The sequence below is a fragment of the Polypterus senegalus genome, chromosome 14 (genome assembly GCF_016835505.1).
Source record: "Polypterus senegalus isolate Bchr_013 chromosome 14, ASM1683550v1, whole genome shotgun sequence".
NCBI lineage: Eukaryota > Metazoa > Chordata > Cladistia > Polypteriformes > Polypteridae > Polypterus > Polypterus senegalus.
Genome location: NC_053167.1, coordinates 56,255,367 through 56,327,455, shown reverse-complemented (window position 1 = coordinate 56,327,455; position 72,089 = coordinate 56,255,367). Strand labels below are relative to the sequence as shown.

Below are 72,089 nucleotides of genomic sequence, written 5' to 3'. Positions count from 1 at the left end.
GGAGCACCAGGGCAACACAAAATACAGTGACGTGTGTGTGATACACAAGGGTCGCCAACTCACCGTGATTGTTTTAAGATTGTGTAAATGAAGGCGATGCCGTGATGGTGACGGTGGCTTTAGATGCTGTCTGCTGGTGGCAGGTGGCAGTGGTGGATGCTGTCACTTTCTCTTAATGCCGTATTTTACACAGCACCTGCTGTATTTGTAAAAGATGAGAATTGTCTTTCACATTAAACACCAAGCGCTTGACGTGTGATCATTTTTAATTTCACAAAGTACACTAAAGAGGCTGCACATATTCTGCCATGCCGTACATTTGAGAACAGAGACAAGTGGGTGCTCAATGAATCATGGGAGCTCACTGGCTTTCTAAGTGGGAGGACAGGCAGGCGATGACGCTTTTAGACTCGGCGGCCATGAATCCAACGTCTTAGTGAAATATAAAATCATCACACTTCACTTCCTCCCTGTCCCGATTCTCTTATGTATCGTAAGATAGATATGCCCACCTCTGCAGACGTGTTTGCACAGCCATGAGTTCTGCTGTGTTGTGGTTAAAGCAGCAGCATCTGCTAGCATGAACAAGAACAACATGCCCCCTTACGAAAAGGGAAAACGGATGACTGGCACAAGTAAGAGAGATGGGTCCTAGAGGTTAAGGGGTCTACACTGCGCTTCATCAGATGAGGGGAGATGCTTTGTGGGTTTTAAAAAAAAAAAAAGTACTTGTGAAGGTTTCTGGAAGATGAAGAATAGTAAACAAGCATTTCTAAAGTCTGTCTACGCACACTGAATGGTTTCTTGTGGAAGTACTCAGTGTGAGAGATATCAAATTAAATAAAACAGCGGCGATGTGGCAGCAGAATGTCAAGGATGCTAAGAATCAGAAGATCAGAAGACACTAAGTTCCTGGGCGCCCAAGCACATCCAACTTCTTCTGTTGTGGCAAATTTGAGTCCAAACCTTAGCCATTGTGCCAAAGAGGAGGAATTCTAGCAGACGCCCTCCAGCACTTTCAGAACGGCCTCCATTTCCGGTGCCATAACCAGACACTGAAGATGGCAGAAGCGGCTCCACCCAGACAGACAAGCCTTCATGCTCATCTGAGCTACCACCATCATCATCCAGGCTACTAGAAACAGCCAGAGATAGACCACTGAATGTGGACCAAGGAAGGTAGCTCAGTTTTCTAAACACCAGTGCAGCAACTAAACCTCAGGCCATACATTGTGCCGGGTCTGAACCAGGTGGGCAGGTAGGTCTGGCTGAAGACCAGTTGGAGAAAACCAAAGTGCAGAAGAGACTTGGAGCCTGCGTTTCAAAAAAAAAAAATGGCTGAGGTGTGTGATGAGCTCCCACTGAAGTAGGTTACAGCCTAATGGGCATCAGAGGTACGCATCAGAGAAGAGCCATTAAAACCATCACCGGGGCGGCTGAAAAGGGTGATGGATGGCTGAGGATCGGGTGGAGCAGTCTGGTGAAGTTACTGGATGCCAACTCCTAAAAGTAAAGGAGCCAGAGTGGTTCTACAGAACGATACCATTGAGGAAACATAAGATCCATCCACCTGAAGGTTCCGGGAAGAACTTTTATTTATTTAGATCTGTAACGGGGTCCAGAAATAGCCCTGAATAGCAGAAACAGAGTTGTACAATACCAATGGATCTGTGACTTTAACAACTTAGCTCAGGTTTTTCTGATCTGTTCTGAACTGCTAGGTAGCCTACTAGACGCTGAAGATGTTGGCTTTCTCCACATATTAGGAACCTTTGGAAAGCACAAAGAACTACCTTCATATGCAAAGAACTCTTCACAGAATGGAAATGTTCGTTTTCAGGCTATGGAACTACAAGAACACAACCCAGCAAAGTGTCATAAAAGAACCGTGATCAACCTGGAGGTCCTTTAATGGCATTTCACGGTTCTTTACCAAGTTGTATGGTTCCTTGGTTGAACTCCTCAAAGGGTTCTTTGAAAAACTTTCTTAACATGTAGAAGAAAAAAAATCAGAACACAAACAGATTAAGAAAGCCTGGATTTAACCTGTGTTGTTGTATGCAGCAGAGTCCTTCTAAAACTACGACCCATTGGTATTTCCCAAATCTGTTACCATCAGTCATTTACTGTATGGAGGAAGTCACAAATCTAAATAAAAGAAGGTTCTTCCTGGCAACTTCATGTGGTTGGGATTTTTTGAGAACCAAAACTGGCTTCCCTATGGCATCACCCTGAAGAGCCACTCAGGCACTTTTATTTTAAAGAGTGTGGGCAACTACAGCAACAACCTGATGAGATGATGTGCCAAGTGCATCAAAAGATGTGCTTTACAATTAAATAATTAACACCAATAAGAGTTTTTTTCCTTTTTTCATTAAAGCAATGTTTGACAGTCCAGAAAAAAAAAACATAAACATTTGGAATACACAATGGCACAGCTTCGAGACGGGCGAGATAGAGTGTAACCTAGAAAGTCAAGGATATCTCCGAATCCACCTCAAATAACGCCGTCTGGCTGAACACGGCTTGGACTTGCTGAGTTATCTCTCTCACAATGTTGTGTCTTGCTTAAAAAAAAGATCCAGCCAGCCAGCCAGCCGTGCTAAGATGAAGTGTAGCATCAGAATCTCGACTGGCAAAGAGAAGAATGAGCGGAAATGCTTCAGTAAATCGAGGACAGACACCTTTCTTTGTAATATTAATAAAGACTTTGAGGATTCTAGGATATCTGCTGAGGTCCACCCTGAAATGAATGAAACTGATTAAAAGCAACCAAAGAGTCGCCAGTGACGGACATCACAGAAGACGATTTCCAAGAATATGGAGAGACCAGCGTATACGAACGCCATTAATATCATTCCATGTCAGACCTCTTACACTGCACCTGGCCCCGGTTTGAAGTCGTCCATCACGGGACACGCACACTCCAAATCACCAGAGGGTCCGTATGAGGGAAAAGCCCCCTTCAGCACAGGAGACCACCAAACTCCAGACAATAACAAGTGTAAGAAGTCTAAAGAGTCAGCTTAGGCCTGCAAAGTGGGCCCGTTGTGGAACAGGAAGCTGCCACTTTGTGGTTTTGAATGGACGTCTTTGGTGCCTACACCCCACCATGGGAAGGGCACTGCCAGCCAAACGACAGAGCAAGTCAAATAAAGAACAAACCAGTGAAGTCCCACGGCCAGTGGGGTCAAAAGACACGAAACGAGGCTGGCAGGAGGGGAGAGTGTCGGGTGGCCAATGGAGAGCAGCGTTCACAAGGCCTGCTCCTCCCGTCACATCTGCTCGCAAGAGAAGCAGAAAATAGCCGCGAAACAAGTGCTGTGGGGGTGCAGACATGGAGAGGCACCTTGCAGCATCTGGTCTCAGTTATCTGGGAAAACAAGCAGAGACCACTGGCGCCAGTTAGGGGGCAGGGGGTCAGGAAGGATAAAGATTACCAAAATATGAGTAGGCAATCTGCCATCATGGTGGAAGCTGGAGGCAGGCTGAGAGTTCAGAGATCTCAGCCTCAAATTTGAGATCTGCCATTATTTCCTGGGGGGCAGGGGGTTTATGCGGCTTTAAACAGTACCAAATGTTATAGCCAAGGCACGTTAGGAGGTGTGCAGCTGGCCTTCTTTTCATGTTCATTCAGTCAAACACACACACACACAAAACTAAATAAAATAAAAAAGAAGTCATGGCATAACCTGGAAAAAGGCCAACCTGATAAATATTTAAAAAGTCACTTCATGATTGTCTCAAAACAAAGAGTGCAAAAACACCTAATCTGAACAAATATTAGGAATGAGACTTTTTTAGATGTAGGTGATAGTAGGCTGAATCAGTGCAATGGCTACTATCAGGTAATCAATGCAGGCAGCCAAGTTACTGAAGTGCAGCACAAGCTTTCAAAAGGAGCAAAACAAATGCAAATCCAAAGAAGAGAATGGCGACTGCTTTAAAAAACACTTGAAAACTTTCTTAATCAATTGGGCTCTTAGTTCAGCTCTTTTTTGAGGCTCGTCAATACATGAATATGGCAAAATGAAAACTGATTTGCTGTTCAGTTTCATGAAACAAATGGAAGAGCAAAAGGAAGCGCAAGAGCGAGAGCGAGAGTCTGCAGCCTCGTACCTGACTGCCATCTAGTGGCGGCTTTAGGAATACACACAAAACGGCCATGTCAGCATTCAAATCTACTGCCACCTAGTGGTAATACTGAAAACGCATCTCCACTGTTTACTAAGACATGAAAATCTGCAGGGAGGCAAAATGTTAGCATGGATTTGTAGGGGTATTGGGTCATAACTGTCAAGTATAAATTGAAATTCTTACTTATATTTGCCAATCAACGTCACCATAAGCATAACAACCTTACCTTGAAACTTTGGTCTTGCAAAATCATAACAGCGTATGGGAAATCACCTAGGGCACCTGGGCACTCGCCTGGTCACCCAAATCTAAAACATAAATACAAAACTCCAGACTGACATTCTTAATGGCTGCGTCTGCTCATTGCTCAATAACATTTAAAGAATTGTTCCTGCCTTGCACCCTGTGTTGGCTGGGATTGGCTCCAGCAGACCCCCGTGACCCTGTTCTACATTAATAGATAGCAATAATAAAAATCCTCGGGTACTTTTTAGAGCAGTGGCTAAATTAACAAATGGGAATTCAGATCAACAGTGCAAAATACCAACAGATATTAGCAGTACAGACTTTATGAACTTCTTCAATGAGAAAATTAAAAATATAAGATCCAGATCTCAGCATCACAGTACAAACCAAATACTAGCTTAGCAGACCCTGCCTCACATTGTATTCAGCACTTTAATAATTTTAATCCTGTAACTGAGCAGGAAGTCTTAACTTTAATTTCGAAAATGAAGCCCACTACTTGTTCCCTAGATCCAGTGCCAACAAAACTAGTAAAAAGTGCAATGGATGTTCTTGTAGCACCAATTCTAAACATTATCAATAGTTCATTATTGCATGGCACAGTACCTGATGCACTAAAAGTGTCAGTCATTAAACCTTTACTTAAAAAGTCAGACCTAGACCCACACATACTAAATAACTATAGGCCTATTTCAAATTTACCATTTCTCTCTAAAATACTAGAGAAAGTAGTCGCCAGTCAGCTTCAGTCACACCTTATGCATTACAATTTATTTGAGAAATTCCAGTCTGGCTTTCGCACTGGTCATAGTACAGAAACGGCACTAACACGGGTTGTAAATGACATTCTGATATCCTCTGATGAAGGAAATTCCACTGTAATTATGTTGTTGGACTTAAGTGCAGCGTTTGACACCATTGACCATTCTATTTTACTGCACAGGCTAGAAAACGATGTTGGACTTACAGGCCCTGTGCTCGCTTGGTTCAGTTCTTATTTATCAAATCGATTCCAGTATGTACAGAAATGTGCTGACAGTACTCCATCATTATACACAGAAGTTGAATATGGTGTCCGCAGGGCTCAGTACTGGGACCTTTACTGTTTTCACTTTACATGCTTCCACTGGGATCTCTCATTAGGAAACATAATGTTAATTTTCACTCGTATGCAGATGACACCCAGTTATACCTTTCATTTAAATCAAATGAAGTTTCTCCGATGTTGTCTTTAATTAGTTGTGTTAGTGAATTAAAGGAATGGATGAATGAGAACTACTTGTCTTTAAATACAGATAAAACAGAGATGTTAATTGTTGGAGGGAATGACGCTGATCACAGCAATATTTTGTTGTCATTTAACTCAGTTGGAATCCCAATTAATTTTACTGAATCAGCCCGCAATCTAGGAGTTATCTTTGACTCTAGCATGTCATTTAAAGCGCATATTACAAAGTCGTCCAAAACCTGTTTTTTCCATCTTAAAAATATTAGGAAATTAAGGCGCTTTCTAAATAAACAGGATTGTGAGAAATTAATTCATGCATTTATCTCTAGTAGGATTGACTACTGCAATGCGGTGTTCACTGGCTGTTCAAACTGTTCTCTATACAGCCTCCAGTTAATCCAAAATGCGCTGCAAGAATTATTACAAGAACAAGAAAATATGAACACATAACCCCAGTTCTTAAATCTTTACACTGGCTCCCAGTTAAATTTAGGGCAGATTTCAAAATCCTCCTTTTAACATATAAAGCATTAAATGGCCAAGGTCCGCTTACTTGTCTGAACTTATCATGACTTACAAACCTGAGCGCACATTAAGATCTCAAGATGCCGGTCTGCTTAGGATTCCAAGGATTAATAAAATAACAGTGGGAGGTCGAGCTTTTAGTTACAGGGCCCCTAAACTGTGGAATGGTCTTCCTGCTTCCATAAGAGATGCCCCTTCAGTCTCAGCCTTTAAATCCCGGCTGAAGACTCACTACTTCAGTTTAGCATATCCTGACTAGAGCTGCTGATTAACTGTACATACTGCATCTCTGTTGTTAGTCATTAGCACTATAACATAAGTAACATGATAATTATATTTGAATACTAACCCTCACCTATTCTGTTTCTTTTCATTGGTGCCACGCCCACCTGCCAAGTTGTTTGCCTGCCTATGGTAAAGTCATCCCTGATGGAGGATCACAGGAATCATGGGAAAGAGAGGTCCTTTCATCGGAGCAATGTTTCAGCCGTGGCATGGCCAAATGGAGATGCAGCTAGATGGATGAGGTCTCCAGGACTCTAAAAATATCGAAACCTAATTATGTCATATCATCTACTGTTAAACCGTAATTCTAAAATTTTTATTATGCTGTCTTAAGGAATTGTTCTGTTGTGTATATTGTATTGTATTGACCCCCTACTTTTGACACCCATTGCACGCCCAACCTACCTGGAAAGGGGTCTCTCTTTGAACTGCCTTTCCCGAGGTTTCTTCCATTTTTCCCTACAAGGTTTTTATTGGGAGTTTTTCCTTGTCTTCTCAGAGAGTCAAGGCTGGGGGGCTGTCAAAAGGCAGGGCCTGTTAAAGCCCATTGCGGCACTTCCTGTGTGATTTTGGGCTATACAAAAATAAACTGTATTGTATTGTATTGTATTGTATTGTTAGGATATTGCAGGTTGGGAAATGACTGACTGACGGACATTTAAAGAAATGTCCTTGCAGGAAAAAGGAAAATAAAAAGGTTTTCACAGGGGTGCACTTTCTGTGTAGGAAAGGAAAGAGGCAAGCGGTAATAATTTGAAAGAAAGTAAACTTATGCTGGTGTCTGTGCATTTTCTAATTTTTTCTGTTATATTGGAAATCACAGCAAAGTTCACAAATCATTAACTACTATGTTTGACTGCACAGATTTCAAATGGCAACTTCCTCCTAGAACTCTTCATTTGGAAAGTAAGAAAATGGACGCAGTGCCCAGGTGTCTGCCTTTTGGAAGTGCTGCACGGACTTATGAAGTTGTGTTTGTTGTGCCTCGTATGTTACGTTTGATTTGTCCCCATGTGTGCATATGGGGGCCATAGAGTCAATTCATGGCCGGGTGCTTTCTTAATAAAATAGAGAACCTGACCTCGGGCAGAATTCTAGGCTCAGCAGTGCCCCCTATCAGTCAGACGCTACATAAAATGAATCTCTTATTATGGCAAGCATGAAATAGGGGTGCAGTGGGAGTGCTGGTGCATCGTGGATGCGGTGCCAGGGGCTTTAACTCCACATGCAGTGGCTGACCTCCCTGGGGTGGCCCGTTACATGGAGTGCGTGTTCGATGGGCTGGCTGCCCGCTCCCTCCAACAACTTTGACTTAAATCAAGCGATTTTGAAAATGTCATTTTATTAACAATGATAAAAGTGTCAATTGAACATTTTAAATTGAAATGGCAAGAATTAGGGAGGCAGAACTACAGTAGAGCACTCGGCACACAACCACAAGAGATTTCTTGCCATTTTGGATTTAATGTAATCTCAATCCTGTCTATCTGTGCTTAGCCAGTTATCTCTATAAGGTGGTTTTACGGAGCCGTTATGTTACTCCAGAACAGGTATAAAGCACCGAAGGGGAGTTTGGTGCAGATTTTCTTGATACATTTATAAAGTGCTCTACAAACATACAACATAGCATGAAAATTCAATAACTGCTTATAACATTTGCTTTAAAAGTCTAGTGACTAAGCATGTGGTAATCCTTCATTGGAATGAATTGAACACAAGTTACTAAGCTAACATCAGAGCTCTATTATTCATGCCACTTACGGTTATTAACCACAGCATTTATTAATTATACTTTATCATCGTATAATGAACAATGCCAGGGGCAGGAGGTCTCAAGGCAGGAGAGTGGGCACAGCCTTGAGGCAGAAGGATAAAACAAATGGAAGTGGAGCTCAGCAGCCCCGTGACTTGCACTTCAGAAAGGCTCATCCCTCTGAAGCTAAGCATGTTTGGGCCCGGCTAGTACTTGGATGGGAGACCAACCAGGAAAAGGTGCTGGTGAGGCCAGCAGGAGGCGCTTACCCTGAGGTCCGAGTGTGGATCCCAATGCAGTGATGAGGACACTTGTGCTGTAAAAATGGTGCTCTCCTTCAGAGGAGAAGTAAAAGTCGAGTATCTGTGGATATTAAAGATCCCTGGGCATCTTAAAAAAAGAGCAGAGGTCCTCCATGGCCTAATCATCCCCTGGCACTCTCTCACAATTGTAGTGTGTGATACTGGTGCAGCAATGGAGGCCATTGCATCATTCAGATTAGTGGTGCCCCTCTGATGGTGTAAAGCACTCCGTGTAGTGAGAACATCACTACATACATGGAATTAGTTATTAAAAGTACAGAAGCAAGTGCGGTGCCAGGAGACAGTAGAGCTTTAATAAGATGGACCCCAGGAAGAAGGTCAAGCCAAGGGCTATGGAGAAGTTCTGGAAACTTACCAGTGAACGTAAAGCACGCACAGGGGGGATCTGTTTGCTTTTTAAGGGGTCTAGCAGCAAGACAACAGAATTGAAGTCTTGGCCTTTTGATGTTGATGGCTCAAGGACACCAGAAGTTGTCAGTTGTTCATAGCGCAGTGACCCAAGGACACAGTTCAATGGCTTCCTTGAGTTTAAGAGGTGGGAGGCGAGTGGCCGGCCACATAACAGAGACAGGGACAATCCCGGCCCGAGACCCTACCCACTATGTGAATGTTGTCCTGTGCGGGGCGGCCCCGAGAGGCAGTGGTCTATTTTTTCTGGTACTTTTATATTATGTGTGCTCACGTCCCTTGTGGTTAGCCCCAAAATGGGATTTCTATTTCTATATATTCTGGCTGGCAGACTTCAGAGAGCTCAGTAAGATCAATCTTTTCTATTCTCTGGTCAATGTCCTGCTGTGGCTAATTTGCCCGACTCCTATTGTCATCCATGGAATGACACATCAGAAAGATAAGGAAGCCGATGATTCAAAAGTTAAGGAGACAGCAGGAAACCCCCCTCTACTACAACTACAACTACATGGCTGAAGGTGTCAGCAGGTACAAACTAAATTGTGCAGTGATGTATGAAAAATAGCCTCCTGCATGGTAAGGACGTCCTCTTCGGTTTGGCAACACAGTCCCAGCAGGAAGTCCCCATGTAAATTGTGCTTTTCGGTTATTTGTTTGCTTGCTAAGGGCAAACTAAGGCATATTCATTGGAAGAGTGCATTTTGAGCGTGGAGCCTATGTACATACAGGCTTGTTGCAGGTGACAGGAGAGGGACTCATGGGACAATATCCATTTTGAATGTTCTTTCAAACCATACAGTTCAGCGACTGGTGAAAAAATGGTGTACGACAGGTGCTGTGAGCAATGCTCCACAGCCAAGAAACCTGCTGCTCGTACCCAAGAGCCTGTCGTCAACATTGTGCATTGTAGGAGAAATCATCCTCATAAATCGACCAACAACCGATGGGAGTGTCGGGAAAGTCGTGTTAGCGTGTCCTCTTGTCTTGAATGTCTGGGACGGAAAGGGGAGCCAGTCAGCAAAGGTGTAGCGTCACCGTGTGGGCACCCAGAAGCTCATTTTCTATAGCAATGCTGGCAAGTGGAGGTCTTGGTTTTCCTCTCCTCATTTGTCTGCTTTTATATATCAATCAGTATGACGCTGTTAGATTAAAATTATTTAAATCATTTGATTTACTGTAATTGATACGTGTTGGACTGAGAAACACTGAAGGTCCATTACAGCTACAGGGTGCATTTTCCTTCCCTTGACTTGTTTCCCACCATTCACCTCAGTCACCCACCAGCAAACCGCAACAAAGCCTCTGCTTCAGTAACTGAACTGCTGCAGTCGTCAGTGAAAGTCATTTATTTTAACACAAATGAGATGCTAAACACATAAGAACGCGGACACCGGCATCTTGTAAGGTGTGCCGTTTCTGTATAAAACTTGTTAATCGGAGAATGTGCTAAGAAACCTGACTTTAAATAGTCTGAATTGGTGTTATTAGTATAAAACAATGCTGAAGTAAAAAATAAAAGTCATTTTCTGAAGGGTTAGAATAATAAAGCCAATAGGGTGTTAAAATAAAGAAAAATACGCCTCTAAATGTTTTTCTTGAAATGAACAGATATTCCCCAATGAGCTGCTCAAGTTTATCACAGATTTTGTGAATTATGGCTTTATTTGTGCCACACTTAAGATGTTTTACAAAAATGTTTCGCTTTTGCTGCAACGGGTTCCTCAGCTCCTGTGAAGATCTGCTTTTTGAAGCAACTTCAAACTTTTTGTCTATAAAACCTCCGTAAAAATCAACCTGGAGACCGTACAGTGTCTCAAAGTACCAATCACCCTATTGGGTTAGCAGGGCTTAGGGGTCTGCCTTTGAAGAGCAGACAATAATTACACCCGACAAAACGTCTTTCAGGTCCTCCACATTCTCTACTACACCCTTTACGATGTGTTAAAAGCTCTACAGCAGGGGTCTCCAACCTATTTTCCCCCTGAGAGCTACTTTTACAAAATGAAAATGGCCGAGAGCTACTCACGTTTTCTAACATTTATTCTCATCGCTTATTTCAACCCAAACAAACTGAATAAGCTTGATTTGCCTGAACATTTACAAAATGTCGGTGTCCACAACTCACATTTTGCATTAAAACAGCACAAAAAATATTTAGTTCACCTGCAAGTGCTTTTTGTATGTCTGTATGCATTTTCTAGTGTATCTCACACTATTGAATTAAAACATGAATGCTGTCAAAACAAAACAGTGCAATTACAAATACACAGATATTACTTATTCATTTGTCATTTTATTACATGTCACTGTTTCACTTGACAAGTCCAGTTGCATGTGTGATTTGTTTTTTAGTTAGTCAGATGACTGGCACTGCATGGAGTCAACAAGAGAGGTGTATGGTGGAGTATAGCCACTTAGGTTCACTCTTATGGAGTCATTTAAATGTTCATCTGTCAGACTTGTTCTGGACTTTGATTTCATGAAATTCATGTCAGAAAAGGCAGACTCACAGAGGTATGGAGACCCAAACAAAGCAGACATTTTCACAGCTGCTTGGTGAAGATTCTTATAGCTATCTGGCTCTACTAAGCTCCAGAAATGCTGAAAATGCTGTTCAGACTTTAACTGCACATTATTTTGAAGGTTTACTCATATATAATATATAAAATCCAATGTCTCTCTGTCTGCAGTATGCCTATCCGCTTTTCACGAGAGAACTACTTAACGGATTCAGATCGTTTTTTTTTCTCTACGATTTCCTTGAACATTCCGGTTAAATTTGCGACTTCTCTCATTTCGCTATGTGTCATAGTTCGCAAGTGTTATAGTTAGCACGTATCCAAGAGAGATGCAGCGGGCAGAGGGGAGGGATCTTCCTCACTCACTCACCAGCTTCGGGGCGTGTCCCTTAACTCCGCTTAGCTAGTGAACAAGAGAACAATTGAATTCAATTGAATTTGTTTGGTATTTAAAATAAAGTGTTACTTAGGTATTGATAAGCTTGAGTTTGGATATTCTCTTCAGTGTATGCCACATTGAAAAGGTAGATTGCAAATCAGATTGTGGATCGTGATTTTGTGTTAAAAGGATCATGATATGATTTTTTGGAAAGATCGCCCAACCCCAATTTAACTAATCATCCATCCATCCATTATCCAACCCGATATATCCTAACCACAGGGTCACGGGGGTCTGCTGGAGCCAATCCCAGCCAACACAGGGCGCAAGGCAGGAAACAAACCCCCGGGAGGGCGCCAGCCCACCGCAGTTTGGCTAATCAAGTTTTCAAATTTTTGTAGGATTTATTAACCCTTTGGCGAGCTACCAGTAGCTCAAGAGCGACGTGTTGGAGACCCCTGATCTAGAGGTTAGTGGCATTCTTGACAATCTTATGCACATGATTTTGACCAAAGATGGTATTACCCACAAGTTTAAATAAGCATGATGCAAACAAAATATGTAAACCAGCGGTGCAGTCCAGATGGAACGTAGGGTACCTACTAGAATGAAACTCCAGCATTCTGTATTTGGTGGTACTCGCAAATAAATAAAATGCAACATAGAAAAAGAAAGAAATCCAACAGCCAAAGCAGAATTATCTTTTGTATTAACTTCACATGAAAGAAACAGTGCACTCTTTTAAAACTAGAACAAACAACTGTGAGATTAACGTAACACAAACACTTGAATTTTCATTAAGTTATTATGAATTTTGCAAAGTCAAAGAGGAAAAAAAAAGTAAAAATGAACACAAATGTCAAACAACTAAAAGACAGAACTCGACAGGAGCCACAGCCAGCCTCACATGTCTGAAAGAAACACATTCACAAAACTGCACAATGTTTTCCTCAGTAAAAGATTTTCCAGAAATAAAATTTAAGGAAATAAGTAACATCTCTTATTCACAAAACAGAAATTGTGCTATTATTCTGGGGGCTTTTATTAAAATAACCCACACATCTCCTACAACGTGTCAAGAATTTTAAATGTGCAACATCAGGTAAATGAAAAAAAAAAAAAAATGAAACCAAGACAAATTTAAAGATTTTTCAAAACTGTTACTTTACGATATTTTCAATTTGGTGTGCAAGATATATATTAGTAACTTGTTTAAATAAAAATAATTCTAGAAAATTAAATTAGTTCTAAGAAAATTAGAGTATGCCCAAAATTAAAGGGTCTGATATACTTTTCAACTTTTCACACAACAAATTTCAAACATATTTGCTCATTTTTTAAAATACTTTTTAAACAATGCAGGAAACAAAACAGCAGTACACATTTTCTTAAATATTATTCATATTAGATAAAAATACCTAAAACTAAAAGCGGAAAAGAAAAAGGGAAAAACGGGATAATAAAGTGAGGGGCGCTGATACTCTGCCCTGTGCATTTGTGCCAACACACGCATACATACAAAGTCACTGGGAATCACCACAGCAGAGCAGTAGACGGGCAAAGGTCAACCTGGTGATTTAAAATACACATTTACTTTATCGTACATTTACTACGATAATTATACACTTGCCAATTCACAGTGACTATTACTAAAAAATACTAAATACTACAAATTGTGTATCCTCTATTTAATAAAATGGAAATTTCAAACTTACGTATAGAGTGGCTCTGACACAAATTGAATAATTAAATCTGAAAATGTTAAAGAATAGTTAAAAACAGAAACAAAGTAATGAGCAAGTAGATCTGTTTTGTGATTTACCTCACCAACCCCAATACAAAGTGCAAACAAGTGAATATTAATAAAACTACAAATTGAAAATAAGTTGTAGCTCTTTCAACCCCAAAACACAGTAGCAGAGTTTTGGACAAGTCTAGGACTACATTTTTTTTCAATTCTACATTTCAATTGTCTGATTCTAGCACTACTTATATATGAGCCATTGTCATTTAGTTTCAATGATATGAACAGTTAACATTCCCCCCTTTTTTTCAGTCTTAGTTTTAATAAAATCGTGAGAGCTGAACTAAAGGTGTATATCAATTACTTTCTATGTGATGCACATTGCACAACTAAGCAGTGAAACACTGGTGAGCTCACGCTATAAAGACGGCACCGACTCTCTGATGAATTTAGTGGCCATTTTCTTTACACTGGTGTTTGTGGTTTTAATGGCTCCTTATCTTTAATACAGGTAATCAGGTATAACTTGGTAATTATGCCACTGTATGCGCAAAAACTCTCAGTTTTTAGCAGAAAATCTAAAATCAACTTTGATTCACACAAAATAAAAAAACAAAAACATGCAATTCAGAAAGACTTAGAAGAGAGAAATGCCGTCTATTGTTTTTCATTATTGCTTTGTGTTAAAGTTCAATAAAGACCCAATGGCCTTTTTGACAGAATACATTCTAAAATTCTCCTAGCACAGCAGCTCCTTGTTGTTAAGGACAGAAATGAAAGAATCTGAGTGTTCAGGTTATGGTGCAAGTCTTAGGACACGATTCTGCATGTTTAATTCTAGTTCAGGACTCAATTGTTCATGTATAATTCCAGTTCTATTTTCAACAGTAAAATATTAAATAATGTATTTTTACACAGTGCATTTACATCTAATGAACCACACTGAATGGCCAGTTCATTTCACTTTAAAGGTTTCCTTAAAAATGCACAAAGGATTTATAAACTTTAGTTTGCTACAAAGGGCAGCGGAGAAATTTTGGTGAGGAGGAGGAGGAGGAGGAGGAGGGAACCCCCCAAAAAAAACAAAGCAAAAAATACAAAACTTTGTCTACTATTATGCTATTATGTTTAGCAATAAAGTCTACAGTCACAGATTAAGGAAATTAGACAAATGTATAACATGATGGATCGGGATAATCAGGATTCAGAGATGGCCCACATGAAGAGCAAGGCCTATGGCTGATTAGTCTAAAAAGTCAAATTCAATTGTCATCTACTGTAAAAGGCCAACAAAGAGTGTAGTACATCAACATTACAAAGAAATTAATTCCTTTCTGATCTATGAAGCTGTATACATGTAAAAGGAAGTTGGTCTTATCTTTACTGTCAGGTTTTTGCAATTTGACTGAAATATGAGGTATTTCTTATACAACAGACACTTTCAGACCAAATGACCTGTAACAATTGTTTTGATAAAACTCAAAGAAAATGCATAACAAAAACACATTAACTAAAAATAAAATGTTTCTTAAATTCTAAAACGGAGTATGACATTCTGTGTAAAATAAGCCTAGATAGAAAACTGGGAGCAAACAAACATTCAAAAGAATAAAAGTGCCAATAATTACTATCAAAGAGGAAGACGACACCCGAGGTCAGACGTTGTATATTCATGATTAGATTAAAAAGTGTTTCACTCCGTCTTTAGGAATACATCCTTAATACTGCACTAACTATAAAGCATGTGCGGTAACAACAGACCCCTAAGCAAAATGACACAAAATCATTCAAGGCTAAAGCATCCCTACTTCGGATTTGAAAAATGATATCTGCAGTTTAATTCCTGGCTCAGTGAAACTGTTGTTGTGAAACACTCTACATTCTCAATTGTCTATTCAACATAGTGGTAAAAGCAATTTTTTGAACATACAGTAATTCAAAAGAATATGGCTAGGCGTTAGAGGATGATTTCAAATGCTGAAAATTGGCTGGAAGCCATTTGTGGTTTTTTGCATTGTCTATTACTATAAAGCATAACGATTAGTACTTTGGCTTTTAAAAAAATATCTGACTCAGAACAATCAAATAAATGCAAATCTAAAAATAAATAAAAACAAGGGCATTACACATTACAAATTAAAAAAAAGAACAAAAAACAAAATAGGAAATCAAAAAACACAAGTGCTCCATCCACGTAGAATTGTTGTCTTTGGCTTTAACTCCAAAAGAACACAAAAGAACATTTTTTTGAAATGTGACATTAGAAGCACTAAAGCTAGTCCTCCTTCTCAAAAACTAGCAACCCGAATCAAATTTGTTGTGAAGGCTTTTTCTTGCGCGATGAATTCCAGTACCACCATTTGCACAATGGTAACTACATTCATCATCTTCATCCTGGTTGTTCCAGCTGTCTTTGAGGGGTGTAAGCTCTGGCGCAATGATATCGCCATCCTGAGGAAATAAATCAAAATGAGTCACATGTTAGAGATAGGACACTCATTTTTAAACGATTTCTTAAAAACATTTATCAATTTAAAACAACAGAATACCAAGAAAAGCAGGATGAGAAGAAAGTGTGACAGTACAAGATACGATAAATATTAAGGTAGCATTTGTTTTTAGAGTGCGCTGTATAATTACAGAAGTGAAGCGCGGCCTAATAATTTAGTTCTTTTTTTTCACATTTTTTGTGTAAAATTCAATTTTTGGATAACAAAGCTTTCCTGTCTAATGTAGGAAATCCTTTCCTCTATCACCCCATTAAAAAGCATTCTCTTCCAGTTTCAGATAATATAGCACATCTTAGCAACTAAATATAAAGAGTGCGGTGGATTAAGAGTACTCTGCTAGTTTGAACGTAAAATGACAAGGCAAGCTGACTAGAATAGTCTTTTGAGGGCAGACATTCCACGTGGCCAAGAGAGACTGGCACTTGCTGGCAACTCTTCAAATCTAGTGCTGACATTTCATGGGGCAGTGTGGGATTGCTGATAGGTGTCAACTGTGGAGTAAACAGACAGCTCTGATTAATGCCGTGCTACTGATGACTACATTATTGAAGTTTTGTATGGATTTATTTTAAATTGTAAGTATAAAATAAAAAGCCATGTTTAATGCTCAAAAATTCACATTAATATGAAGTAAACTGTTAAAATGTCTAATTAGTAATATTATATACAGTAAATTGTAATGTAAAAGGGACAACTCAATTAGTGGATACACGCTTAGTGATCCATGTCTTGTCTATGTATCATGCTAACTATCAGGGTGTCTTTTTTTCTAGGTTCCTAAAGTGGACCAGCTACTGAGTTGGCAAAGCAGGATCCCTCATGAGTCAAACACACACACAGAAATCTCACAGTGAAAAAAGTTTAGTGAAAATTAAAGTAAAAAAAAGGAACAAATCACAAAAATTCAGAAAAAAAATGTTATTACACAAGCAGAAAAAAAGGCAAAAAAAGGGAAAAAAACTAAACAGAGTATTGTTATCGTATTATTACCAGAACCTCTTCCACAGAACACAATACTCCTGTCCTTCAACAGCATCACTGGCTCCCTATTAAATATCACAATGATTTTAAGATTCTGCTTATTACTTATAAGACCCTTCACAATCTGGCACCTCCTTATCTTTCTGATCTTCTTCACATCTCCATTCCTTCTCATATTCTTAGATCTTCTTCCTCCATCAATCTCATTGTACCTCCTGCTCACTTGACTACTATGGCGTTTAGAGCTTTCAGTTGAGTAGCCCCTCGCCTCTGGAGCTCTCTCCCACAAGACATTCGTAATATTGACTCTGTTCCTACCTTTAAATCTCATCGTAAAACATTTTTTAAGCTTGCTTTTTCTCTCTGATAATTTTAGCTGATACATTTAAATTCAATTTTATTATTGTATTTATTCTGGTTCTATTGTACTCTAATATTTTAATAATTTTATTGTTGTGACTGTAGTTATTAATATGCTCTGTAAGGTGTTTGTGTGCCTTGAAAGATGCCTATAAATAAAATAAATTATTATTATAATAAAAGGTTTCTTCCTTGTTTCATTATAATCTTAGCTTTCTCTTTCTAAATTTCAGTTACTTTCTATACTTAAAAGTTAAAAAAAACTTTTCTATGGCTAACTTATAGGCTTGACTTTAGTATATCAGTACAGTTTGAAGCTGCTGGCCCTCCATGTCTTACCCAATACAAGGCAGACCATAAACTGAACTAGTCTGTAGTCAGAATGACAAACCAGAAAATTCCATTTGCAATTTAGCTTTTGGGGTTTATAATAGAACCTACCATTGACTATGCACTAATATACATTTTAAAATAACTAAGAAAATACTTTTATCAATTTAACATAACCTAACTAGCTAACAAATGGCTCTTACATAGAATGTTTGGCTAACCACACAACAAATAAATTTCCATCCCTTCTGCTAAGATTTTCAATCAAAGTATTTATGATACAAAAAACAAATTTAATATGCTTCTCTTTTATTATAATGAGTAACAGGATAAAAAAAATGTTTGGGCTTTGGTAATTCACTGTGTGCCTTCATAGTCCAACACTGATTTACAAATACAGAATGAACTTGTACATCATAACCCTAAGTTTCTTGTTTTTCAGAGCAGCCGTGTGTACAATTATATGACATTTGTATTAAACCACAAACTAATTATTGCTTTTAAAATATCACATTTAATTAATCACTTATAATTGCATGTGTTTGTATGCATGATGGACTTGTGCAATGCAAGGTTGGTTCCTTCCTACCTTGCACCCAACATGGCCAGGATTTGATACTCGCTCCCTATTATACTAACCTATACATGCAGGACAGAAAATGTACGGATGGAAAATAAGCAACTCAAAGCAATATTACAGGTAACCTGGGATTCAGGCCTACAAAATGAAGACCAATAGTAAACGTGTTTTAATGTCTATCACTTGTAACACCTCGGTTAATTAGCCCAGAAATGCTATTAAATTAGCTTTTTCACACATTAGGGTCAAGCTCATAAGTTCCTGCAACGTCAAAAGCATTTGAATTTATGTTTGCATACTGCAGAAAAAAATATATTCATCTGTAAGATATTTTAACTGAAAAAAATGTTACATTTTGTTACAGGGATGTGTCCATTCCAGCAAGCATTGGGCACGACTGAGAAACAATCCCTGGACGAGGCCTCAGCTCACTGCAAGGTGAATACAAGCACACACATACACTAGCGTCATTTTAGTGGCACCAAATACCCAAATCTGGATATATTTGGAAGGAAACCTAAGCACAGTGTGGAATACAAGCAGGATATACCAGCAACATAACTCCCTGCGAGACAGCAGTGCTATCACTCCGCCACCGTGACATCCCCATGTGTGTAATTATTCCCCCCAAGTATGTAATTATTAACAGTATTCATTATATAAACGAAATTATATGTAAAATGTAACATACACATTTAATGCATTTCATCATGAAAGTGATATCAAGTATAAATTTAAATATTCTAAATGTGCAGAGAGTTGGAATATCATACATTTAAATTTGTTCTGTGTGGTGATCGATTGCTGCTTGCCGCAGCTGTCAGGTCCAAGAAGCTCGTAGCAATTAAAAACTGGGATGACATTTACTATGGTCTGCTTTAATGATAAAGTAAACTACGAGGTTTTAGAGGACCTGCTCAGAGGACGCGTGAAATGAACGCTGGGAATGCGTGGCAGCCATGATGCGGGCGTGTACATGTTCTGAGCGTGAAGTATAAATCAGCCCTAACACTTTCGTCCTTGGCTTTGGCAGAGCAATTCTATTTTGGAGTTTATGCTTTCATGCAGGTATCTTCGTAAAACAAACTTTGAGAACCATTTCTGAAAACAACTGAGGTAACTACTGACAAGAATGTCTGTTCAGAAACTGTTGCTTACCTACTTCAGACCCAGAAAACTTTTCATATCTTTTTTTAAATTGTGATGGTCTTTTTATACAGTACTAGCCAAATACCCGCACAGTAATGTGTTAAAGAAGTAATGAAAAAGAAAAGGAAACATTTTAATAATAACGTAACTTGATTGACAATGTAATTGTGTTGTCATTGTCATGAGTGTTGCTGGCATATATATATATATATACACTCACCTAAAGGATTATTAGGAACACCATATTAATACGGTGTTTGACCCCCTTTCGCCTTCAAAACTGCCTTAATTCTACGTGGCATTGATTCAACAAGGTGCTGAAAGCATTCTTTAGAAATGTTGGCCCATATTGATAGGATAGCATCTTGCAGTTGATGGAGATTTGTGGGATGGGATGCACATCCAGGGCACGACGCTCCCGTTCCACCACATCCCAAAGATGCTCTATTGGGTTGAGATCTGGTGACTGTGGGGGCCATTTTAGTACAGTGAACTCATTGTCATGTTCAAGAAACCAATTTGAAATGATTCGAGCTTTGTGACATGGTGCATTATCCTGCTGGAAGTAGCCATCAGAGGATGGGTACATGGTGGTCATGAAGGGATGGACATGGTCAGAAACAATGCTCAGGTAGCCCGTGGCATTTAAATGATGCCCAATTGGCACTAAGGGGCCTAAAGTGTGCCAAGAAAACATCCCCACACCATTACACCACCACCACCAGCCTGCACAGTGGTAACAAGGCATGATGGATCCATGTTCTCATTCTGTTTACGCCAAATTCTGACTCTACCATTTGAATGTCTCAACAGAAATCGAGACTCATCAGACCAGGCAACATTTTTCCAGTCTTCAACTGTCCAATTTTAGTGAGCTTGTGCAAATTGTAGCCTCTTTTTCCAATTTGTAGTGGAGATGAGCGGTACCCGGTGGGGTCTTCTGCTGTTGTAGCCCATCCGCCTCAAGGTTGTGCGTGTTGTGGCTTCACAAATGCTTTGCTGCATACCTATTAGCTTGAATCAGTCGGCCCATTCTCCTCTGACCTCTAGCATCAACAAGGCATTTTTGCCCACAGGATTGCCACATACTGGATGTTTTTCCCTTTTCACACCATTCTTTGTGAACCCTAGAAATGGTTGTGCATGAAAATCCCAGTAGCTGAGCAGATTGTGAAATACTCAGACCGGCCCGTCTGGCACCAACAACCATGCCACGCTAAAAATCACCTTTCTTTCCCATTCTGACATTCAGTTTGGAGTTCAGGAGATTGTCTTGACCAGGACCACACCCCTAAATGCATTGAAGAAACTGCCATGTGATTGGTTGATTAGATAATTGCATTAATGAGAAATTGAACAGGTGTTCCTAAAAATCCTTAAGGTGAGTGTATATATACCCACACACACACATATATACATATATACACACATATATATATATACACATATATATACACATATATACACACACATACATATTATATATATATATATATATTATATGTGTGTGTATATATATATATATATATATATATATATATATATATATATATATGTGTGTGTGTGTATATATATATATATATATATATATATATATATATATATATATATATATATATATATACACACACAAACTGCTATATATAAACTGCTCAAAAATTAAAGGAACACTTTGAAAACACATCAGATCTCAATGGGAAAAAGAAATCCTCCTGGATATCTATACTGATATAGACTGGGTAATGTGTTAGGAACGAAAGGATACCACATCGTTTGATGGAAATGAAAATGATCAACCTACAGAGCCCTGAATTCAAAGACGCCCCAAAAATCAGAGTGAAAAAATGATGTGGCAGGCTAGTCCATTTTGCCAAAATTTAATTGCAGCAACTCAAAATTGTACGCAGCACTTTGTATGGCCCCTGTGTTCTTGTATACATGCCTGACAACATCGGTGCATGCTTCTAATGAGATGACAGATGGTGTTGTGGGGGATCTCCTCCCAGATCTGGACCAGGGCATCACTGAGCTCCTGGACAGTCTGAGGTGCAACCTGGTGGCATTGGATGGACCAAAACATAATGTCCCAGAGGTGTTCTATTGGATTTAGGTCAGGAAAGTGTGGTGGCCAGTCAATGGTATCAATTCCTTCATCCTCCAGGAACTGTCTGCATATTCTCACCACGTGAGGCCAGGAATTGTCGTGCACCAGGAGCCACTGTACAAGCATAGGGTCTGACAATGGGCCCAAGGATTTCATCCTGATACCTAATGGCAGCCAAGGTTCTTTGTCAAGCCTGTAGCGGTCTGTGTGACCCTCCATGGATATGCCTCCCCAGACAATCATTAACTCACCACCAACATTCACACCAGTGGCCTGCTGGAGGTCATTTTGTAGGGCTCTGGCAGTGCTCATCCTGTTCCTCCTTGCCCAAAGGAGCAGATACTGGTCCTGCTGATGGGTTATGGACCTTCTATGGCCCTCTCCAGCTCTCCTAGAGTAACTGCTTGTCTCCTAGAATCTCCTTCATATATATATATGAATGACTTCCAAAGAGCGCGGAGACTTTTGAAGAGCGCAGAGACTTTTGATCACGTGAATGTGTCTGCAAAAAGTGGCATCTCCTGCCCTGCGCTGACTGCGCTTCTGCCTTAAGTCAAAGTGAGCACTTTTAATTTTTTTCATCCTCCCCGTGAGCTATAGCCCAGACAAGTGCAAACACGGGACCCTTTTTCTACACCGCGGCAAACTAATATTAAGGTGCTTCGCACTTTCCTTTGCACGTATACGATTATGAGGTCATCAGCTCGGATTATGAAGACACGCACAGGAGTGGAGGACCAACAGTGCCATCACAGCCGATTAATGGCAGGTACGTCTCACCGGTCTACACAAGACCCACCGCGACTGTCCCCAAAAGGCGCTCATATCGTCAGCGAAGACATCTCTACACTATATAAAAGAAAAAGGCAACTTTCCTTTCTTTAAACCTTTTTTCCTTTTATCCCAAACCAAAGCCTTTCTCTCTTAACACTGCTGAGGACACAAAACTAATTTTCTTTAATTGCTGGTAATGCCGGTAAGGCACATTACCAGAGGCAGAAATTTGGACGTTCACATAGAAAATGTAATTTCTATACCACAGCGGTCGTGTAGCACCTTTCAAAAGGGATCAACTACCGAGAGATGATCCATATACATTTTAGCTGCTGTTAGTACCACTTACCTGTTGTGTTATACTGTCTTTAAAATGTAGTTTACCCGCAACCACTCCAGTAGTGCTCAATGTACCTGTACTTCTTAAAACGTTAATGTTTTACTGTTTAATAACTTATAGACTACATTTTATTATTTTCCCTTGCACTCAGTGGCCAAAGCTACACACACACACACATATATAGACACATACACACATATATATATATATGTACATTTTCACAATGGTATTGGTAAACTCTGAGTAACCTTAGCCAAAATGATTTTGTACATTAGGCTAAAACAGTGTGATCATTGAACATTTTGTAATTAGATGTATTTAGAATTACTAACGGTCACAGAAGTCCAATGATCCACAGTAAGAGCCACAAAGTCCGCTTTCTGTAATGCATCTAATTTTGCTTGCTTTTCAGTGTGCACAAAACCATGGTTTTATCAAGGCTTCCGTCGGGTAGTCTTTTGCAATGAAATTTTCCTCCGATCAGTCGTAGGAACGCACTTTATTCCGACTCTAACATTTTTGTAGCTCTGATGTGTGCATCAATGTAATCGATGTACCAGGAAATCGTGCATTGACAAAAGTTCCCCTTTGCTTGGAATGCAAAGTGTGATTAAATGCGTTATTTTTTTTAAAGCATTATGGAGTTACATGCTCGAGGGTAAAATGAATCGGGAAGCGCTGATATATATGTATGTGTGTGTATATATATGTATTTATATATATATTGAAATAGTTTTACTGTGAAATAATGCAAAGAGTATGCAACACGTGTTTCGCCCTAATTTTGGGGTCATCAGGCGTACATACTCAGTGCACCCCTTCTCGGGAATTGAACCTCGGTCGTCGGAGCTAGAGGCGAAGCCTCTTCCATTGCGCCACGGCGTGTAGTTTGTCTATTTGAGGGTATGTAGATCGGGGTGTATATATATATATATATATATATATATATATATATATATCCGCGCTTCACAGCGAAGAAGTAGTCTGTTAAAGAAGTTATGAAGAAGAAAAGGGAACATTTTAAAAATAACGTAACATGATTGTCAATAAACAGTAATTGTTTTGTGAGTGTTATGAGTGTTGATGTCATCAAGGATTTGATTATCATTATTTCTTTCAATCAGGTTCGTATTTGTACGATGTGTTGTGTTCAAGTTACATTCCGTGTTTCTCGATAACAGGTTTCATTCATCGATTCGTTTCTTACTGCATCAATAAACAGCTCGTCTTCCACTTTATCTGAGACGTGACACACTGCATGCACGGGTATTTTTTTACACTGTCTTCCTTTAGCGGGACATTGACTTTTTCCACCGTATGCTTAGTTTACGCAGTAGTTGCACTTATGAATATGCTTGTATGTATCAGACGCTTCATATTTTTTGCTGCCTTCTCAATTGTGTAATTCGGTTTTTGTTCAGCACTCTTTGGAACTTTTGCTTTTAGTCTGTGCACTGCGTCAGTTCACGTGAGCCGCTCGGTGTACATGCATCGAAGGTTCCCAGCTGTGCTGGTGCCATCTCGTGCTATGTCCATGGCTGTATTTAATGTTAGCTAAGACCCGGCACTTAAAAGTTTCTCTCGCAGTTTCGCGGAGTTTGTGCCAAACACCACCCTGACCATCTCATCTTCGTCTGCATAAGCACAGTCCTTCACCTGTGAATATTTAGCGGCAGTGTTTCTATTGGATTGCCGCTGACAGACGGCCTTATATGGGCAGGCACTAAATTACGTGGGAGGCGTAACTCCGCCTCCCACGCCATCGAACAGGCGTCTATTATAGTATATGGACGAAAAAATAGGTTCCAGTTATGACCATTACGCGTAGAATTTCTAAATGAAACCTGCCCAACTTTTCTAAGTAAGCTGTAAGGAATGAGCCTGCCAAATTTCAGCCTTCTACCTACACGGGAAGTTGGAGAAATAGTGATGAGTCAGTGAGTGAGTGAGCGAGGACTTTGCCTTTTATTAGTATAGATGTGTCATGTATTGAGGATGACGTTGCTGGAAAATGTATTTGCTATACTGTGTTATTTATTTTTCATTCTTTCAATTTAAATATACAGATCCAAAATTTTATTACTTTCAGTATGTGTGCTGTGGTATGTATTGGTATCTGGGCAGTATAAAAGTAGAGTTGGCTGCCCATTATCTTTATAAATATGATTTTTTTTTATAATCTTACCATTCAGGGATTGGTATAATACAATACACTTTTAGTATACAAAGCACTTCTGCTAGAAGGACTTTTAGAGAGGCTTCAACAGCTCAATTACATAGCTCACAACATCGCTTAATCCATTCATTAAGACTGGAAGTTAATCTGCATTGGTCCAACATAATCACCAATGCTAGAAGAATCACATAAAAAGTAGCCATTCATGATTTGCCTACTGAATGTATTCCAAGTTACTGAAACTTTATTTTTAAGGAATATGTCCTGGTGTTTCTAACATAATTTGTCCAAATCAGTCTTAGTAAATTAGAAATTATACAGACAGGACATTGGTGTTGAATGATAGTCTCTGCTGTATATACTGTGTGGTAGTGAAAGGATGTGCAAATTACCCTTTTTAATTTTGATATTGTCCGTTTCAAGGGTTTGCTATATATTTTTTGTTCATATCATGATATTTCCTCTTTGCTCCTTTGACTACTTCAGTGCAAGTATACTCTGTGAAAGTCTGCATTTCATTCTTGTTGTCTTGACATGTACTGTATAATTCAAGGCTTACTAGGCCTTTGAAAACTTTATCTCCTTCTGAAGCAACTGTCTACCACCACTTAACAGCCAGTCAGTGCTGTCTAGTAGAAACTTCCTGTTAATTGGACTTTAACTAACTGCTGAGCAGTGCACTCACTTCCTCTTTGACCACTTTAAAATAGAGAAATAAAAAGGAACAATTTATAGTTTTTGATTGCCCTTGACAACGTCTATGTCTAAGCTAGCGCGATGGGCAGCATCTGAAACTAATCCTTTATACCAGTAAACCCACAAATTTCACTGAATTTTCACAGCTTTTGAAGGAGTAGTTGGTACAAAGTTACTTAACCTGTAACAGACTATGTAACCTAGGTAAAGAAGTTGCTGAAAAATGTAGTATACAGTGGTGTGAAAAACTATTTGCCCCCTTCCTGATTTCTTATTCTTTTGCATGTTTGTCACACAAAATGTTTCTGATCATCAAACACATTTAACCATTAGTCAAATATAACACAAGTAAACACAAAATGCAGTTTTTAAAAGATGGTTTTATTATTTAGGGAGAAAAAATCCAAACCTACATGGCCCTGTGTGAAAAAGTAATTGCCCCCTGAACCTAATAACTGGTTGGGCCACCCTTAGCAGCAATAACTGCAAACAAGCGTTTGCGATAATTTGCAATGGGTCTTTTACAGCGCTCTGGAGGAATTTTGGCCCACTCATCTTTGCAGAATTGTTGTAATTCAGCTTTATTTGAGGGTTTTCTAGAATGAACCGCCTTTTTAAGGTCATGCCATAGCATCTCAATTGGATTTAGGTCAGGACTTTGACTAGGCCACTCCAATGTCTTCATTTTGTTTTTCTTCAGCCATTCAGAGGTGGATTTGCTGGTGTGTTTGGGGTCATTGTCCTGTTGCAGCACCCAAGATCGCTTCAGCTTGAGTTGACGAGCAGATGGCCGGACATTCTCCTTCAGGATTTTTTGGTAGACAGTAGAATTCACGGTTCCATCTATCACAGCAAGCCTTCCAGGTCCTGAAGCAGCAAAACAACCCCAGACCATCACACTACCACCACCATATTTTACTGTTGGTATGATGTTCTTTTTCTGAAATGCTGTGTTCCTTTTACGCCAGATGTAATGGGACATTTGCCTTCCAAAAAGTTCAACTTTTGTCTCATCAGTCCACAAGGTATTTTCCCAAAAGTCTTGGCAATCATTGAGATGTTTCTTAGCAAAATTGAGACGAGCCCTAATGTTCTTTTGCTTAACAGTGGTTTGCGCCTTGGAAATCTGCCATGCAGGCCGTTTTTGCCCAGTCTCTTTCTTATGGTGGAGTCGTAAACACTGACCTTAATTGAGGCAAGTGAGGCCTGCAGTTCTTTAGACGTTGTCCTGAGGTCTTTTGTGACCTCTCGGATGAATCATCTCTGCGCTCTTGGGGTAATTTTGGTCGGCCGGCCACTCCTGGGAAGGTTCACCACTGTTCCATGTTTTTGCCATTTGTGGATAATGGCTCTCACTGTGGTTCGCTGGACTCCCAAAGCTTTAGAAATGGCTTTATAACCTTTACCAGACTGATAGATCTCAATTACTTCTGTTCTCATTTGTTCCTGAATTTCTTTGGATCTTGGCATGATATCTAGCTTTTGAGGTGCTTTTGGTCTACTTCTGTGTCAGGCAGCTCCTATTTAAGTGATTTCTTGATTGAAACAGGTGTGGCAGTAATCAGGCCTGGGGGTGGCTACGGAAATTGAACTCAGGTGTGATACACCACAGTTAGGTTATTTTTTAACAAGGGGCAATTACTTTTTCACACAGGGCCATGTAGGTTTGGATTTTTTTTCTCCCTAAATAATAAAAACCATCATTTAAAAACTGCATTTTGTGTTTACTTGTGTTGTATTTGACTAATGGTTAAATGTGTTTGATGATCAGAAACATTTTGTGTGACAAACATGCAAAAGAATAAGAAAACAGGAAGGGGGCAAATAGTTTTTCACACCACTGTATATAACTAGCTATAAAATATGTTTGTGCAAACTGTATTTAATAAACAAAAGTATCAAAACTATTGCATCACATTAAAAGTTGGTTACCGCCTTGCACTCAAAGCTGTCATGAAAGGCATCAGCACTCAACAAACATGAAATGCATAAGAGATTTGGAAAACAGATGATCATATTAACTAATTTTAGATTTTGGCTGAAAACCTAATACTACTAATGGTGAAATAATGCAGAAAAACACAGCACAGGACAAATACATTCTTACAGCACTGTATAGTGTAGTTTAGTTATCATTTTAGAGCTCAGTAAAGCTACCTAAATACACCTTTACACATCATGTATATTGTAGATTTCGAGCCCTTTGGTCACATGACATATAACCTGTAGGCAAATGATCTGCAGAATGTAAAATTTAAAACTATTAAAGGAATACCAATATGTAATATATCTTACCTACTGAGGGTATAACATACAAGTCAAACATTATTTATACAAGCTATGGTCCACGTTCGATGCCTTAAGAATACAAGGGCCTTTGACAGCTTTAACATTGCTACCAGGCGATATTCACTCCAATAATCAAATGACATTATATCTCACATGTTAGCACATGCAGTTACTACGGTTAGAATTTCCTCCTGCTTCACCATGTAGATGAACGGCCATGTTTCACAATAAGTTAAAGATATCGACAGTTTCTGTGCTGGAATGGTATGGCAGGGGTAGGACTGCTTACCTGTGGCTTGGTGAAGTCCTTGTTAATGCACCATTTAACAAAGCACTTGTAGGCAGCTTCAATACTTTTATCATCTGTCTTCTTACAAAAAACACGGATCAGCTGTTCAGCAAATTTCTCTGGCAGCAACTGAGACACCTACAAGTTTGGGACAATCGGCATCATTTAATATTAAATGGGTTTATCCCATACAATAAATTAATGAACGCTCCTCTATTACTAAATTGGTTTAGGAGAAACAAAACAGCAAAAACATAATACTCTTGTTCATTCCCAGAAATAAACAAAATGCTATACTGTATAGAACTAGAATCTACACAAATTAAAAAATAAATTAGAAAAGCAGATAATTGCAGAGAATGTATTAAAATGTATCCTCTGGCCAAGTATTTTCTACCATTTCAATATTGAATAATATTTAATTTTAAATAAAGGAAGTTACTGTATTTTATTTACCTATCTGACTTACTCTACTTAACCGAGTGTGTACTGCTGTAGCTTTTGTGTGTCACTTGGGATTATTAAAATACCTATATTGTGATTTAAAAAAGGCAATTAAGATAAACTTACCTGATCTTTGCGGATTCGAATGGCCTTTTCTGGATCATTTTTACAATAGAAACGAACATTATTTACAGGATTTTTTTCTTTCATTCCATAATCCATTTGAATAATCTGGGATTTAGACAGTGCAATTAAAAAAAGAAAAAACTTAAATGAATACATTTAATTAAATCAGAATATTCCCATATACATTGCTCAAAAAATGAAGAGAACACCTAATCATCACAGTCTAACACCAAGTCAATTAAGCCTTTGGGTTATCAGTTTCTCCATTTAGTGAAAGTGACAACAGATGCACTGGAGAGGCAACAGCAAGACAACTCCCAAAAAGTGAATGGCTTTACAGGTGGTGGCCACAGACAATTGCTCTCTGCCTAACCTTCCTGACTAATTATTCTCTAGTTTTGCATTTTGTTAAGTGTCTTTGTCACTTCTGGTAGCATGAGGAGGTGGTGGTGGTACCTACAAGTGATTCAGCTTACACAGATAGTCCAGCTCCTCCATGATGGCAAATCCATACATGCCATTGCAAGAAGGTCTCAAAGAGAATGGAAGACTTACCAGGAGACAGGCCGCTTTTGGGGGTTGTCTTGCTGTTGCCTTTCCAGTGCACCTGTTGTCACTTTCATTTGCACCAAAGCTGGTGATGTTAGTTCACAATTGCTTATACAGTGGAACCTCGGTTCACGACCATAATTCATTCCAAACCTCTGGTCGTAAACCGATTTGGTCGTGAACCGAAGTAATTTCCCCCATAGGATTGTATGTAAATACAATTAATCCGTTCCAGACCGTATGAACTGTATGTAAATATATATATATTTTAAAGATTTTTAAGCACAAATATAGTTAATTATACCATAGAATGCACAGCGTAATCTATAGTAATAAAAGACAAAGCCCTCACTGACTCACCCACTCACTCACTGATCACTAATTCTCCAACTTCCCGTGTAGGTAGAAGGCTGAAATTTGGCAGGCTCATTCGTTACAGCTTACTTGCAAAAGTTAAGCAGGTTTCATTTCGAAATTCTACACGTAACGGTCATAAAGGTCGATAACGGTCGACAATGTCCGCCATGTTGAACTTTCTTATTTATGGTCCCATCTTCACGAAATACGGTAGGCGGCTTCCATGCGCTAACCGAAACCGATGTACATACTTTTTTCGATGGTATGACGCCACTGTCGGCCGCCATATTGAACTTTCCCACGTTTTTAATCTTCCAACTTCCCGTGTAGGTAGAAGGCTGACCCCATCTTCACGAAATTTGGTAGGTGGCTTCCCTGCACTAACCAAAACCGATGTACGCACTTATTTCAGTGGTATGACGCCACTGTCAGCCGCCATATTGAACTTTCCAACGTCACCAATTCTCCAACTTCCCGTGTAGGTAAAAGGCTGAAATTTGGCAGGCTCATTCCTTACAGCTTACTTACAAAAGTTAAGCAGGTTTTATTTCGAAATTCTACACGCAACGGTCATAACGGTCAACAACGTCCGCCATGTTGAACTTTCTTATTCATGGCCCCATCTTCACGAAATTTGGTAGGCGGCTTCCCTGTGCTAACCGAAACCAATGTACTTACTTATTTCAGTGGTATGACGCAACTGTCAGCCACCATATTGAACTTTCCAATGTCACTAATTCTCCAACTAGGTAGAAGGCTGAAATTTGGTACTTATTTCGGTGGTATGATGCCACTGTCGGCCGCCATATTGAACTTTTCAACGGTCTTTGTTACTTATGGGCCCATCTTCAAGAAATTTGGTATGCGGGTTCCCAATGCTAACTAAATCCTACTTACGTACATATATACGTCCATAGCCTGCAGCTCGGTCACCGTGTGAGGCGGCGTTGGGTCGTCGCTCCAGTCTCTACATTCCCTTCCTTGCTTCGCCAAGGGATTCACGTCTCCCTGCTGATAACTACCACCTTTTTATTTAATCCACGGCTTCTCCGCTGTTTTATTGTTCGTTTATTATGATTATAGTTATTGTGTAGGTATTTTAGACTTACTTTACATTGTTCAGGTACCCATTTCCTTTATCATTCCAACCGTACCCCCATTAACATGTCTACCGAGGTGATCACCATTGATCAAAGAACTGTCACTTACTGAGTGGTTTCCATGCCCAGAGATGGCACCTACCTTTTCCATTCTCTTTGTTACATATTGTACGGCCATATCAGGCTCACTCTTGATATCCGGAGGAACATTGTGTCTTACGTATTGAATGACTGGGACAGGTTCAAGGTGTGGACTGATGACGGTACAGGAGATAAATATTCTACACAGGAGCACTAGAAGAGTGAAATGCTTAAGCCCTTCACCTATGCATTCGCATGTGAGTTGATGGCTAACGGTGAATTGTTCGGTTGTCGCTTTCAATTGTACCGAAAAGGCCAAATAGTTTACACCTTTCGACAACTGGCAATGCCTCTTAAACTTCTTAGATTGACAGGTGATGATTTCAGTAGTGAACACATTGATGTTTATGAATGTTTAAACTCTCAAAAGCTGGATGTGAAGTTATCGATGAAACCGGTTGTATACTTACAACGCTTGACAGATGCCGAATGTCTCTTCAACACAAGTCCTGCAAATACTGTCATAATTGAAACAAACCATGAAACTCAAACCGACAGCAGCAATCCAAAAAGTTAAACCTGCTTTATTTTATCAAAGCAAGTCACAGGCTAGTTGGAGCAAATCATTGGATATGTCACATTTGGCAACTGGCTTCATGGGCATGCTCCATTGACTGCCTCTGACTAGCTAAAATTATGTAAATAAAGGTTAAGCCTGAAAATTTCTGGAAAAGTTGTGAAATGTAATATGGGCTTACAGTATGTGGTCACTGATACAAGCAACAAGGCAACAACAGAAGATTCCAAACAGATAGAATTCTTTTCAAACTGTTTCACTGAACATATGTACAATAACACTCTCTCTCTCATATTATATACTAGCAAAATACCCGCGCTTCGCAGCGGCGAAGTACTGCCTTAAAATTTTTATTAAGAAGAAAATTAAACCTTTTTAAACTGAGGGAAAATATACCAATAATTAAGGATCTCTTTGTATACCACATTGTGAGTTCGGTCCTCCGGTTGTAATATGACCAAGCTGTGCGCTGAACTTACTTACAGTTGGCCATGTGAACAGTAATCTTGTTTCAAATCTCACAGCTTGGATTGCTGCTGTCATAATCAGTTTGAGTTTCTTGGTTTGTTTCAATTACAACAGTATTTGCAGGAGTTGTGTTGAAGTGACATTCGGCATCTGTCAAGCATTGTAAGCAAACAACCGGTTTCATCGATAACTTTACATCCAGCTTTTGAGAGTTTAAACATTCATAAACATCAAAGTGTCCACTACTGAAATCGTCACCTGTGAGTCTAAGATGTTTAAGAGGCACTGGCAATTGTCGAAAGGTGTAAAATATTTGGCCATTTCGGTACACTTGAAAGCGACAACCGAACAATTCAGTGGCAGCCATCAACTCACATGCAGAACCATAGGTGAAGGGCTTAAGTATTTCATTTTTACATTGCTCGTGTGTAGTATAATTATCTCCTGTACCGTCATCAGTCCACACCTTGAACCTGTCCCAGTCATTCAATACATAAGACACAATGTTCCTCCGGATATCAAGAGTGAGCATGATATGGCCGTGCAATATGTAACAGAGAGAATAGAAAAGGGTAGGTGCCATCTCCGGGCATGGAAACCACTCGGTAAGTGACAGTTCTTTGATCGATGGTGATCACCTCGATAGACATGTTAATGGGGGAACGGTTGGAATGATAAAGGAAATGGGCACCTGAACAATGTAAAGTAAGTCCAAAATACCTAAAAAATAACTATAATCGTAATAAATGAACACTAAAACAGCGGAGAAGCCGTGGATTAAATAAAAAGGCTGTACTTATCAGCAGGAGACGTGAATCCCAAGGCGAAGCAAGGAAGGGAATGTAGAGACCGGAGCGATGGACGGCCTTATATAGGCAGGCAGCCAACAACGTGGGAGGTGTTGGGATGGGGGACGCAACGCCGCCTCACACGGTGACCGAACTGCAGGCTATGGACGTATATATGTAGGTAAGTAAGATTCAGTTAGCATTGGGAACCCGCGTACCAAATTTCTTGAAGATGGGCCCATAAGTAACAAAGACCATTGAAAAGTTCAATATGGCAGCCGACAGTGGCATCATACCACCGAAATAAGTACGTACAATGGTTTCGATTAGCGCAGGGAAGCCGCCTACCAAATTTCATGAAGATGGGGTCATAAATAAGAAAGTTCAACATGGCGGACGTTGTCGACCGTTATGACTGTTACGCATAGAATTTCGAAATGAAACCTGCTTAACTGTTGTAAGTAAGCTGTAAGGAATGAGCCTGCCAAATTTCAGCCTTCTACCTACACGGGAACTTGGAGAATTAGTAACGTTGGAAAGTTCAACATGGCAGCTGACAGTGGCGTCATACCACCGAAATAAGTACGTACAATGGTTTCGATTAGCGCAGGGAAGCCGCCTACCAAATTTCATGAAGATGGGGTCATAAATAAGAAAGTTCAACATGGTGGACGTTGTCGACCGTTATGACTGTTACGCATAGAATTTCGAAATGAAACCTGCTTAACTGTTGTAAGTAAGCTGTAAGGAATGAGCCTGCCAAATTTCAGCCTTCTACCTACACGGGAACTTGGAGAATTAGTAACGTTGGAAAGTTCAACATGGCAGCTGACAGTGGCGTCATACCACCGAAATATGTATGTACATCGTACATCGGTTTTGGTTAGTGCAGGGAAGCCGCCTACCAAATTTCGTGACGATGGGGCCGTAAATAAGAAAGTTCAACATAGCGGATGTTGTCGAACGTTATGACCATTACGTGTAGAATTTCGAAATGAAACCTGCCCAACTTTTGTAAGTAAGCTGTAAGGAATAAGCCTGCCAAATTTCAGCCTTCTACCTACACGGGAAGTTGGAGAATTAGTGATGAGTGAGTTAGTGAGTGAGTGAGTGAGTCAGTGAGGGCTTTGCCTTTTATTAGTATATTGTGGCGGACGGCAGGGACCCATGCCTGGCCGGGATGCCCCTTTGACATTGGGACCGGGAGAGCAGCCATGGGATGCACACTACGTCCCCCGGAATGCGTGGTGACAGCCTTCCTGGGTTACAACGGGGCAGGTGTGGGACTTCAGGGATCAGCCCTGTTGGGCTCTGTGGCCACCACCAGGAGGAGTTGCATGGCGTAAAGAGCCCCTGCGGGCTGGAATGCAGTCACACCTGGAAGTGCAGCCTGAATTAGGTTAAATATCACCTGAAGCACTTCGGGGTGGGCTGTAAAAGGAGCCTGCAGCCACTACTCGAGGCAACAAAGTGGGGGGGGAGGAGGAGGACTAAGCTGCCTGTGAGGAGTAGAGGAGAAAGAGGAGTGTGTTTTCTTTGGGGACTGTGTAGGGCCTGTGGGACACAGAAGATGTGCACCATGGCTGAAGATAAAATAAATCTTTTATTTTCATTTTCACCCGTGCCTCTGGTGTCAGTCTGTGTCGGGCCAGTGGCAACCAAGCACTTCTGCCACAATATATATAAATATTATATTTATACATATATATTATATTATATTAATATATATTATATATATTATATATTATATATATATATATATATATATATATTATATATACACACACACACACACACACACACACTCACTATTAGTAAATAAGGTTTGCATTCTAAAAGCTACTTTGTTTTTCTCATGACCAGATATATTTATAGAATACTGTAACTTTAAACTCCCAGCTAAATCGTGTAGGAGCAAGTGGGACATGTGAACCAACAGAAAATTAATTTCAATTCAGCTTATTTTTGTATAGTGCTCTTCAATGAGTACAGGCTCAAAGCACTGTAAGAAGTTCATAATTAAAAATCAATTACAGACTTTACAAATTATTAATGACATTATACATATGCATTAAGATACAATTTAGTTTAAGCTAATAATAAAAGAAACTACAAACTTACTAACATTAACATAAATGAGACCTAATAATTAACATTATTATTTAGGTGGGGCAGTTGACAACATGGGAGAGGAAAACTAAACTTACAGCCAGAAGAAGGTAATAATTTTAAACTGAATTTGTAGAAGTAACAAACAAGTCCGAAAATAGACTGCACAAACTAAGAGGAGCATTATCTCCAGTTACTAAATGAGATACTTGCATCTATAATGAAATCATCAGCTTGCAGTTTCACACCCATATTTCCCTGTGGGAAAGCATTCGCAATTTCATTACTGTAAACATCAAGGTTAACCTAAAGAGAGAAGACAAATCAAAGAAAGGAATTATCACTTGCACATGTAAAAAAATGTAACAAGGCTTATTCATTTCAACTCTAAATAAAATAATGTGTCACAAAACACTGCAGCTTTTAGTGGGATACAATGTTGGTTAAGTGATAAATAAGAATTTGTTAAATTTACTTTATTTAGATACAAAAATGGTAGTCTTGCAGACCACCTGGAGCAAACTGAATAAGTGACCAGAATAAAAGTAAAACTGATCCAACATACACTTAATTAAGGGTTGCTTATAAAATATTTTTTTCTGACATGTGCATTCATTTAAATAAACAAAAAGAACAAGACAGATACTGTGAAGAACATAAATAATGGCACATATTCAAAACAGTCTTACAGAACCATGTTGCTAAACTCAGATTTCATCAGTTCAAAAGTAAACCTTATGGATTTGTGGTGAATTTAAAAAATTAAACTGTGAACATGAAAACAAAATCTCCAAATATCGAAAACTATATAGAAACTATAATAAATAAATTAGAAAATTACCTAAACCAAAATAATATTCTAAACAGTAGTAAGAATGGGTTTTATGAGAGAAAGGCTCTGAAAAACATCTTTCAGATGTTTTTGAAGAATCATCTGGAATAGCGGACAACAACAAAGTATACGACAAACTTGACCTAAACTTTCAAAAAGCATTTGAAGCAATCCCACACCAATGATTAATTCTGAAACTATAAGCTGTAGGCATCAGAGATAACCTATAAAACTGGATCCCTAGTTGTTTACCGGCAGGAGACAAAGAGTACAGATAAGAGGAGACTGCTCCACATTCTCAAGGTTATCAGTGGAGTCCTTCAGGGGTCGATCCATGGACCTTACAATTTCTCATTTGCATTAATGACATTGATTCTGGTATTGTTAGTAAACCTGTGAAATTCACAAATGACACTGAAACTGGAGTGACAGCAGAGACTGAGGAGAAAAAAAAAATCAAAAACCCAGGACAGCCTTCAGAACTGGACGAACACTTGGAAAATGCACTTTAAGGTAGAAAAGTACAAAGAGCTAAACATGGGCAAAAGTAACATCAATTATAAATACAAGATGGGAGACACTGCCATACAGGAAGCAACCTCTAAAAAGACTAGGGGTATATGTTGAAGCAACATTTTCGCTTGCAATTCAGGGAAGCAATTAAACAGGCAACTAAAATAGTAGGTTAAATCACAAAAACTGATGAATTGAAGAAAAGAGACATTGTACTCAAAATAATTTATACAGTGCAATGCTAAGAATGTATCTGGATGGATTACAGTGTGCAGTTCTGCTCACCACGGTGTTAGAAAGACATTGCAGCACTTGAAGCTATACAGACAAAAGCAACCAAGTGCATCCCAGGATCTAAGGACACCCACACACACACACACACACACACACACACACACACACACACACACACACATGGCTTAATGTGGTTGGGGTGGTATGCAAAACAACTTAATCTCTCCCAAAAATAAATATATATTTCTTCAAAATATTACTGAACCTTCAGAATAAAATCCACAGTCTCTTTTCTGCATTCAGGTCTCTTAAAGTTTCATACTAACATTAGACCACAATTCCCAAGACCAGCTGAACTACTATTGTTAAGGAACCTCTGGAAGAAGTACCTATTTATAAAGCATCATGACAGAACTTAGACTTCACAACCTTCTGCTCTCCCCCTAGATATTTACAACTCAAATTTCTTTTTATAAAATGCTTTCCAAACTAATAACATTATTAATTCGCTTTTCACCACCCACATCAAAAATATTTAAACATGTTTCAATAAACATACTACAAGAAAAAAAGAGATTTGCTTTAGACTCTGCCATAGATACAAATTTTAAATGTAATTTACATAAGTTAGGGTATCACCTGCACTCTCATTTTCTGGCAAGTTTATTTATTAAATATCAAGTGTTTCCTAAAAATGCATGGTTAATGAAAGAACGTGTACTAATAAAATATTTTTTTAATTTCCTAAAAAGGAGATAATTATCCAAAAAAAAAGAGTTTCTGATCAGCATACTCACTTCCTTGATTACAGTACCCGGCCTGGGCTGTGTTTGTCCAACGCATTTGTACAGCCTCCGTTGCACAACATTATTTAGAATTGCACGGGCCTCTGCAAGCTCCGGAGTAGAAGAATGTAAGATATCCAGGAAAATGTTGTCTGTTAAGATAGACACTAGGATCAGGAAATCTAATTTTATTAGCTCAGGAAGAAACAACTGATTATCTTATTAATAAGTTAAAGGAAACCAAAGAATATAAAAACGTAAGATATCCATTGCAGGAAATTCTAAACCATATTTAAAAATGTTATCACACCTTCTTAAATTTTATTACTGTACATATTTTAAAATATTACCTTACTGCAAAAAAACATTAAAATATTTGAGAAGAACATTGCATTTTAACTGCTAAAGCTACATTTTAAAAATGACAAGACACAAAATCTATTAATCCAATAAATGTAATGTATGTATATGATATATGTAGTACACTTATCCTTCAAATCAGTATAAATTAAACTTTTTTTAAAAATGAAACTCTAAATCAATTTGCCTGTTAGCTTGGTGTAAGCTTCCATATCTTCAATCGCATTAGAAATGGTACATTTTTTTCCTTCAGTTCCTTCAATTTGAATGTATGGATCAGCTTTCAGAAAGGCTTCAGTAATCCTGGAGAAACAATGTAGGTAATCTAATGAAAAACGTGATACTATTTTAAAACATGTGGCTACAACTGAAGATTATGTCAATGCTGGTTAAGAATTAAACAAAAATAAAAAAAGCCAAAACTCTTTTGAAGACAATGCCATGGCAGTACATAGTCTCAAAAGACTCTGTTTAACCAGAATGCAAACACATGTTGTCATGTGCAAAAGTCTACCCAAGAAAATTTTAAAGCTAGCTATCTTATCAGAAAATTTTTATTTGCTTGGGAAAACACTAAACATAGAAGAAACACAGATACAATAAAAAAGTAACAAGAATATCTGATGATTTAGTAAGAAAGCAATATTGTGTGTAGCCTGTCTTCGATTGCAAAACATACTATTCACTTTGGTACACTGCTCTAGATTTTGTTTTCAATTAGCCATGTGGTAAATTCTTCCAAACATCTTGTACAATTTGCTCTTCTTATAACTTTGGATTTTTTTGGCTTTTGTTAGTGTTCCATGTGTAGACTCCCACTCCAAATCCAGTAGTTCTTAATACTGCTTGCAGTGTGTCTAGAGAGATTATTGTGCTGAAAGATTAGGTATTTGCTAGTAACTAATGGCGCTTTTCCACTGCATAGTACGGCACAGCACGGTTCAGTACAGCTCACCTTGGTTCGGCTCAGTTCGGCTCGATTTGCGTTTCGACTGCAGTTTAGTACCGCTTTAGAGTGGGCGGGATTATTCACGTGTCGTTATAGTTGCGCCGCCTCTACTGCCGTGACACCGTGGAACTTTTACAACAACACACAGACAACGACAACACTTTAGCTCGACGACACGTAAGGGTAAGCATCTAAAAAAAGCACATCACTAGCTAACTTTTATCACTGTTGCAAAGCATAAAATGAACTTAACTGTCAGTGTAACATTAAAATGCTGATTCTGTATATTACAGATCTTCCACATTTTGCAAAAAAGTCGCTGCAACAGACCATCTGTTTGGACATTTAACCGTGCTTCAGAGTGGTGGGATGTGATTGTTCCCGGTTTTACAAACACTCAGTGGCTGGAGAACTTTCGAATGTCTGAAGAAACATTCATCCACTTATGCAACAAACTGCGTCCAGCGATGGAGAGACGGGACACAAACTTCCGCGTGTGTGTACCTTTAAAGAAAAGAATAGCCAGTGACGCAGTAATGACGATTTTCTCCGGCCAATCAGTGACCAGCAGAGTTTACACGTCACGTGTTGGTAACGGTTCGGCGCGCTTGGAACCTCGGCTGAGGTGGTATTAAAAAAAGGACCAGGTACCAGGTACTGTTCCCAGTGGAAAACCCCCCAAAAGTGAGCTGAACTGAACCGTGTCGTGCCGTACTATGCAGTGGAAAAGCGCCATAATATTCAGTGAAGGTATAAGCCTAATGTGCTTTACATCCTCTGATTCAGTGCAAATTTAGCTTTTTATTGATGTCAGGCATTAAGCAAAACAACATTAGACTTTATTGACAATAATGTAAAATATAATTGTGAATATTTTATTTCCATTTTTTCACATCTTTCTAATAAATTAATGCAGGCAGGTAGAATAAAAAAAAACCCTTTATTGAACTGATAAAGGTCACTGTAAGCTTTTAATGTCTTCTTTATAAGTGTATGCCCACTTTATGTCACAGCCCCACCCTCAGTTTTTTTGTTTTTTTGTTTTATCGCCCCACTGCATACCTTTGTCTGACTATAAAACAGTGACAGATTACACTGTCATCAAGTACTTTTTTCCCCTCTGAGTACAAGCCCAATTTTCCATTCATGTCAAGCACTATTTAAGGCAATATCAGAGAAAATAGTGTGCAGAGAGACAATAATGGAAACGAGCTTTACATTTTCATTGGAAAAACAAAAAAAAAAAAAATGGAAAACAAAGTCCTTGTAGAACTGAAACAGTTAGCTGTGAGTATGCATTGTCCAGTACATATTATTTACTGTGGCACTACCCTTAATGTTAGATTACAACAAGTAAGCACTTTATACAGCACATGCAGTACAACAACATTCTGCATCACAGCACAAATCAATTTTAACAACCCAAAAAAAATGGACTCCTCAAGCCAAATGTAATACCAAATCCGACCCCTATGACCGGCATGGCCACAGTGCTCTGCTTTACACATTCTTTGAGCACAGTAATAAAATGAAAAATAATAAAAATGGCAAAAGATAAAGACCATGTCACATTACACAACTTTCATAACATTTTTCAGTCATAAGACGTGTCCATAATCTTGGCAAGTTGAGGGTAGTCATGGTGCACTCCCATGATCACCAGGCATGTAGTGAGGCATACCCAGCACCTTAGTCTAATTAGTTGACTTGCCCCAAGAAAGTCAAACAGGTTGGATTCGGATTTAAGTCATTGGAGCGGGCCCTGTGTGCATGAAATATGACAAACAATGAGTGGACATCCGGAAATAAAATGTATAAAACACAATGATGAGATAATGAAACAGAGGTGTTTTGAACGATACAAGCAGAAGGGAGGCTTGTTTGTCTGATGTCTAATGTCTTACATTCCACAACAGATTGCAAAAAAGATGAAAAAGGCACAAATTGTAGCTGAACATGCCATACAAGTAAACCCTTCGTGCAGTATTGGGTCCATCAGGCAGCATGTTATTCGCTATCAATAAAAGGGGCAAGCACTGGATTCTTTAGAACTGTGTAAATGTGCTGGAAAGTCATCAAGCAGTCTGGTAATCCGACACTGAATTCTAGTTTTAGAAACTGACATACTCAGATGACAACATCTGCAACTGCAGGCATTAAGTTTGACATACCCTTTGACTAGAAGCCAAGTAATGTGACATTAGAAACATGAGTAAATAGGTTAAGAGAGATACATATACAAACAAACAACTTAAATATTATTTGCATGTTAGGCTGCAGTCATGCCAAAGAAACAACACTGGCAGAAAAGATAATTGTTGCTCTTTGTTGCCTGGTAAGACTTGTCTGCTACTGTTGTGAAAGTTTGTTTCTATCATTGATAATGTATTGAAATGCAAAGAAATGGCCACGAAAAAAGACATATTCAAACATGGCATTGATACAGGCATAACAGCCCACATAGGACTTGGGAGAAGTTGGGGCTGCCTGCATTTGGATGGCTGAAAACCCACAGCAATTCATTATTATTTGAATGACTAACAACACCACTCCAAGGTTGATTGGAGTCCTTGGTTGATCATGTAATTATGGGTGTGTAGAGATGCCAGTGAACAGAGCATCACAGTTTGGTGGCAGCAGTGGGATGAGCCAGTGGCAGTGAAGAACAAAGACTGGCAAAGAAACATCAAGTGAGATTGGTGCCTGACTGTTTTTACAAACATACACACCCAAGTCTGAAGAGGACTTTTTAGAAGTTTGAACTTTAAATGGACTATTTCTTTATTGCGGATTTTGTCATTTTGTTGTCATTTTAAAAGGGACGCTTGGGCTTTGTTTTAGTATTTTTATTGTTTTAGTGCAGTGATAGGGCAATGCCACAGACCTTGGCCAGTAATTGCAATGGGCTGGGGTGTGGAGCCTTCCTGTACAACTGGCAGTATGTGGAGGGAGGTGTGTGAAAAGAGGTCTGTGGCAAAGTGCAATTTTAATAAAAAATCATACGTCCCAGAGCATGCAGGCTTTGAGCACGTGCAGATGGAGATGTGAGCGTGCATGCACCACAAAGAGGTTGACTGGCTGATTGTCTAATTATGGGTGTGCAGAGATGCCAGGGCACGGGGCATCACTTGTCAATGGCTTAACCCCTTATAACTGTAAAATGCATATATTTTAAAAGAGCAATAGAAAAATTCTAAAAACAATTTCCACTAGTTAAGAAAACATTTTTTATTCTCCAATGACCTACTATGTTCTAACCATCTCATATGTATAGTACATCACTGGGCACTACTCACATTGTTTCAATGATATTCCCAACCTTATGCTGATAAGCTCGGCGATGAAGACAGTTGCGTGTGTGAAACATGTCATATAGATTTCCAACTTCCTAGGTAAATAAAATAAATGAATTCAACATCAGCAGAATACGGAAGCAATAACTGCAAAACATAACATTACAAAAAGTCATTAAAGGCTCAGTGGCTCTTTTCACTGTTAACTTTTCCAAAACCTTTAGACATCCACTATGGCTATGGACCTGTTTTTTTTCCTTATGTGGTGTAGAGCTTCCCATTTTATCACACTTCAATGGTTTTAACAAGAGAAATGACAAGGTGCTCAGAAGACACATTTGAGAAGTAATTTACAGTGGAACTCTAACACACTGTGGAATTAAACAAGACACGGAAAAGGAAGTTTAAATGCAAAATGCATCAAGGTAAATGAAGGAAAGAACATCTCCAACAATTATCTTGAAGTAGTATGTGCCATGGAAGAGGTAGTTAAAAAAATGGATTCAGAAAGCAATGTTTAGTAAAGAACAAAATTGGCTAAGACACAAGAATTAAGGAATGAAAAAAACTTTGTCAGAATTAGGTGATGTTAAAACTGGTGTCCCTTAGAAATCAGTAGTGGGGCCAATTCTCTTTTTAATATACATAAATTATATAGACAAGAATACAATGAACAAGTTGGTTAAAAAATCATCAGAGGACACCAAACTAGGTGGAACAACAGATCATGTGGAATTAGTTGAACTGTGACAGAGAGACCTGGATAGCATACAAATGAAATTTAATGCAAGTAAATATAATGTAATGCACAAAAGAAGTAAAAATCGAGGATTTGAATACACAATGGAAGGTCTAAAAACAGAAAGAAGGCCATAAGAAAAACACCTAGGAGTCATAGTGGACTTATCACAACCTACATCCAGACAGCATAGAGAAGCTATCAAGATGGCTAATACAATATTACATTACATATCATGATGTGTACAGTACAACTCAAGGAATGTTATGCTTAAAATTATATAACATACTAGTGAGACATCACCTGTAGTACTGTGTACAGTTTTGGTCTCCATTTTACAAAAAAAAAAAGACATAACAGTGCTACAGAAAGCCTAGAGAAGAATGCCTAGACTAATTATCAGATTAACAACTATGAGCTAATGCAGAGAGACTGAAGCAGCTGAACCTTTTCAGTTTAAGCAAAGAGAGATTAGGAGGCAGAATGATTAACACTAGAATCCCTGAACCTTACGATTTTTTTCATTGTCCCCGACCTCCTTAAATATTCCTGACATAAGCCAAGAAACTCATAGCTCCCTATAAAACTGAACCAATAGGCCATTTTTGTTTTGCAAATGTGTATATTAGCAGAACGCAGCCTGTTACAACCCCCACCCGGCATTCAGTGAGAAAAAGACTGTAATCCTCACAGTTCAAATCTGTGTTGAAGTGTTTATCTGGAGATGCATTTGTAAGAAATTGTATAAGTAATGAAATATCGTTAGTTGAAATACATACATTTCATGTGTGTTCCGTGTCTACAAAGATTTGTGTAAGTATAGAATGACAAAGAAAACGCAAAGCAATAAATGCTGAACACATGTCTAAAACAGAAAATGTTTTTATATGTTATAGTACAAATGACATAATTTTGATGTGAAGTGTAGGATGTGTGAAGACTGAAGCCCAAATACCCAAGAAACACTTTCACAAAAGGTGTATCAAAAAAAGTAAGTTTTTATTCAAGAATAAAACCAAAGAAAAAGAAATTGCTCAATTGACATGTTGCTGAAGCCCAACTATCAGGCGGTACAAAGTAGTCACAGTGGTGACGCTGCTCCATCACAGATGGCACAGTGAATAAGCTACCGTTTAGTAACAGCGAGATAACAGGTTTGAATCTCTTGCTGTCTCTGCGTTCTCTGCGTTTAGCGCTTTGAGTAGTGGGCTGTTATTATTATCATCATCATCATATGATAAAAACATACATTTGATGAAAGTCTGACATCCTGTGTAAATTTATGGTACATGTAAAATGTTACTTTTCCTTGCACATGCACATTCACATAAACATGTCATTTGAACTATTTTTTAATTCATTTTAATTCTTGATAGGAAGATAGGAAACAGTAATGATTTTATGATGAATTTGAATTGTCCTATCTACACATTTTTAATCAAAAGGTCCTAACAAAAATACCTTGTCTCTTGTGCAAATGTGCTTTGTTTCACCAACTTTACAAACACGAGCAAATTTTAGGAAACGTTTGTAATCAAAATTATTCTGAATCCCTAGGTGATGGCAGTCTCTGTGAAAAAAAAGTACAAATTAAAAACATTTATATAAATAATTGTACACCATTTACAGTATTTAAACATCATCAGTAATACAACAGCATAAAACATAGCCCGAAGTACTATATTACAACAGTTTTTAATAAAACAATGAATAGGCAAGATTTAACCAGACAACCTTATAATTAAGTCACGTCAAGACCAAATTTTATCCATGTCAATGAGGATGCAAATGTAAAAACAAACACACACCAACAGAAACACACACACAGTGAAAGAAAAAGTGCTAACAATAAAAAAAGATTTAACTGCAAATAGTGAAACATCCCTTTAAAAATATTAGAATAACAGATGGAAGGAACAAGTAAAACAATGTTTAAGCAGAGATTGTGGAAACATAACCATTCCAATGAAAGAGAAACTCAGGTCTTTGATGGAAATAGAAAATGAGACAAATGAAATAACTGAATATGTATATAATTAAATTATCAACAAACCTTTTCCAAGACTGTCCTTAAAGACAGGACACCTACCTTGCAAAGTAATCCCATTTGTCTACATCAATGCCATTCCTCTTGTTGGCTACAATCTCATATAAGAAGCTCTTGCTTTCAGATCTGCCTTTATAAGGCCACTGCAGTAAAACAAATATTCATAACATACACATACATCGACACTTTGCAAAATTAATAAAATTCACTTTTTGGAAAACTGAACATGTAGACACTTACTGAACATTTTTTTTGCTCCAAGTTCATGTCAGCATTGGGTCCTGCAATCTGCTCTTTGATGAAATCTAAATCATGAGGTAGTATCAATCCATGTTCTTCCATTACTGGTTTCAGGTTATTCTTTTCAATGAGATGGTCAAACATTTTAACAGAAGCAGCTTCATGCTGTTAGAAAGGAGAAATAACAGTAAAGATCAAACTTTTCCCAAAAAGTTATTACCTAAATTAGGAAGTTTGGTTTGATTTAAAGAGGACTAATATTCAAAACTGACCAATGATCAGTATTATCAAACCAATGTTAAATGAAGGAAATTCAATCGAAAAGAAAAAAAAAACATTTACTCTCAGTCTCATACACTCACATCATCTTGATAAAACTGCAAACAATCAAAGCATAAGCTCAGAAAAAGCAAAGTTACATTTTAAACAGTATAACAAAGCACACACTAGAGACAATTTAGAATCGCCAATGCACCTAACCTGCGTGTCTTTGGACCGTGGGAGGAAACCGGAGCACCCGGAGGAAACTCACGCAGACACGGGGAGAACATGCAAATTCCACGCAGGGAGGACCCGGGAAGCAAACCTGGGTCCTAACTGCAAGGCAGCAGCGTTACCCACTGCGCCACCATGCTGCCCATATCAACAATCAATGACTCTAATTTTAAACAATGGTTATCACAATTAAGAAACAATGATACAGCTGAAGAATAAGAAGAAGAAGAAGGAGAAGAGGAGGGGGGAAACGTGTCCGGAGGCAGGAGGAGAGGAGGAAAGTAAAGAGAGTGGAACTGAGGGTAGGAACTTTGAATGTTGGCAGTATGACTGGTAAGGGGAGAGAGTTAGCAGATATGATGGAGAGAAGGAAGGTTGATATATTGCACGTGCAAGAGACTAAATGGAAGGGGAGTAAGGCCAGGTGGATCGGAGGTGGATTTAAATTGTAATATCATGGTGTGGATGGGATGAGAAATGGGGTAGGAGTTATTCTGAAGGAACAGTATGTCAAGAGTGTTTTGGAGGTGAAAAGAGTGTCAGGCAGAGTAATGATTATGAGGTGTGATGATGAATGCTGTTAGTGCATATGCACCGCAAGTTGGGTGTGCAATGGGCGAGAAAGAACATTTTTGGAGTGAGTTGGATGAAGTGATGAACAGTGTACCCAAGAGAGAGGTGGCAAAGGCTAAAGAAAAGGCGTATGAGTTATATGAGAGGTTGGACACTAAGGAGGGAGAAAAGGGCCTGTACTGATTAGCTAGACAGAGGGACTGAGCTGGGAAAGATGTGCAACAGGTTAGGGTGATAAAGGATAAAGATGGAAACATACTCACAAGTGAGGAGAGTGTGTTGAACAGATGGAAAAAGTATTTTGAGAGGCTGATGAATGAAGAGAATGAGAGATAAGTGGTTGGATGATGTGGAGATAGTGAATCAGGAAGTGCAACAGATTAGCAAGGAGGAAGTAAGGACAGCTATGAAGATGACAAAAAATGGAAAGGCCATTGGTCCAGATGACATACTTATGGAAGCATGGAGGTGTTTAGGAGAGATAGTAGTGGAGTTTTTAACCAGATTGCTTAATGGAATCTTGGAAAGTGAGAGGATGCCTGAGGAGTGGAGAAAAAAAGTGTACTGGTGTCGATATTTAAGAATAAGGGGGATGTGCAGAACTGCAGTAACTACAGGGGAATAAAATTGATGAGCCACAGCATGAAGTTATGGGAAAGAGTAGTGGAAGCTAGGGCTAACAAGTGAGGTGATGATTAGTAAGCAGCGGTATGGTTTCATGCAAAGAAAGAGCACCCAAAATGCAATGTTTGCTCTGAGGATGCTGATGAAGAGGTTTAGAGAAGGCCAGAAAGAGTTGCATTGCGTCTTTGTGGACCTGGAGAACACATATGACAGGGTGCCTCGAGAGGAGTTGTGGTATTATATGAGGAAGTCGGGAATGGCAGAGAAGTACATAAGAGTTGTACAGTAATCCCTCCTCGATCGCGGGGGTTGCGTTCCAGAACCCCCCGTGATAGATGAAAATCCGTGAAGTAGAAACCATATGTTTGTATGGTTATTTGTATATATTTTAAGCCCTTATAAACTCCCCCACACTGTTAACATTAATAGAGCCCTCTAGACATGAAATAACACCCTTTAGTCAAAAGTTTAAACTGTGCTCCATGACAAGACAGAGATGACAGTTCTTTCTCACAATTAAAAGAATGCAAATAGATCTTCTCTTTAGGAGCAGAGAATTTCAGAGAGAGAGAGAGCTCGCAAAGAAAAACAAACAATCAAACAATCAATACGTGTGCTTTTAAGTATCTTCTAAGCAAACAGCCTCTGTGCAAACAGCCCCTCTGCTCACATCTCCGTCAGGCGCAGAGAACGTCAGAGAGAGAGCGCGATTAAAGCAAATCATCAAAAAATCAAGAAGTGTGTTTTTGGAAGCACTGCGATAAAGCGGCCAGCATTTCTTAGAGGTGCCTCCGTATCCACTAGGCAAACAGCTTCTGTGCAAACAGCACCTCTGCTCACAGCCCCTCCGTCAGGCGCAGAGAATGTCAGAGAGGGTGAGATAGAGGCAGAGACAAGCAAACAATCAAGCTACATATCTTATAGCATTGAGGAGTTTTAGTTAATATGTAATACATGCTCTGATTGGGTAGCTTCTAAGCCATCCGCCAATAGCGTTCCTTGTATGAAATCAACAGGGCAAACAAACTGAGGAAGCGTGCAGCATAAATTAAAAGACCCATTGTCCGCAGAAATCCGCAAACCAGCGAAAAATCCGTAATAAATATTTAGATGTGCTTACATTTAAAATCCGCGATAGAGTGAAAGCCGAAAGTCGAAGCGATATAGCGAGGGATTACTGTACAGAATATGTACGAGGGAAGTGTGACTCTGGTGAGGTCTGCGGTAGGAGCAATGGATGCATTCAACATGGAGGTGGAATTACATCAGGGTTCGGCTCTGAGCCCTTTCTTATTTGCAATGGTGATGGACAGGTTGACAGACGCGATTAAACAGGAATCCCCACGGACTATGATGTTTGCTGATGACACTGTGATCTGTAGCGATTGTAGGGAGCAGGTTGAGGAGACCCTGGAGAAGTGGAGATATGCTCTAGAGAGGAGAGGAATGAAGGTCAGTAGGAACAAGACAGGGACAAGACAGAATACCTGTGTGAGAGGGAGGTCAGTGGAATAGTGAGGATGCAGGAAATAGAGTTGGCGAAGGTGGATGAGTTTAAATACTTGGGATCAACAGTACAGAGTAATGGGGATTGTGGAAGAGAGGTGAAAAAGAGAGTGCAGGCAGGGTGGAATGGGTTGAGAAGAGTGTCAGGAGTAATTTGTGACAGACGGGTATCAGCAAGAGTGAAAGGGAAGGTCTACAGGACGGTAGCGAGACCAGTTATGTTATATGGGATGGAGACGGTGGCACTGACCAGAAAGCAGATGACAAAGCTGGAGGTGGCATAGTTAAAGATGCTAAGATTTGCATTGGGTGTGACGAGGATGGATAGGATTAGAAATGAGTACATTAGAGGGTCAGCTCAAGTTGGACGGTTGGGAGACAAAGTCAGAGAGGCGAGATTGTGTTGGTTTGAACATGTGCAGAGGAGAGATGCTGAGAATATTGGGAGAAGGATGCTAAGGATACAGCTGCCAGGGAAGAGGAAAAGAGGAAGGCCTAAGCGAAGGTTTATGGATGTGAGAGAGGACAAGCAGGTGATGGGTGTAACAGAACAAGATGCAGAGGACAGAAAGATATGGAAGAAGATGATCCGCTGTGGCAACCCCTAACGGGAGCAGCCAAAAGAAGAAGATACAGCTCCACTTAGTATTACCTTACATGTTTTCATGGATTTCTTTAAATAAAAATGATATAGTGGAATGTTTCAGATTATACAGTTAGCTTTGTGACTTAGTACTATTGTACACACCACCACCTGTGCATGTCACTTTACTAAATTAAACTTAATATATGAACAGGAAATTTTCTGATTTATTTCTAAAATGAAACTTACCCATGCCCAATAAGAGTTTTCAAAAATAAGCTAGCATTAACTCTTTTAGGGCTGATGTCAACTTTTGTCGACAGCAGGGGCTGAGGTTTGACGTTGACATCCAGGGCAGAGGGAAATAATCAGCTGTAGACGTCAACAAAACTCACCATCATGTTACGGGTAGACCCTCTTTGCTAGGAGGACAGTTAGGGTTAGGGTTTGACTTGACATCGAATCCCTGTGTGTGTGTGAGGAGTGTAGAGTAAACAACATCTAGAATGGCATTGGCATCGCACAAAACAGCAAAGCGAATGTGCAAAGCAAAATCCTCTGTGGGCATTATTCATTTTTTGGCTTTTTGCTATTATTGTTGAATCAGACTCTGACTCGTCAAACTCCAATTCTGATGCAAGTGATATGGAAATCAAAAACGAAAGCTGTTTCTTTTCCAGAAAGTGCCCTTCAGAATATAAATGGTTAAACAAACAGGTATGTAGTAAGTACGTAAGCAGTGTGACAGCCGATCTTAGAAAGCTAATGTTTAATGTTAAAGGCATATTGTGTTTGCTTTGTATGCTTTTTAGAAAACTGAGTTTTTGAGAAAAATATTCAGACCTGGGAAAAAATTAAAAAAATAATTAGCCCTGAAAGAGTTAAACATAATTGATAGCATTTTTACTGAAAAGATATTTTCCATGAATAATTCAAGGTAGCAGCCACTAAATCAGCTTTTGATACCTTGTTTGCAAGTGTTAATCTATTTCAAAAATGTACCACTTAGTTTTACAAAAAACTGTCATTGCATGATTGAAAACTTTCCTTAAAAGAAAAAATGTTTATGAAAACATTCAGCCTGTTTTTTATACCAGTCACAATTCAAAGATATTCATTTTGTATATTATATTCTGGCATCTTCCAATATAGGAAATACAAAATTTATTATACCTTCAGATTTAAGTGCAGGTTTTTATATTAATGACCATATTATTACAAACCCTTGAATTAGGCTGGATTGTCAGGCACTATTTATAGTTGTTTAGGTCACAGTTGCCAGATTACTTATTGAAAGTACATCTTTAATCCTGTCAGCAGTAAGACATAATGTATCTCTGGACTCAATGCTGGAACCAATTTGTTGGAAATACATTTTTAGCATGCATCTGACTGACAGACAATTGTGACATTGTGATGCTACAGTTATGTGATTACCTACTTCCTTACATGAAATGTAACAGAGGATAAGTGAAAACTGTTTATTCTTAAATTGGAAAGCAAAATCCCAATTCTGCCACAAAAGTACAGTAAACACAAATTGAATGGCATCAGATTTATTTTGGGTGAATCTATATGAAAACTGGGTGTAACCTTGACCAATGATTTAAACTTTCAATTAATCACGTTTAACCTGCTCCCTCCAGCTTGGAGATAATAAAAAAGTGAAAATGTTAAACTATACAGATTTAGATTTCTACGTACATACTGCATGGATTTGTGTACATTATTTTGATTCATTTTAAGTTGTATGTGTTACATAAGAATAAATTAAATCAGATTATCGAAAAATCAGCAATAATAAAATGAACCAACATTTATCAAAACACCTTCAGAATGGTTTACATAATTTTATTATTTATATACTGTATAAATTAGTGAGCATATTCATTCATTTCTTGGGCTTGTTGCAAAGCAGCACCACAAAAGATACTAAATAAACCATAAGATATTTCTCTATTATAAAAAAAAAATCCTGGAGAGAAACAGTAGGGTGATGAGACGTGATCTTCACGTTAAGATCACGGAAGACATTTTAAAGACCCGCAAGTCTAAAGAGATTGACCCAGGACCGTCTTGCAATGACGTAGAACATGAGAGATTCTTGCAAGACACGCCCTACTTACAACTAAATAAGAGCAGGGGCAGCAACACACTCAGTCGTGTTTTGGCTTTGAGCACACACAGATCCAGGGCTCTCAGCAAATATAAAGCGTATAAGGACAATACGTTATAAATGAAACATAGACGACTAAGCGAAGAAGAAAGCAGCGCGGAGAAAAGAGACTCAAAAGCATTGGAGAGACAAAAAAGAAAAAGAATAATCAAGGTGCAAATTCAGAAAATAAGGTAAGTAATTATCAGCCCGGAACAAGAGGAATTTGGAAAAAAAGCATGTCCAATCCGGACGTTGGCATTATTGTTTTAGTCTATGTTTCCTGCTAGTCCATTACATGTAAGCAACTTGTGTGAAAAGCCAATCCTGAATAGACACACTACACACAATACAAAATGTTTTTACTTAACACCAGAATACCTGAAGCCTAAGAAAAAACTTATAATCCTGGGCCACCTTAAATTTCTTCGCACTGCTCCATTAGTCTTTAGTTTTGTAAATGTGCATCAGCACAAGCAGCCTGCTATCCCATCCTCCCGCACACTGCCACAGCTCAACTTGGGCAAAACGTTCTCACAGCTCAAGGCTCTTTATCTGCGTGTGAGATGCCTGGAATTGCATAGGGTAATTAAGATATTATTTGGAGCACATGCATTTCATGTGTTTTCTGTATCTACAACGATCTATGTAAATGTAGGATGACATGAAATGCTAGGCAAGAAATTCTGAGCACATACCTAAAACAGAAACCTTTTTCATGTTATATAACTGATGACAAAATTTTGACATGAAGTGTATAATGTGTAAAGACTGAAGTCCAAATATCAAATAAAAACATTCACATACGTATAACAAAACAAGTGCGTTTTTATAAAAGGATATAACCGAAGAAAAAGAAATTGGGTTAGGGTACAACACATTTGATATGAGTCTGCAACAGCCAGTGTAAATGTATGGTACTTGTAAAGGGTATTTTTAATTCAGTTTTTTTCTATCAGTCACGTTTACTCTCCCCCTGATCTGACACTGCTGTTTTCAAATGAAGACGTACTATAACAGAGGTAACCCTTATGAGAATGAGGGTACTTGTGACAATGCGGGTTCGCTCCATGCTCCCATCTTGCGTTCGGGGAGCCCTAAACCGGTCATCGTCGGTAATCTTACCGATGAGTTCGGCAGGGAGGCATAATAATGGAGCAAATGGATGGTGTAATAGTGGAAAGTGCTTTTATTAAAATCAACAAAACAATCAAAACCAAAATGTCCAAATAAAGTGCAGCACATTCAAAAAGTCATTAAATAAATAATCCATAAAATAGGTGCAGAGTGGAGGTTAAAAAAATCAAATAAAATAGAAAAAAACAACAATCCTTTAAATTAAAACAAGGTTAAAACAATGTTGGAAGCAGTCTCTTTAAAAACAAGCTGGTGTCTTCTTTTATCTGGCGACTCCCCTGCTTCTCCCATCAGGCTTCTCAACAAGGGAGTCGCCCTTCCTGCAGCGGACCTTACTACTGTCCAGTTGCCTTTCGTTCCCTGGCTCCGTACGGCTACCTTACCGGACCGAGACTTGGGTTCCTCAACTGCCAGGTTGCTCACGCTGAGGCTCACCTTCCCAAGACTCCACGACTGCCGCTGTTTTCTCAGCCTTACGCGGCCAGCCGTCCTTCTTCCCTGGTCACTCCAGCTCCTTGTTCGCTAAGCTGGAGTGGCCGCTTCCTTCTGCCCCACCGAGTGTCGCCCAAACACCCCTGCTACTGCTCACTGTTCATCTAGCTATCTCTATCTCCTGCAACCTCCGGCTCTTTTTCTTTTACTCTCCCCTTAGCTGCCTCACGCTTGTATTTATGACGGGGACGTGATTCACCTGTGGCAATCAGCGGCTCCCGGGAACAATTACGGATGTGGACGACTCCTCACCTGTGCACTTAAATGAGACTCACCTGCACCGCAAATCACTCCAGGAACCACTTCAGCCACACATCACTAAGCCGCGAGTGCAGCGATTATTTAAAACTGGCCTTTTTGACAGGACCTGTGGACCCGCTATATCACAGTTCTGCATCGGAAAAAGAGAAAAGAAGCCCTCCCCGCAAGAAACATCAAGTCACACATAAGAACAACGCTGCTGCACTAAGTGTAAAGGTGAAAGATGGCACCATTTTGATGCAGCAAGAGGTCGGGAGTCATCCTGCCAGTGAATCTGCCACACTTACAGTGGTGTGAAAAACTATTTGCCCCCTTCCTGATTTCTTATTCTTTTGCATGTTTGTCACATAAAATGTTTCTGATCATCAAAAACATTTAATCATTAGTCAAATATAACACAAGCAAACACAAAATGCAGTTTTTAAATGATGGTTTTTGTTATTTATGGAGAAAAAAAAAATCCAAACCTACATGGCCCTGTGTGAAAAAGTAATTGCCCCCTGAACCTAATAACTGGTTGGGCCACCCTTAGCAGCAATAACTGCAAACAAGCGTTTGCGATAACTTGCAATGAGCCTTTTAGAGCGCTCTGGAGGAATTTTGGCCCACTCATCTTTGCAGAATTGTTGTAATTCAGCTTTATTTGAGGGTTTTCTAGCATGAACCGCCTTTTTAAGGTCATGCCATAGCATCTCAATTGGATTCAGGTCAGGACTTTGACTAGGCCACTCCAAAGTCTTCATTTTGTTTTTCTTCAGCCATTCAGAGGTGGATTTGCTGGTGTGTTTTGGGTCATTGTCCTGTTGCAGCACCCAAGATCGCTTCAGCTTGACTTGACGAACAGATGGCTGGACATTCTCCTTCAGGATTTTTGGTAGACAGTAGAATTCATGGTTCCATCAATCACAGCAAGCCTTCCAGGTCCTGAAGCAGCAAAACAACCCCAGACCATCACACTACCACCACCATATTTTACTGTTGGTATGATGTTCTTTTTCTGAAATGCTGTGTTCCTTTTACGCCAGATGTAATGGGACATTTGCCTTCCAAAAGTTCAACTTTTGTCTCATCAGTCCACAAGGTATTTTCCCAAAAGTTTTCGCAATCATTGAGATGTTTCTTAGCAAAATTGAGACGAGCCCTAATTTTCTTTTTGCTTAACAGTGGTTTGCGTCTTGGAAATCTGCCATGCAGGCCGTTTTGCCCAGTCTCTTTCTTATGGTGGAGTCGTGAACACTGACCTTAATTGAGGCAAGTGAGGCCTGCAGTTCTTTAGACGATGTCCTGGGGTCTTTTGTGACCTCTCGGATGAGTCGTCTCTGCGCTCTTGGGGTAATTTTGGTCGGCTGGCCACTCCTGGGAAGGTTCACCACTGTTCCATGTTTTTGCCATTTGTGGATAATGGCTCTCACTGTGGTTCGCTGGAGTCCCAAAGCTTTAGAAATGGCTTTATAACCTTTACCAGACTGATAGATCTCAATTACTTCTGTTCTCATTTGTTCCTGAATTTCTTTGGATCTTGGCATGATGTCTAGCTTTTGAGGTGCTTTTGGTCTACTTCTCTGTGTCAGGCAGCTCCTATTTAAGTGATTTCTTGATTGAAACAGGTGTGGCAGTAATCAGGCCTGGGGGTGGCTACGGAAATTGAACTCAGGTGTGATACACCACAGTTAGGTTATTTTTTAACAAGGGGGCAATTACTTTTTCACACAGGGCCATGTAGGTTTGGATTTTTTCTCCTAAATAATAAAACCATCATTTAAAAACTGCATTTTGTGTTTACTTGTGTTATATTTGACTAATGGTTAAATGTGTTTGATGATCAGAAACATTTTGTGTGACAAACATGCAAAAGAATAAGAAATCAGGAAGGGGGCAAATAGTTTTTCAAACCACTGTATGTCCTTCAATGAAACAGCAGGGCTTACAGAGCTCACCAAGGTATCGTGCAAAGTTTTGTTTATGATTGTGTTTTGTGATGGTCTTTATATAACAACATTTATATGTTAAAAGACAGATCGAATGTTATTTACCTATATTTATTTACTGAGTCTTGGTTCATTAACAAAATTGGATATCTTTACTAATCTACAGTTTCTACTACTACTCTGCTCAATATAAAAGTGTAGTGTGATGTTGATGATTAACTGTTTTTAAACTTTGAGTTTAAAAAATATTGTTGATAATACCAGTCTCCTAAATTTGTATTGGGACAATTTAATTGTCTTGTGGTATTGCAACACACAATGCTGACTTACTTTGGGACATATTTTTCATTTAAATAGTCATAGGAGGGTAGTCATTTTACATTCAGAAAACAAAAAAATGTTTTTAACTCAGCTTGGGAGAATTCTCAGCAAAAAAGTGACAGTTTGCTATAACCTGCACTATATTGTGCTGAAATAAAAAATCCACACATTTACAATGCACAACCACAAACAAACGAGCATGGACTGTGGCTGGACTGAAACAATTTAAAATACTGGCAACACTAGCAAGGAAAAACTGAGGAGTTGTGGTCAAAGGAAATCACAAACAAAAAGGTATGTGTACAATGACAGAACAAAACATGTTACAATAAACATGGCTGACAGCAAAGGCTTTTGGCAGTTAATTAGTTCATCCTTAGTGAGGGTAAACATTCTATCCAGAGGTAATATCACCAGCTGCACAGAAAAATAAAAGATGCAAGAGCTGAAATCATATGTCACCACTGTAAATAATGCCGTGTTCAAATATTATATGAATTTTTGGAGTTACCACTTCATTGTGTTCACAAAAATTTCTAGTCACCATTTTAGGATATTATTACTCAAGTCACAATTCTTTTTGAATTATTCAGTATTGATAAAAAGCAGACACATTATCACACACTCCAAATAAGATAGGACTACAGGGTTGATGATCTGGTTATTTTTTATTTTGAGCTATCACTTTGAAGGGTATTCAGATCAAATTTCCACACTGGAAACTTCATGTAGCAGCACATGAACACAGCCTAAACAACACAAGGACAATGGCTATTTAGACTACACTAATAACTGAAAAGTATATTACTTTGATGTACAACTATGTACATGAAGACTGGTAGGTGAAATCAACAGTATTACAAACACAATATTTTCAAGTCTGACAAACAACTAGCAGCTTTGCCAAGACATTATCTGATGCTGTATAGACATAAAGTCTAGTAGGCAGGGCTATGGAGTCGGTACATAAAACTTTTAACTTCAACTCCTCAATTTACAGTACCACCAACACAGATTCCTCTATTTGTAATTTAAGCTAAGATATAGTACAGGTCACATATTTGGGGACAACCAGAAATGTTAATTGATATCTTATAAAGATATTACAGGTAAAACTCCCAGGGACCTAAAAAATATTTTGGTGTAACGAAAATTTTGTTGTAATGAGATTCTGTATTTGTTACTATAGTGCTTTCTTTGACTTGTATCCAGGCATCTGCAATCATTTCAATAGCTTCTTTTGTGTTAATTTTAATCTCCTCCTGCCTACAAGTTATGCTGATGAGAATTTTTCTTAGCACTTCCTTGCGATAATACACTTTCAGGGTGTGAATGATGCCCAAATGCCCGCCCCCCCCCCACCATTCCTGAAGCACGATTGCAGCGTCTGTGGAAGATTGTTTGTCCGCTTCTGGGGCAGGGCAATAGAAGGCTCACAGAGCTGCAGTGAAGCGCCACAGAAGCAAATCATAAAAGATCGGGGTCGCGCTATAAGTCCCAGTCTTGCACCCCAAAACACAAGGCTTTGTCTCAGTACTTTAGCAAAATCAGAACAGGAATGGCAAACTTATTTATTGTAGAGTGATCTGCCACTCTGCTATACACAGTCACAGCAGTCAGGCAGGGTCGTGGCCAGGTCAGTGATCAAGTAATCCTGTTATCTGCATTTAAAATTTATGTGCTCCTAACCTTGCATCACCCCTCGAGATCTTTTCTGTTTACTTGTGATATTTTCTGTTTACTTTGGCAGAGAGACGCAGCATATCTGTGAGCCTGCTATTGCCCCGTACAGACACGGAGGTCGCACTTCGGGACGCTTTTCAGCTTGCTGTCTAGTTGGGAGGAGGTCCCAAGAGAGTTTACAAACCTCACATTTTCTTGAATGAGTGCCACAGTAATAGGAATGTTTCTTGAACGAGCATCACTGAACCACATAAAAACGGCTTTTTCGATGTCTTCAAATGCAGCAGTTCACATACGTTTGCAACCCGAGATTTTCCTACTTTTTTTGCTCTGTCTTTCAAGAAACTTGACAGTGTCGATGGCAAAATTCCAAATTCACTGGCAACGTCTTTTTTCCGCAATCAAGAGCTGCAAAAAGTTAAAGATTTGTTTTTTTCTAATATGAACTGTTATCATTTTTTTGTGTCTGCCGTTTCTATAGGGGGATGACAAAGAGTTAAATTCCAATGGATGTTTTTCAAATGTTGACGAGCCATAAGCAAAATGTATCACTGAAAACCAAAGGAAACAAAAAAGGCAAAAAAAAAAAAAAAAACATAGTACAAGGAAAGTTCAAAGAAAGAAAAAAAAATTACAGTATTTCTGTTTGGGGATCATTGTGCACAACTGAGCTGCGGCAACAGAACTAGCTGCTCTGTGGATGATTCATTCAGGCATTTCAAGGTCTTTTGTGCACTTCGTTGTAATGAAAATATCTGCTGAATGTACTTTGCAGTAACCAGATTTCTATAGACTCATGTCATATGGGAAAGCTCTGGGGACCATAAAAATACTTCGTTGTAATGAAAATTTCATTGTAAAGGTATTCGTTGAAATGTAATTTTATGTGTATTAAAATGATTTTAAAAATATAGCCAAGGCACTACTAGTATGTATATTGGCTATTGCAGCTTCAAATGACTGATTTTTAATTTATTATTCACATATGGCTGCAAAGGCTCAATTTCAGCAGAATTCAGCAGTGTTAGCCATTGTGAATGTATTGAGAAGTCAAGCAAAAATGACTTATTGGCTAACTAAAAAGATTACAATATGCAAGCTTTTGACGCAACCTTCTTGCCCGAGTTTATCCTTGCATTATTTTCTGGGTTATTAAGAAGGGAATCACAATTTAATCAGTACCAAATATTGACCAAATAGACTACTTATGAGAAAATGTGAGCAAAATTTGCATCCATCATACAAACTCATCACACACACTGTCAGGGTATATTAAGAGAACGAATTAAAACAATTACTTGCATGTAAAATAAAGTGTTGCACAATGAGGGAAATGCCTAAAATTATATTCTAATCATAACTTGTTTTATGCTAGTAAAACAATAAACATAGCACCACCCTAACAGCTACTAAGTATGTATATTTGTTTTCAGTATTGTTCAGCATGTTTTATATTATTGTTTTTGAATGATAATAGTGCACAGGTGAAAAATCCGCATGTCACGAAATTATTTGGTGTACTATAATTAAATGCTGTATAAACACTTAAATAGCAATACTAAGAATACAATGAAAAAATACCTTCCATCGTTTGTCTGGACGTGCTTTTGGAATGAACCTTCCATCAAACATATGAGAGAATGGACCATGGCCTATCACAATAAAAAAAAAAACACAGCAAAAAAAACTTTGTTAGATACTTGATAATAAAATGCACATTATGAACCTGTTTAAAAATTACTAATACCATTCACTGTAAAAGTTAAAACTGTGGTGTAAATACTATACTGTAAATAGCGTTTCCTCTTTATAGGCACGCAGTACAATAGCTGTGCTGGCAGAAATAAAATTTACATTTACTTATCTGGCTGATGCCTTTATCCAAGGCGACATATTTGATATGCAATTGGTTAAACCTCTTTAGTGTTTTTAATTGGAGCACAGGCAGGTGAAGTGATTTGCTCATGGTCACACAGTGTCACTAGCAGAATTTCAACCACTACGCCACATTGCCTGCCACCACTACTAACCTCATAATTAGTGGTTATTTCTGTACAAGCCTGGTGTCACAAGACAACATATTCTTGTTTTGCATGCTAGTAAAATCATTCAGTGGAATTTTCTACTGCATACTGACATGCTTACAGTCAAAAGAGATATTCTTGAAACTACAGCCCGACTGATTAGTTATGTACAAGATCAGATCAGCCGATAATTTAATTGGCATTGGCAGAAGTGACACTGATCATGGGCGAATCAGGTGCCAGCATTTTGAGTGAAGGAGTTCTTCAACATGCGCTTTGGTGCACACACAAACAGTGAGATCCCTAAAGTGGAGGTAAGTATAGTTGAGAAAACTCCTGATTTCACAAAGTAGGAAAGCCTTAGTTGTTTTTAGGGAATAATATACACATCGTCTACACATCATGCACAATTTCAGTGTCAAAAGATTGTTTTCTAAGCTTAACTAGAATCTGTTTCACCATAGCCAGCAAATGTTCAGGGCTTTTGTCTTTTTTTTTTACACAACAGTAAACCTACTCTTCCATTTCAAAAGTAATTATGCCATAGACAGTGAACATAAATGCTTAGACTATGCCTTTGAGTTTGTTCTTTGCATTAACAAAAGGACATATTTGAACGTAGTCCAGCGGCTGCAGCCTCTGTTGGCTTATCCTGAAAGGTTTTGTAAAAGAACTGAATGGGCTGCCCTCATTGTTTTTGTAAAAATTGAAAACAATGTTGCAAGTACAGCACGTTACCTTTAACTGCTATTTTGTTTACATGGCAAATTTACAATATGTCACAGTAGATAAACGTTAGAATTATGAACTTCAGAAAGGCAGCTGTCCAAAGTATAAACAACTCAGTAGCTGCACAGACTATACCCTGCTATTCTGATAAGTAAATACTCAAATTTATTCAAACATAGGTTAAAAGTTCTAAGTGCTACTACAGGTACGTATGTACTCAACATGAATTTGAATGTTTCATTATTGTAATAATTTTGCTTTTTTGCCTGTCATGCATCTGGCAAAGAATGAAGCATTAATGACGTGTGCACTGCACAGCTTTCAGTTGAAAAACACTACCCATCACAAAAACGTGATTTTCTTGCATGGAAAGAAACGCGATAAAAAAGAAACATGGACCTGGGATACTCCACATGCCTGTATGGACTTGTGAAACTCGTACAAAATTTAAAATCAGTATTTTTAATTACTAAAGTAGTCCTAAGCAGGCTTACTGAGGTGAAAGCCTTAGTGACATTGGAAAAGCACAGTAGAATCTTGTCTTAGACAAGGGATATGTTTTTAGGCATCAGTGGAAAACACCTGTAGTGAAATAGCCCTAGCCCACTTCTTGAATTGTGAATAAATTATCTTGGCTTGGTTTTGCTAATGCCTCCAAATATGTAAAGTATGCATAAATATAAAAAGCTGCAAATACAAACGTACATAAATAGGCCTTTAATACAGCCAAACTATATAGAGTATTATTTTTATGTATTTTTGCTGAACATGCATGAGTTTATGGCAGAGGCAGACATAGCACCTTGTCTAACTTAAGTACAGCCACAGTATAACTTCAATGCCTTGTATAACTTCAGTACAGCCAGATTTCAAACAGAATGGAGTTTCACAAACATTGTAGCTATCTATACAAGCGTCATACATGAGACAACACATGTGTCAAATAGGACAGATCAATAGTACGGGACCTGTACGTCTCACTCCTTGTGCTGGTGGAGATTTAGCAAGAGTCTTGACATTCTTTGCACCATTATGAGTGTGCAAGAGGAGGAAGCACACATTCTTCCCTTCCTGAATGTTTGGGGAAGTGACAGATTGGGAAGGAACATTTTTTGCTTCTTACTCACTCTCACCCACAGTGGCGGCAAGAGTACAGAGGGCATGTGTCTTGCACCATGCAAGTGTGAAAGAGTGAGAGTATGACAGTCACAGACATCATTTTTACTCAAGCACAGGTGAATGAGACACACTGAGTATATGACAGACCCTTTTGTTGTCATATTAAAAAAGAGTGTGTCACTATGCAAGCTGCAAATTTTAGTTTTTGCATTTTCTTCCTTTTTATATTCTGTTGACAATGTCATTTGCATACTCTTCCTCATCTTAAGATGAGGTTTTACTAAATTATAATTTTATTCCAGGTGTTAAGCACACTACTTTAAAGCCCTTTTATTCTCCTTGTAAATCTGTATAATTTCACCTAATAATTGGCATGTTTCTTAATAATTGGCACATAAAGTCTCCTGTGGCTTAAATTAACCTACCTGTAGAATGCAAGAGAATCACTGTTAGCTCCTTGTCCCACATTTGAAGCAGTGCTTAGAATTTGCTAAAAAAATGCATGACACTTATAAGAGCTCAACTAAAGCGAAAATGGCCTTTCACTTACATACAAAATATTATACAAAGAAGTGTACCTAAATCATGACAAAGTCCGGCAATTTGTACACAAAGAACATCTCTCTCATCAATCTGCAGTTCTGGCTGCCTTTCACGAAGAACTCCTACGAGCCTCCCTGCCAAGTAACCAACTCTAAAAAAGATAAGAAAAAAAGCATTACTCCAAGGAGATAAAAAAAATATTTGTAGTGGATAATGCCTTCTCTCTGCTTTTCCACACTGAAAAAACGTGTACTCAGAACACCACATAGAAATGTAACTCAATAAGGCAACTTTCCAAGCCTAAGAATATTATTTGAATACTTACCCAATTGAATGCTCAAATCTGTTGTGGGATGCTCCCGGGAAAACAAAGTATGTTCCTCCAAGCTGTTTGATGTAACGTAGCCGCTGAAACTGGGGAGTGTCAATGATTCTGATCAATAAAGGATGCAGTTCAATGTGACCATGAATGGGATCGTTGAATACCTACAAGTCAAAGATGAACCATCAGAGACAAGTATACAGCCTAGCAGCATTCTAGGAACATTTTGATCAGCAAAATAAATTGTCTATTACACCAACAGGACAAAAGCTTCAAGTAGTATTTACTGATATCTGGCTAGTGCAGCTGGCATGAATATACAATGAAAGACTAACATAAAATAAAGGTCAAGCAGGTATGATGAGGTCAAAGGAAGCAATGAGGATCTTTCAGAATTGTTTGCCTTTCCTTTTACCTTGTATATGCATTTTTGTGAGGAAATGCTGAGATGAGGATTGCTGAACCCTGCCCAAATAGTAACCACTATATTCTACTAAAATAAAGTTTACAATTAAGAAAAAATCTTCACAATGAGCAAGACAGTGTAGGATCTGCACTTTTAAATGCTAAATGTTTTGCAAGTCACTTCGACATCTTGGCCATCATACAGATATCTATTGACCCATTTTCTGACTTACTTTATCTAGCACATGCTTGTAAAGCATTGGTATGTGTTCTTACTACACCAGCAGCAAAGTGGAAACCATCCCTGATCAGGCACGGTCAAGCAGTATTTACTTCCACTGACTATGAAAGAAAACCAGTGACTGTAAACAAAACCCACTTTATTCTTTCCCCCTTTGTAGGAAAATGTCAACTGCATACACAATACCACTAATAAAAGATTAACAGTCATACATACAGTCATATGAAAAAGTTTGGGAACCCCTCTCAGCCTGCATAATAATTTACTCTACTTTCAACAAAAAAGATAACAGTGGTATGTCTTTCATTTCCTACAAACATCTGAGTACTGGGGTGTTTTCCGAACAAAGATTTTGAGTGAAGTAGTATTTAGTTGTATGAAATGAAATTAAATGTGAAAAACTGGCTGTGCAAAAAAATGTGGGTCCCCTTGTAATTTTACTGATTTTAATGTATGTAACTGCTCAATACTGATTACTTGCAACACCAAATTGGTTGGATTAGCTCGTTAAACTTCATAGACAGGTGTGTCCAATCCTGAGAAAAGGTATTTAAGATGGTCAACTGCAAGTTGTGCTTCCCTTTGACTCTCCTCTGAAGAGTGACAGCATGGGATCCTCCAAGCAACTCTCAAAAGATCTGAAAACAAAGATTGTTCAGTATCATGGTTTAGGGGAAGGCTACAAAAAGCTATCTCAGAGGTTCAAACTGTCAGTTTCAACTGTAAAGAATGTAATCAGGAAATGGAAGGCCACAGGCACAGTTGCTGTTAAACCCAGCAGGTCTGGCAGGCCAAGAAAAATACAAGAGTGGAATATGTGCAGGATTGTAAGAATGGTTACAGACAACCCACAGATCACCTCTAAAGACCTGCAAGAACATCTTGCTGCAGATGGTGTATCTGTACATCGTTCTACAATTCAGTGCAATTTCCACAAAGAACATCTGTATGGCACGGTGATGATAATGAAGCCCTTTCTGCACTCGCACCACAAACAGAGTCGCTTGTTGTATGCAAATGTTAATTTAGACAAGCCAGATTCATTTGGGAACACAGTGCTTTGAACTGATGAGACAAAAATTGAGTGATTTGGTCATAAGAAAAAGCTCTTTGCATGGCAGAAGAACAACACCGCATTCCAAGAAAAACACCTGTTACCTACTGTCAAATTTGGTGGAGGTTCCATCATGCTGTGGGGCTGTGTGGCTAGTTCAGGGACTGGGGCCCTTGTTAAAGTCAAGTGTCGGATGAGTTCAACCCAATATCAATAAATTCTTCAGGATAATGTTCAAGCATTAGTCACAAAGTTGAAGTTACGCAGGGGTTGGATATTTCAACAAGTCAATGACCCAAAACACAGTTCAAAAGCTACAAAGGCATTCATGCAGAGGGAGAAGTACAATGTTCTGGAATGGCCGTCACAGTCCCCTGACTTGAATATCATCAAAAATCTATGGGATGATTTGAAGCAGGCTGTCCATGATCAGCAGCATTTAATTTAACTGAAATGGAGAGATTTTGTATGGAAGAATAGTCAGAAATACCTCCATCCAGAATCCAGACACTCAAAGGCTATAGGAGGCGTCTACAGGCTGTTAGATTTGCAAAAGGAGGCTCAACTAAGTATTGATGTCATATCTCTGTTGGGGTGCCAAAGTTTATGCACCTGTCTAATTTTGTTATGATGAATATTGCATATTTTCTGTTAATCCAATAAACTTCCCGTGGCCTGGAACTCCTGCAGATTTTATTTTTTCTCTCCAGCCATCTGGAGTTTTTTTTTTTTGTTGTTTCTGTCCTCCCTGGCCATCAGACCTTCCTCTTATTCTATGTCAATTAGTGTTGTCTTATTCTAATTCTTACTTTGTCTTTTATTTCTCTTTTCTTCATCACGTAAAGAACTTTCAGCTTCATTATTTGTATGAAAATGTGTTATATAAATAAATGTTGTTGTTGCTAATGTCACTGCTAAATTACTACTGTTTCCATAAGGCACGTCATATTAAAAGAAAGTTGCTACTTTGAAAGCTCAGCCAATGATAAACAAAAATCCAAAGAATTAAGAGGGGTTCCCAAACTTTTTCATATGACTGTAGACCTTGAATGATTATCTGCTGGACAGTACTAATGCTTATATAAACACTCTGTTAACACTAGGCAAATAAAGCATATTTTCTGTCTAAACATGTGGTTAAATTTAGGGGTATATTCGGAAAAAAAAAAAAAAATCAGGTCTTCCATTTTACACGTTTTGTAAAGAAAAGCACTTTGACATTTTAGAACACTGAAATACAAGTTTCCATGATTTCCTATTGTTCTGCTTGTACTTACAAAGCTGGCATAAATTTTAAATAATAGCAAAACAGAAATGAAATCACTGCTGACTTGGAATCGAATTTAATTAATCGTAATATTATCTTCTGGAGTACCTGCATATATGCTGTACATGTATGAAATCATGGACTCCAATAAGTACTGCGAACCTGAAGTAGAGAAAGTGAAATTATTTTCAGCTTCTCTCTGTAATATTTTTGACATGAAGATGATAATTTCAAGCTCTGAACAAACAAAGAATACTTTCACCCATTTATTTTACTATAATGAAAATAATACAGAAAACTTACATTCCATTATTGTCTATCCCTAAACTTAACCAGAAATTAACTTACAATCAGTTTCAACACAAAATGCTACTGATAACTGTAAGAGAAAGGTTGGGGAACTATACGACTGAGGAGGACAAAGCCAGGCAAACAAATGGGACAACACATAATAAAGAGAATCGTCCCAAAAAATGCTAAGAGAAAGCAGCAGGTATTTTGTGGTACCTGTTCAAATGTTCTGTTTGTGATAATGGGGGGGCTTTGGAAAGACCCAGTCAAAGAAAAACTGAAATTTCATTACGATGTCATGGAAAGAACTAAACCAAGGCGTTCATACTGTAAAATACAACAAGTCTATTTTGATGCATACCTTGAAGATGAAGTGGGACAAAATTTCTGCATGAAACTAGGATTGAATTAATTCTACTGGGCACGCCATACTATACCTTTTGCTGGTAAATGTGGCGTAACCAGTTGCTAAACCCAAAATGAAAATGACTGTCTCCAAAAGAAAGACATACAATATCTAGTATCTCTTATTGAATGAAAGAACACAACTCTTACACAACTGTTACACTCCAGGTCTTTCTTAAATTACTATGAATGGAATAAAAACAGAAAAAAAATAATCAGATGTTTGTCTTTTTTTTTTCCCTTACCTTCATTTTATCAGACAGAGTCTGACACTGTAGCTGACGAAAGAGATGAACAAGCTCTAAACGGGGACCAAGTGGGCTAACCAAAAAAAAAAAAAATAATAAATTAAGCAATGGAGGGGACAATTAAAAAATCTGGTCTAACATTATTTTGCTATTTTTTAATGTAAGGGGTAGTTAAACCATGACCTGTATTATGAAGTAATTTTCAATTGTGAACTCCATTATGCTAGTAATTTTATTAATACAGAGCAATGCAACAGTTGATTATATACAGTGTGAGTTAAAATGATGTTAACATTAATGGTACTGCTATGTATATACTTATATACAATTTTTGTGGACAATTTATGTGCCACATATGGTAAATGTGTTGAACATGATGGCGAACAGGTTGAGACATTCCTGTAAATCATCTTGCACGTATGAAGTATGTTTTGTGAATAAATTGTTTCCGCCATTCAAATGTTAACATAATTTTGACTCACCCTGTACTACCGATCAGACAACTATCATAGATTACCGGTCTCATTTCTCACATTAAATCATTCTTTATTCAAAACTAGGTTCCAAAGCAAAAGTTTCAACTCAACAAATTTTATTTCCTGATTATAGTCATGGTAGCAGTGGCAGTAGTAATAGTAGTTCAAAGACTACTTAAAAATTATAGTTGGCTATAAGTATTGTTATTTAAGAGGGCACAGTGAAAGCACATACATACTATGGACTGTATACTGCAATTGTGCTTACATTTATCAATGACTTACCACTGCAGTTAACATCTGACCTGTGACTAAGCAAATTCTAATCAAAACAATAGATGCAGAATAAAACAAAGAAGATAAAGACTCAAGAAAACCAACCAGATCATAATTAAATAATATAAAAACATTGAAGAGGCAAATAATAAGTGTAACAGTAATCTAACACCTGGTCCTTATATAACAAAACTAACAAGAAGCCTATAAAAGTTAAGGACTAGAAGTTGACTTCACTTCATATAATCCTGGCTCCTGTTACCAGGGATGACTGATAATTCAGCTAGCCCAGGCACTGTTCTTCCTCTCTAAAAGAAGCACACAACCAGCCCAATGGCAGGGCAGGTCACACACCTCTGCTACACTACTCACTGGTAACACTGCTTAAGTTACTTAGTAGCCTTATCTCTGCCAAAACTACCTTTACCTTTTGTCAGTTTTATCCCCTACCTCTTATTCTGACTACCTGTATGTTATTTAATTCTTGAGTATTCCCCCTCACTGTCATGTAGCTCTTTGTAATATCAACCACCACTGGACACATGACCTCCAGTTAAGCTATCATAGCCACCAAGTATGAAAATGCACACGACAAAGCTCAAAACAATATATATTGCCAATGTACTTTTGTTAATAAATGTATAGAGAAAGGGTAGCTGCTAGATAAGTGGAAGCAGTGTAAAAAAATACACACAACTTATAAATTGTATTAGAATTAATGTTTCTGTTTCCATTTCCCTTTCATCCTATAAATTAATATTACAAACCTGTTTAGTCTGTTATTCCAGCATGGCAATATGGGGTGGTGGAAAGCCGTTGCCTATGCCAGCTGCATCCAACATAAAGCAGGAATGAACCTATGAGCAAACCTATTAGGATGGACCGAGCTGCTCAATCATTTCTCAGAACAATACACTTTAACAGTGCTGTAGATTCTATGAAAACAGGAGTTAACGGATATCTTCTTAATTTGTACTAGGTCTGGTACACTGGTTTAAAATTTTCTTTTTTTCAATCCCTTAACACACACATTTTTAAGAGCGTTCCATAATAACGTTCTTTAATAAAAAAACAAAAGATCCTAGATAACTCTGAACCATAAAAGTAAATAATGACAGCATTACAAATTTTAAAATAGGTCCTTCGAAATGATTAGCAATAAAAAAAAAATGTAATTAATTCTTTTCTTTAGCTGTCACTATAGGTACACTATCTGGACTTCTGCATATTATATGATGCTTTATGTTGGGTGGGCAAGCAAGTAGGAATTTGACTGTAGTTTGTACAGAGGGGACTGGGTGGTCTCGTGGCCTGGAACCCCTGCAGATTTTTTTTTTCTCCAGCCGTCTGGAGTTTTTTTTTTTTCTGTCCTCCTGGCCATCGGACCTTACTCTTTTTCTATGTTAACTAATGTTGTCTTATTTTAATTTCTTATTTTGTCTTTTATTTTTCTTCATTATGTAAAGCACTTTGAGCTACTTTTTTGTATGAAAATGTGCTATATAAATAAATGTTGTTGTTGTACCCATGACAAAACTCCTAATACAACTACCCTTTCCATAAAAGTGACTGGCCTGGTTTTTTCACTTTGATAATTAAAATTTCACTCATATTTAGTTTTCAAATTTGAGGTTAACTTGGGCACATGAAACAAAATAAGTGCATACACAAATCTAAATATACAAGGTGAAATGAACAATGGGTACTAACAGAAATAAATATATTCCCAAATATGGAAAAAAAAACTATTAATTATTTCAATAAGCATTTCTTTATATTTTGCTTATTGTAGAGGCAAAGACAATTTGCAACTTAAAAAACCAAAGATGACTTAAAACCATGTCTGTTAATAAATGCCAGTTACAGTCAAGCAGATAAAGGTAAGTAGTTTCCATGGCTACCAGCACACAAACTGCCCTGAATAAATGGCCCGCTGCCTGTCTTTGTGTTTGCAAGTTGACTGCTCAGGGCAGGTTCTACAGCATGTGTGCTGGTAGCCATGACCAGTCAACTGCCAGACACAAAGCATACATTTGTGTCCATATTTTAAGACACACAACCCGGTATAATTTTAGGATGTTTTGGCATTTAGGAACAATATTACATAATGCAATATTAATTTCTGTAAGAAAAGCTGCATTCATTTTAAGAACTCATTCTCTAGAAATAAAACAAGGTAACTACTTAATTAGTACCTATGAATGACAACTTTGCAGATATCTTTACTCCCGTCTGCCACCCCCATGCAAATTTTAGACATGGCAAACAAAAAAAAAACGGTTTCTCACCCAATTCCAATTTTCTCCAGCTCAGCCTCAGAAATGTAGGGGAGGCCAATGCCTGTGATCTCTGCCTCTGTAAATAACACATTGCAGTCAACAGAAATCCTCAGCTTCATTTCAGAAAGCATCTTTCACAAATATTTTTATCTGACATACTACTTATTTGTGCATTTAACACAAAAATAAATTAAGTCTGAGTAACCTACATACATGAATTCCACTGCCCAATTTTACTTTTAATCAATATCACAAAAAAAAAAAAAAGTACTGAGGATGTTTATCCAGAATGTCTCATGAAAATGCAAGAAATCTGACATAATATATGCACAAATAAAACAAATGCTTTCTGGTCAAACTCAATTTGGTGTGTTGCAATCTGTAAATCTGTGACTACCCTCTTTTACATGAAATTTATCACTTGTGTGACGCTTTTCATATTGATTACGATGTCCAAGGGACAGTCTTTAAAGTCACGGGATAAAGCAGACATTTGGGAAAAATATGTCCGCTTGGGAACAATAAACTCAAGTCTAACATTTCTTCAACATGCAGGCTGCCTTAAATACTATTTGCAAAGCGTTCCATAAATATTTTTTATTAATCACTTTGAATTTGAATGATTTTACCTAATCTGCTTGGTCAAAGAGAGTTTTGACTTGAACTGGGTTAAAAGTGTGATTTTTGTTTAGCCAAGACAAAAAGTATAACACAGTTATCTATGTGGCCCACCAATTACCAGTTTCACAGAGTATTACCATAACTAAAGGCTTGTAAACATTCCCTCTGGTTCTTCAATTGGTTTGAATAGTGTATGGTCACACTGTTGAGTGTATTGCATGTCGCAGTTTAGTTTCTTTGTGGATTTTCCATCAAGTACTTCTTTTTTCTACTTTCACATCCTAAAGATGTGTATGGTTGCTGCTCCACCCTGAATTAAGGTTACACAATATTACATTATATATAAAAGTAATGTTTACATAGTACATATTTTAAAAATATATATTAATATTTACTGCGGTTGGTTGGCACCCTGCCCAGGATTGGTTCCTGCCTTGTGCCCTGTGTTGGCTGGGATTGGCTCCAGCAGACCCCCGTGACCCTGTATTCGGATTCAGCGGGTTAGAAAATGGATGGATGGATATTAATATTTAATTCTGAATGCATGCAGCACAGTCTCTCGACACTTTCAAACCTGGCACGTTTTCCATTTTTCTTGCTAAGGCAAATTCAGATTTGCTGAAGATGTTCTAAAGGTGTCTAAGTGTGAACAGACACTGCATTTCTTCCATTGGCTCTTCTCCAACAGGTGTTTCCAACTGTGATTGTGTTCTTTTGAGTCATCACTGTGGGTGGCGGCACTTTGGTTCATACTTTTTGAGGTTTCACGAAAGACACTTAAGGATATCATGCGATAAACCTCAAATGGTATTTTCCAGTGCATGTTAACTGCCGTACTTTATTTTGTTTGATGCTTAAAACTCATGTTTACCTCATTCCTATCAGTACGTTAACCGACAACTCTGATTGATTTGTCTATTACTTTTAATAACAGTAGTTACACTGTATACATTGATTCATCGGTGTATGTATGCGGAACATAAAATATTCTATATGCTATATAGAATTATGATAACCATTGTTACACGGATTCAAAATATGTATTATAATTTCGGGTTATTGTGGCTTTGAATTTAAGGGTTGATCTTTTAGGAAAAGAGAGGTATAAAACGATTAAACTGCACTTATACAGTCTTGTGCTATAAAGGCGCGACATATTAACTGAAGGCACATGTGTAAAAAAATGCACAGACAGAACGAGTCTTCCCTACTGCACGAAGTGCTGAATGATATTCATAACAATATGGCCTTACGCTTTACTTCCCTGGGTAACGTAACTGCAAGGAGGCAGCCGATCAGAACTGTTGACTTGCCAGCTCGTGCGCTGTCACTCCGCCGGCTTACCTCTAAAGGCCTGCTCCCAGCGCTGCATGCCCGATAGGCGTAAAAAGCTGCACACATCCTCCACCGACCAACGCTGCCATCCCGCTGCAAGACCAACAGCTGTCGATACTTTTTTTTCTGGTGTCCGAAGCGAGCTTGCCACATCTTCAGTTCTTGCACGCTTGTAACTTTTTGAATAACTCATTATGCGTTTCGTAAACATTAACTTAATCCAAAGATGATAAAAGAAAAATACATCCAAATTATCAGGAGCAGCCTTCCGATGCCAAACCCGCCTGGTTTCCTCGGTTTAATAAAACCGCCTCAAAAGAGCAGCACCACCTTCCCTGGTCTATGACGTCATCGTCTAAGCAAACAGTTACCGTATAATCGTTATAAAAAACGCACACTCTTTTTAAACCATGGTCACATTTGTTTACACTAGAATTCCACCCAGTGTTCCTAGAGAATATACTGTACATGCTAGAGCTGGATCGGAAAAACAGAGACTGTGGGATTTTCGTCGCATTTTGTCATAGTCATCTACGTTGGCATTGTTGGTCTACCGATGGTGTGGCTCCGTGTAGTTCGTTAAGAGATGGATAAACCGGAATTTGGCCATTTCTCCATTGCCAAGTGATCTTAATATATTTTAGGCGTTTCATTGTATTTACTGATATTTGTACCTCTGAATGAGTGTAGTAGGCTAAGGTAAATGGGCTATATGACATTAATTTAAAACGAATTATATTTGAGGTGTTGTAAGGACGAAAATTCATTCGAGACGGTACTAACATTCATACAGTAGCCATTATCTTTACCTGAAAAACACGTTCGTTGTCTAATTTACAACTTAATAGCCGAGCGTCGCCCTTCTGTCGAGTTGGACTTCAGCCAGCTGTAAGTAAGATGAGGAGCAGGTGGATGGCTTTTATCAGTGGCCACCCAGACAGAGAAGTGACTAAAAAGTGACAAGATCTGCACACCTGTCAGAGAAGGGACAGGCTCCGCTGGTGAAGCAGTGGCCCCGGGAACGGGCAGAGAACGAGCAGGTACGTCCGAAACGCCTGGCCTTTGATTTGCGCCTATGATTGTAACCCCCCTTAAAAGCCGACAGTGTTGATACTGTTTATTAGAAACTGCATCTGCCAAATAATGTGTAAAATAAATTCCTCAAGAGTGTAAGGATGTTAAATGAACTGAACACAGAAATATTGTCGGAGCTAGAAAATCTAGGAATGCCAATACAACGTAATATCAAGATACCTGGTCTTTGTAAAATGTTTCTATTTCATTTATCCATTCTTGACCCCCACTCACTCCAGTTCAAGATCATGGGGGTCCAAGATGCAATTCTGACAGCACCAGTCACAAAGCAGGAACAGTCTATCTCAGGACATGACCACGTTTAAAGGACCGATTTAAATTATTAAAACTGTCTTTGTGACGAACACCAAGGTACTCAACAAAAAATCCGCCCAGATATGGGGAAAATGTGCAAGTGTAACAGAGCTCAACTGGAGTGTGGCTGCTACAAGACACTCATCGTGGAAGGCCAGAGAGTTTGGCTTGACTGGCAGAGATGGTCACATTCCACTCCGTGTGCAGAGGGCCAGAACTGAGTTTGTTTCCAGATGCCAAGTCGACAGGCCAGGATTCAAGTCTGATCTTGTAGAGTGGTGAGGCAGCAATATAAATACTGTGCCAGCCAATGATGCTATCCAAAAATATTTCTTTTGTTAATTTTATTAGATGCTCTGCGGTGGGCTGGCACTCTGCCTGGGGTTTGTTTCCTGCCTTGCACCCTGTGTTGGCTGGGATTGCCTCCAGCAGACCCCCGTGACCCTGTAGTTAGGATATAGCGGGTTGGATAATGGATGGATGGATTATATTAGGAAATACTGTCTTATTTTTAACATACAAAGTAATAATTCTCTACGTAGCATCAAGTCTCAGTCCAGACTCTTTTCCTGTGTAGTTCCTAGTTGGTGG

At 38.6% G+C, this 72,089-nt stretch overlaps 1 protein-coding gene across 2 annotated transcripts; it reads right to left on the bottom strand.

The window, feature by feature from the left end:
- Positions 1-12,495: 12,495 nt before the first annotated feature.
- On the bottom strand, positions 12,496-70,394 carry samhd1 (SAM domain and HD domain 1). Of its 2 annotated transcripts, XM_039735440.1 has the most exons (16): positions 70,119-70,394; positions 68,163-68,229; positions 65,120-65,195; positions 61,215-61,375; positions 60,925-61,040; positions 58,056-58,126; positions 44,717-44,881; positions 44,519-44,619; positions 43,891-43,999; positions 41,694-41,785; positions 37,636-37,751; positions 37,101-37,240; positions 34,938-35,030; positions 28,696-28,800; positions 28,126-28,263; positions 12,496-15,998 (listed from the first exon to the last, which is right to left on the bottom strand). In XM_039735440.1, the coding sequence occupies exons 1-16, from the start codon at positions 70,318-70,320 to the stop codon at positions 15,843-15,845; spliced, it is 1,908 nt and encodes a 635-aa protein (XP_039591374.1). In that variant the 5' UTR covers positions 70,321-70,394; the 3' UTR covers positions 12,496-15,842. The 2 variants fall into 2 exon arrangements, with proteins under 2 accessions (XP_039591374.1, XP_039591375.1); XM_039735441.1 differs by lacking the exons at positions 65,120-65,195; positions 68,163-68,229; positions 70,119-70,394 and adding an exon at positions 64,287-64,308.
- Between the last annotated feature and the right edge of the window lie 1,695 nt (positions 70,395-72,089).

Bases quoted from the DNA above. Each gene is read 5' to 3' on its own strand.
- samhd1 (XM_039735440.1), bottom strand. From the start codon at position 70,320: ATGTTTACGAAACGCATAATGAGTTATTCAAAAAGTTACAAGCGTGCA. The intron at 37,752-41,693 runs GTGAGTAGTGCC...TTGTTTCTCCAG, and splicing joins GGGAATATCATTGAAACAAT to GATTACTGAAGCCTTTCTGA. The intron at 37,241-37,635 runs GCAAATTGATTT...CTATCTTAACAG, and splicing joins AGCTTACACCAAGCTAACAG to ACAACATTTTCCTGGATATC.